Genomic DNA, 52,500 nt, shown 5'->3' on the forward strand with positions numbered 1-52,500 from the left:
TTGGGCCACACTGGCATTGCTCCAGGCTTACTCTATTTTTTTTTTGTTGTTTTGTATTTTGTTTGGGGGCCACACCCTGTGGTGCTCCAATCTTATTGTTGACTCAGGGATCATTCTTGACAGGACTTGGGGGACCATTTGGGGTACAGGAGATTGAACTCAGGATAGGTGCATGCAAAGCAAGTGCCCTACGTGCTGTACTATCTCTTGACCCAACAGTAATGTGAGTACCTGAGAAGGAAATAATTTGAATGACTCACATAGATCGGGGGATGAGTTTAGTTTCAGAGAGGAGGTGTCAAGAAAGAGGAGGATGAAACCACTGTCAAGTCAATTTTAATATATATATATATATATATATATAGTTTCAAAAGATCTACTATACTCTGCTAGGAAACATGGGGAGTGAAGTAAGAGTCTCTGTAGTCAGCCCCCCATATTCCAGGTGAGAAACCGATGTGGGCTCAAGACAAACTCAGACTAGCTGCCAATCTCCTTTCCTGAGAAAGATACCTCTTAGGATAAGGACTTTGGAGATGTCATTTAAAGACAATCAGTCAAGGCTATTGCACTTCTTTGTGCAATGAATGTATCTGATACATTCTTTTGGGAGCCAATATGCCTCTTTCTTGTCTGATTTTCTTTTTTTTTTTAATATAAATCTTTATTTAAGCACCATGATTACAAGCATGATTGTCGTTGGGTTTCAGTCATAAACAGAAAACCCCCCTTCACCAGTGCAACATTCCCACCACCAAAGGCCTCCTCCCTCCTTCCCAACCCTTGCCTGTATTTGAGATAAGCATTCTACTTCTCTCACTCATTAAGATTGTCATGATAGTTGTTAGTATAGGTATTTCCCTAATTGCACCACTACTCTTTGTGGTGAATTCTTGTCTGATGCTAATTGAAATAATACCAGTGATGGAAAGGGGGCAGTTTTGTGACTGGCTGATGAAAGCTGCTTTGTGGGGTTGGGACCCTGAAAGGTTCAGCTAATCCTCTTAATAGGCAACAGTATGCCTAATTCCTGTCCCCACCCCTGCCACATCTGCCTGCCAAACTAGTCACCATCCTTCCTACAGCATGAAATGAGGAAAAGGATTCATGTCTAATTTTTTTTTTTTTTTGGTTTTTGGGCCACACCCGGTAACACTCAGGGGTTACTCCTGGCTACGCGCTCAGAAGTCGCTCCTGGCTTGGGGGACCATATGGGACACGGGGGATCGAACCGCGGTCCGTCCAAGGCTAGCGCAGGCAAGCAGACACCTTACCTCTTGCGCCACCTCGGCCCCACATGTCTAATTTTGACCTGTGATCCACACTGTGATATGATGTAACAGGGGGTTGACTTGGCTGGAACTGAGAGAGTGAGGGGCCAGTGAGGGGGGGGGCATGTAGGGGAGGGTCAGTAGTGTGAAAGATGAGAATAGTAGGGCCTGTTGTCCCAGAACTTCTCTTGCCTTTCCTGGGGTTAGATATCCACCCCCCAACTGAGTTCTTGGAATCATTTCCTGCTTTGCTCAGCTGCACATCTGGATCCAGAGGGAAGAAGGACCCTGGGTAAGACTTTCCTGGCTGGAGGGAAGTTTCCTGGCTGCAGGCTTGAGCTGTCCTCGTTAGTCTCCATTCCTTCCCCCCTTGGGTTTCTGAGCCACACCCAGCAATGCTCAGGAGTAATGCCTGGATCTGCATCAGGGATCATTCTATGTGGCTCAGGGGATCATATGGGATTCCCAGGGATCAAACCCAGCTCAGCCACATCAAAGACAAGCATTCTATCCATTGTACTATAGCTAGGGGTTACTCCTGTAGTGGTATACTACAAGTGATACGTACTCTTGTGCGGTGTTGTCCAGTTGTACAATGATGCTTGGTGTTTTTCATTGCTAAGGGGCAGCTTCTGGTAGAACTGTGGACTTTAACCCAGGCTTCTCACATGCCCTTTGAGCATTTCATCAGACCACTAGTTTCTGTTTCTTTGGGTGGAAGCCAAATCTTTCCAGAGAGACTTACAGTCATGGTCTGCTGTGTTTAGTGCTAGGTTCTGGACAAGGGAGACAAAGGGGAACCTTTGAGGCTAGCTAGGCGAATGCTCTAGAATAAATGCTCCTTGCTTATAGGGACAAGGCAATGCTGAAGCATGTAGAAGAGTGCTGTGGCTGAGACCCCTGCTTGAAGAATATCAAACTTGTGGCCAGCAGGGACCGACTGTTCTTGTAGAGGCTGCAGGTAGGTGTCTATCTCATGTAATGCCTCCAGGACTGGCCATGTAACTGGCACTGGAAGCAATTGTGACACTCACTTTCTGAATGTTCTCAAGGACACCTCTTTAGGTCCATGAATCTAAGTGTATACTAGCCAGGGCCAGGGCAGGTAGGGTTGAGCAGAGGCCTGAAGGGAAGTGAATCCAGATCAGAGCTTTTGCAGAATGTAACCAATGACTGTGGACCAGGCTACTAAACTTGGAATCCAACTCTGATTTTTTTTGGGGGGAGTCACATCTGGCAGTGCTCAGGGGTTACTCCTGGCTCTAAGCTCAGAAATCACACCTGCAGGCTCAGAGGACCATATGGGATGCCGGGATTCAAACCACCGACCTTCTGCATGCAAGGAAAATGCCTTACCTCCATGCTATCTCTCTCCAGCCCCAGTTCTGATTTTCTTCCCCTTCCTACCCCTTGCCTTACCTTTTGTTGGCATTATTGTTGCCATTAACAGAAGTGGTAGACAAGTCTAGTTGGGATCACATGTCTGGCTATGAGATCCCAGAAAGAACAGTACATGGAGCATAGCCTGCACTCGGTCAGTGTGGATGGCACCAGAAATCAGATCCAAGATCTCATACATGTAAGGCAGCATTTTTGCCATGCAGCCATACCTAAAGTCCTAGTGTTGGGTTTCCTCATTGCTAAAATGGGAGTGATAATGGACCAATTCTCCAGGCAAGTGAGACATGTTTAAATAAATATCCCTTCTCCCAATTTCCCTGCCTGGCTCTCTACTTAGCTAATACTTTCTAACTGACTTCAGAGAAAACAACCCAACACACATCCTTTTAGAAAAAGCGGTTTTTTATTGGTCGGGCTGCTCACCAGGACACGCAACTCAGAGAGGCCCCCCCCCAAAGCCTGTAGGAAACTGTATCAGCCCACAATTCCAGACCTTCAATTCATCAGCACCAGGGGACCTTGTCTCACAATCCTCATCTTCCCTCTGCTGACACAAGCTCAACCATTCAGAAGAGAAATGAACCAAGAACAGATAAAGGATGGGGAGAGAAGAAAAAGAAACACGTGTTTATTATATATATAAAAAAATGTTTGCCCCAACCTCCTCCCTCTCCCCTTAAAACAAAACAATAAGCTGCAATTCTAAAAAGCAGAGCAGGGAAAAATTCTGTCAGAAAAGGCTAAAGAAGGAGGAGGAGGAGGGTGGAAGGAAGAAAGCCTTTATTCCTCCTTTTTGAGGAGCTAGGAATTCTCTTTACATCTAACAACTCGCTCACTTTGATGAGGAAGAAGGGGGCCCGGGTTCCTAAGGAGGCGTTGGTTGTTGGATACAGAAATCAGACCTTTGGATTGGAAGCAGCATCCCTCTGGCCCCAAGATTTGGGAAAGGAACCCACATGGGCTACAAAGTGAATGAATCTCCTGCAAGTTCTACAGCTTTATCATATTAGCACTAAGGAAGGCTCTGGAAAAAAATAAAACAAAACCAAAAAACTACAGGAGGGAAATTGGCTCGGTCTCCCACCTGCCTTCCTGTTCTCAGCTTGGTGGCCTGGCCTTCCACTCTCTCCAGTTCGCTAACTGTGAGCTCTCTGCAGCCGGGGCTGCCCCCTACTGGGCTTTACAGGGATTTGAGAAATGGGCCTTTGACCCAGCCACACCCAAAGTCCAAATCTGAGAAATCAGATTAAAGTTTCCTTCTTTTCCATCATTCTTTTCCATCCTGTTCTCAGGGAAGCCTAGAAAGATGACATTCTTATCCTATGCTCTCATGTTGCTAGTGAGAGAATTCTCTCCATTTCCACCTTCCATTCTTCCTTTCTCCTTCCCAAGGCTACAATACTCCCAAGTTCAGGTACATCAAATAAAAATGCCCCTCAAACCCCCTCTTCCTCAGGGCTCTGCCAGATTCATCTCAAAGCTTTTTCTGTCCTGCCCCCTCCCCACAATCAGCTTCTCCCCAAAGCTGCTTTCAAGTCCTTCCAGTCTTGGGGCCTCCCTCCCCACAACCCCTAGGCCCTCTTCTTGGTTTCTCTTTCCTTTTACGGTCATTTTGGTGGCGAAGCCTCCAGGGATCAGGATGAGTAGAAAAGAGTCAGTGAGCAGAACTGACAGCAGCTGGGTGTGAGGGAGAGGGAGAGGTGGGGCGCATGGGACGGGAGACAACAGCCATTTCCTCTAGGATTCCCCCCCTTTCCAAAAAAAAAAAACAAAACTTGCACAACTGGAATATGCATCACTCCCTGCTCCGCCTGTCTGCACCCGGCTTATGCCCAACAAGTTGAGCGTGGTATAGTGGCCCTGCTGGCAGCTTTCCTCTCCCTCCTATTTGAACAGCTAGAAGAAGCTTGGAAGGAAGAGGGGGGGGTGGTCCTGGAGGGGAGAAATACCTTATCTTCTTTCAAATTGAATGTATATGTGTATATATGGGTAGTATTCAGTGAATACTTGAAAAAATATACAACTTGTTCACCATCCCTCTGCATGAGCATATCTTCTTAGAGCTCAGTGAAATGCAACCGCAGTAGGTTACGATAAGATGTTGAAGACAGGGTCGGGAGAGATAGCACAGCCGCGTTTGCCTTGCAAGCAGCAGATCCAGGACCAAAGGTGGTTGGTTCGAATCCCGGTGTCCCATATGGTCCCCCGTGCCTGCCAGGAGCTATGTCTGAGCAGACAGCCAGGAGTAACCCCTGAGCACCGCCGGGTGTGACCCAAAAACTAATAAAAAAAAGACAAATAAAAAAAGATGTTGAAGACAACATTTCTTCTAGTTTTTTTTTTCCTCACACTAGAACTTTACCTGTTACCCTCGTTAAATAAAGTTTGTATGTTGCCTTTATCCAAAAAAAAATATCAAAACCAAAAAACCAAAAAAACCCAACTCATCAGCCCCTTGGGTCCCCAAGAGAGGGAGAGTGCCCAGCAAGAAGAAGGCCAAATTTCAAGAAAGTGAGGGGTAGAGGAGAAGAAAGAGAGGGCAAGGCCAAGAGAGGGGGGGGGTGTGCTGCTGGGGGATGGCAAAGCCGGAGCAAGAAGGAGGAAGGACGGTGGCTCAGTCGCTATCGCTCTTGTTGACCAAGACAGCTTCTGAGTCTTCGGTGATCTCCAGCAGAGCATGCACATCGGGGCTGCTCCCACGCAGCAGATCCAGGGCCTCTCCGCGCTCCAGGCCTCCTTCGCCTTCGTCGTCGTCATCTTCGGGGCCCACCTCCACCATCTCGGTGGCCTTGAGCACCTCCACCTGGCCCTCGCGGATCTTCTTGACGTGGAAGGTGAAGGGCGGCACCTTGTAGACGGCCACCTTGGAGCGCGCGTAGACCACATGGTCGGGCGTGAAGGACTTGCGCAGCTTCTCCCGGGAGACCTTGAGCTTCTCGCGCCGCTCGGCCGGCACCAGGCGCGTGCCCAGCTTGTTCATGCGCTTCTCCAGCGTGTGGCGCGTCTTCTCCAGGTTCTCCTTGGTCTTGAGGCGCGTCTTCTCCAGGTTCTCGCGTGTGCGCACCCGGGTCTTCTCCATCTTCTCCTTGGAGAAGGCCTTCTTGAAGTCGTCCACGCGCCGCAGGCCGCTGCGCTTGAGCCGCTCGGCGCGCGTCTCTTCCATCACCTCCTCGACCTCCACCGCCTCGTCCGACGACAGCTCCACCGTGTGCTCCTCGTCGGGCCTGGGCTCCCCGCCTTCGCCCAGCTCGTCGCCCTCTTTTTCTGGCAGCGCCTCTGATTCTTTGAGAGATTTGCTGATGCTCAGCTTGGCCGGCAGCTTCACTTCATCCTGCAGGGGAAGAGAGCAAGGACAGCAAAAGTTGAGGATGAAGAAAGGGGCAGACCTGAATTTAAGAGGGGGATTGGAATGGGGGGATTAGGAAGATAAAAAAAAAAAAAGGTGCAATGCCTTGTATTTTTCTTTAATTTCTCTGTTCTTCAGTTTCCTTATTTGCAATAATATCCATCTCCTGAGTTAGTTGTGAGAATTTCATGGAGAATAAGGCAAAGTTCTTACTTGATGTATAAGAGGCTTAAATATTTATTAACTAAATAAAGCATATTGAGTTAACCAAAAAAAAAAAAAGGTGCAATGCAAGTCGGGGTGTGGTGATGAGCCTAAGGAGTGGCATTGAAGTGATTTTTTTTTTATTTTGGGGGTGGGTGGGAAAGGTGTGTACACCCGGGGATCATCAGGGGTTATTGGCTCTGAGCTCCTGGATTTGGGAATATCTGGGAGCACTATTCTACTCCTGGTCCCCCCCCCTTAAAATTCCATCTGGAAAGGAAAAAATAGGGGCCAGAGAGATAGCATGGAGGTAGGGTGTTTTGCCTTGCATGCAGAATTCTGGCATCCCATATGGTCCCCCCCACAGCCTGCTGGGGGCGATTTCTGAGCGTAGAGCCAGGAGGAACCCCTGAGCGCTGCCAAGGTAGGACCCAAAAGCCAAAAGCCAAAAGCCAAAAAAAAAAAAAAAAAAAAAAAGCAATGGAAAAGGAATCCCTCCCTTTCCATTCCAAGGCAGAGATGTCAGATCCAGAAGAAATATCCAGGTCATGTTGGAGAGAAAACATGTTTTTTTATTTCCCAGCCAGCTTCTTCCTCCATTCTGGAATTATTCCTGGTAGGCCTCAAAACTATATGGGGTACTGGGTTGACTACATGCAAGGCAAATAAATGCCTTATCTACAGTGCTCGTTCAGTTCCCCCGAAATTGGCATTATTTTACTTACTTGTTCTCTCCAGGCCTGACATCAAAGAGCTGGATACCTCATGGATATCCCAAACGGGGTTGAATAAAATCGGTAGCACAGGGGCTGGAGAGGTAGCATGGAGGTAGGGCATCTGCCTTGTATGCAGAAGGATGGTGGTTCGAATTCTGGCATCTCATGATCCCCGGAGCCTGCCAGGAGCGATTTCTGAGCGTAGAACCAGGAGTAGCCCCTGAGCGCTGCCGGGTGTGGAACCCCCCCCCCCAAAATCGGTAGCACAGACAGCCTGCGGAGGCAGTTGAGCTTTGGAGATTGTCTACCTTATTATAGGTAGCCCTGTGGCTGAGTATCTCTGTGCCCTCCATGCCTATCCCTGGCCCTATCTACCCCATTTGCTAGGCTTGGATTGAACCGCCCCAGAAATCACAACTGAACTTTGGAAATGGACGGAGCGCCCTCTGGTGCACGAAGGCACATATTGCCCAAGCCTGGCGAAAAAGCAAAGAGGAGGCACTGGAGAGAGATATGCCTTGCATACAGCCTACCCTAGGCTTGATCCCCAGCATCCCATATAGTCCTCCAAGCCCCACCAGGAAGCTCTGAGCACTACCTAATATGATCCAAAAACAAAACAAAAAAATAAGGAAGCCAAGGAAGCATTTGTATGGTACTGGGGTGGGAAAAATGAGCTTAGAGGCCCCAAAATAAGGTAGTTTGAATGCAAAGAGGTTACATTTTCCAGACTGGACACTATTCTAAAACCCATCTTGGAAGAATTGCTAAGGCCCATGGTTCAGCTTCTTTGGGCCACACCCTGTGACGCTTAGGAGTTACTTCTGGCTCTGCACTCAGAAATCACTCCTGGCTCGGAGGACCATATGGGTACGCCAGGGATTGTACCTTGGTCCATCCTAGGTCAGTCACATTCAAGGCAAACGCCTTACAGCTGTGCCACCGCTCTGGCCCTATGGTCGGGCTCCTTAACCTTCTTTATTTTAGTTGTGTGCCTGTGTGTGGTCCAGGATCATACTTGGAGTTTCATGCACAAAAGGCTGTGCTACCAATGGCTTCCCTGGTGGTCTTTCTCATAAACAACACCCCTGAGGTTATTCCATCCCCATAATCATCTCCTGTGTAGAAACTGAGGAAGGAAAGAGGAAGAAGCTGGCTGGGAAACAAAAACATGTTTTCTCTTCAACCTGACCTGCATATTTCTTCTGGATCTGACATCTCTGCCTTGGAATGAAAGGGAGGGATTCCTTTTCCATTGTTGCTTTTTATTTTTTTCTTTCCAGATGGAAGTTCAAGGGGCCAGGAGTAGGATGGTGCTCCCAGATATTCTAAGGTCCTGGAGCTTAGAGCCAATTCTGTCCTCATCCCCTGGGAATGCTGGGAAGACCCAGCATCAGCAATGTTTTCCGTTCTGGAAAGATTTTCCAAGATCTGACTCGGAAAACATTTCAGAGTCACAAAAGGTAGGAGAGAGAGAAAATGGCAGCACAGCCCAGAATAGAAATACAGTCTCTTCCTCAGCCCACATTCTTTCAAGGGACTTTGTTTTGGGACCATACCCAGAGGTACTCAGAGTTTACTCCTCATTTTATGCTTAGGACTCACCACTCCTGGCTGTGATCAGGGGACCATATGTGGTTCTGGGGATCCAACCTTGGTTAGTCATGTTCAAGTTAAGTGTCCTACCCACTATACTGTGTCTCTGGTCTCTCATTTGGAAGTGTAAAGAAATGAGAGGGTAATTTTTCTTTCCTTTTACTTGGGGGGGTATTTTAGGGCCCCACCTGGCAATGCTCAGGTGTTACTCCTGGCTCTACACTCAGGAATTACTCCTGGCATGCTAGGGGATCCATACAGGATGTTGGGGATCAAACCTGGGGCAGCAGCTGCATACACGGCAAGCACCTTACCTATTGTACTTTTTTTTTTAAAATATGAAATGCTTCACGAATTTGCATGTTATCCTTGCACAGGGGCCATGCTAATCTTCTCTGTATCGTTCCAATTTTAGTATATGTGCTGCTGAAGCGAGCACCCTATTGTACTTTCACTCTGACCACTTTTCTTTCCTTCCCCCCCCCCCCCCCGTTTTTGTTTGTTTTGTTTTGGGGGGACCACACCCGGTGACACTCAGGGGCCACTCCTGGCTCTGAGCTCAGAAATCACTCCTGGCTTGGGGGACCATATGGGATGCCAGGGAATAGAACCGTAGTTTGTCCTAGGTCAGCTGCATGCAAGGCAAATGCCCTACTTCTATACTCTGGCCCCCTTTTCTGTTTGTTTATTTTTTGTTGTTGTTGTTTATTTTAGTTGTGTGCCTGTGTGTGGTCCAGGATCAAACTTGGGGTTTCATGCACACAAAGCCTGAGCTCTGTTACTAAGTGGTATCCCCAGTCCTCTTGTTTCTGTTTTGGATTTGGTTTTCCTAAGTGGTGCTTGGGAGATTCAGGGGCGTATTCTGACAGTTCAAGGCCAACCAGTTCAATGCCCTTAACTCCTGTACTATCTAACCCTTTTGTTTGTTTGTTTATTTGTTTGTTTTCAGGCCATACCCAACTATGCTCAGGACTTACTTCTCACTCTCCATTTCATGATCACTCCAGGGCTCTGGGGACCATATGGGGTACTAGGGATTGAATCTAGCTTGATTTTATGCAAGACCAGTACCCTATCTGCTTGCTGTATTACCTCTCCAGCCCCTTTTTTGTTTGTTTAGAAATGTTGATTTAGTTTTTCACAATTGCAGTGACATTGAAGGTAGTAGTTTTTCACAGGGGTGAGGTTTCAGGCCATTCCTGGCACTGCTTAGGGGCTACTCCTGGTTCTTTTTTTTTTTTTTTTTGGTTTTTGGGCCACACCCGGCGGTGCTCAGGGGTTACTCCTGGCTGTCTGCTCAGAAATAGCTCCTGGCAGGCACAGGGGACCATATGGGACACCGGGATTCGAACCAACCACCTTTGGTCCTGGATCGGCTGCTTGCAAGGCAAACGCCGCTGTGCTATCTCTCCGGGCCCTACTCCTGGTTCTTTGCCCAAAGGTTGCCCCTGGTGGTGCTTGGGGATCAAACCAGGTCAGTGCCCTCTCTCCAGCTCAGAGACCTATTTCTCTAAAGAGATCTTCTGAAGGTTGTTTCCCAAAATTTTAAGGAAAACCCATCTAAGAAATGAGGCAATAAGAGCTGATCCCCAACACACACACACACACACACACACACACACACACACACACACACACACACACACACGAGGCTATTTGGTATCTTTGTGCCACCTGCTATAGAAATTCCTTCCCCCAGCCCCCAACCTCTTTCCTCTTCCCTCCCATTCACATCCCCTTAGAATTTCCTGGTTTACACTGAAAACTAGGAACACCCCCTCCCAACTTCCTTCCCTCCCTGTCAATAGCATTAGCAGAGACAAACAGAGTGCTGGCTCCACCTCTTCTCCCAAACTGGCACCAGCTCTGCTAGGCATCTAGCCATGGCAGATTCTTATTACTCAACTACATCTCCCAGCAGGCAAGGTGACCTGGGCTCATGGCATGCTGGGACTTGTAGTCTTTGCCTGCCACAGCTGGCTTACTTCTATCCTGGACATTCCACAGCATTTTGTCTATCCTAGGCCTCTTATCACTCACAGAGGCAAAGAAGAGATGTTTTTCTTGTTTTGAAAGTAGGGAGTACCTAATTTCTCTTAGCAATCCTTCTGGTTTCCATTTGTACCTTTTTGCAATCACTTCTCTAACAACTGAGCCACTTTCTCAGGCCTCTATCTTACTTGTGAATTTGTTGTTAGATTATTTCAAAGGATTTGCTATAACTTTAGAAATTCAAATTATGAATAAATCATAAATAATATAGTGATCTTCTATAAATAGTATAGTGAACTTGTAATAAAATAACTACAAGGATAATATAACATCCAATTCTCAAAGCACTTTTGATCTCCATTATTGCATTTATTGAAATATATTTGGATACTTATCAAAAGTTAAAATTTTTATAAAAACTGGGGGCCGGAGAGATAGCATGGAGGTAAGGCATTTGCCTTGCATGCATAAGGTCGGTGGTTCAAATTCCGGCATCCCACATGGTCCCCCGAGCCTGCCAGGAGGGATTTCTGAGCATAGAGCCAGAAGTAACCCCTGAATGCTGCCGGGTGTGACCCAAACAAACAAACAAAATGCTTTAAAATTTTTTATAAAACTCAAACTTAGAAAATTAATGAAAACAGAATAATTTTCCTGTTATAGGATTTTAAATTTCAATTCTGAGAAATCATATAAAATTATATTATGGAACTGGTGAGGTGGTGCTAGAGGTAAGGGGTCTGCCTTGTAAGCGCTAGCCAAGGAAGGACCGCAGTTCGATCCCCTGGTGTCCCATATGGTTCCCCCCGTCCCATATGGTTCCCCAAGCCAGGGGCAATTTCTGAGCGTTTAGCCAGGAGTAACCCGAGAATCAAACGGGTGTGGCTAAAAAACAAAAAAAAATTATATTATGAGCCTTTATCAAGAGGTGACTTTTCCTAGTTTACTATCATATGTGGAAGTATGGTTTTCTTTATATTTATTCTTCTTTATATTCATGGAATTTGTGAAGGATATTTTTCTTTAAAATTTAAAACTTGAAGGTCTGGAGTGATAACAGAGCAGTAGGGCATTTGCCTTGCACACAATCAACCCGGGACAGACCTGTGTTAGATTCCATGAGCCTGCCAGGTCCCCTGAGCCTGCTAGGAGAGATTTCTGAACTCAAAGCCAGGAATATCCCTTAAGCACTACCAGGTGTGCCCCCCTAAAAAACAAACAAACAAACAAAAAACTTCAAATAGTTTTGAAGATAAAGGTCTTTGCCAGCTGAGCTAGAAATGAGGCAGGGAAAGATTTTAAGACGTTCTACAGCCGAGGGCTGGAGGAATAGTACATTTGGTAAGGCACTTGCCTTACACACTGCTGATCCAGGGGTTCAATCCCCAGCATCCTGTATGATCCCTCTGAGCACTGCCAGGAGTCATTCCTGAGTATAGAACTAGGAATGCCCCTGAACATTGCCAGATAGGGCCCCAAAACAAAAAGCAAAAACTCTAAAGCCGGGGCCGGCAAGATAGCATGGAGGTAAGGCGTTTGTCTTGCATGCAGAAGGAGAGTGGTTTGAATCCCGGTATCCCATATGGTCCCCCATGCCTGCCAGGGGCGATTTCTGAGCATAGAGCCAGGAGTAACCCCTGAGCGCTGCCAGGTGTGACCCAAAGACCAAATCCCAAAGGAAATATCTGAAACTAACACTAGTGCACATCCCGAATGAGGTGAAGTTTATGGCTTGGTTTGGAGATTTCTCCTGTGGAGGTCCTCCCAGAGTAAGGACTTACACCAGAGGGTCTGCCTTTTGTGGAGAAGGCCAGGGCCTTGAAACCACTTCATTCCCTGGTCCAGGCTCCAGCGAGGGGACACTTCTATAACTTTAACCTTTCCTCTCTATTAGTGGATTTTCTCTTTTCTTCCCTTTCCAAGTCAGGTTTCCCCAATGACTCACAACCCTGGAGTGCTGTCTTTGGCCCACCCAGTTGGCCCTGTTGCTACAACCACCAACAGGAACCCAGAGGCTTGGTCCCATGGGCCCAGCTCCCTTGTCCCACCCCTACTTCCCTGGCAAAGCTCCTAGGCCAGAGGAGGGGCCTCAGGGGGTAGCAAGAAGAAGCAAGAGCTCTGCTTGTTCTCTGGGCGTGTTTTTATTAAACAAAACCACCACTCCTGGCAGCTTAGTTTTCAGAGTTGCTTTTAATGACCAGGTCTGAACAAAAGCATGCACAGCTTCCCAAACAGTCACACCCCCACCCCACCATCCCTCATCAAGCACACACTGCACCCCACCCCAGAAAAGCACCAGATCAGGATGAATTTAGTAGAGGAGCCCCAGGCAGTGCCCAGCCACATATACTCCACTCCTAACCCTGCTGTATAAATTTAAGATCCTCTGGCTTAGGAAGATTACATGATTACAATTTAACTGAGCACTTAAGAGCCTGGTCTTTAGCCAGGCATTTTACTTTTGTCAGGAGGAAAGACAGTACTTTCTAATTCTGGGTAGGAGCCTCTCTTGCCTTATTAACAGTGGTCCTCAAACTATGGCCCATGGGCCACATATTGTATTTGTATCTGTTTTGTTTCTTCATTGCAAAATAAGATATATGTAGTGTGCATAAGAATTCGTTCATAAGTTTTGTTTTTACTATATTTAGACCCTCCAATGGTCTGAGGGACAGTGAACTAGCCCCCTGTTTAAAAAGTTTGAGGATCCCTGCCTTAGTACTAACTTGCTTTTCCCCAACCACTGTCTGGAAAGAAAGAGGCAGTTTTCTTTATCCTTTTTTTTTTTTTTTTTTTTTTGGCCACACCCAACTCTGCACTCAGGAATTACTCCTGGCAGCTCAGGGGACTATATGGAATAATAGAGATTAAACCAGGTTGACCAAATGCAAGGCAAATGACCTACTTGCTATACTATCGCTCCAGCCCCCAAAGAGGTAGCTTTCTCCGGAGAAAACAGGACAGGAAACTCAAGAGTCCTGGATCTGATAAGTTAAAAGATGTGCAGGCTGCAGGGCACAGGGTAGAAAAAGAGAGAAGGTGTTTGAACTCCGGATTCGTTTCTGTGTAGCATGATGCTATCTCCAGGGTGATGTTACCACCAAAAGGGTAAAAATTGACTCTGATGCAGGGTGGGGCAGGTGGCAGGGCCTCAAATCTTCACAATGTTTGTGAAGCACCAAAGTTTCCCAGCATATAAGGGACAGAGTTGTTTTTTTTTTTTAAATATCTGTTTGGATGAAAACTTCACAAGCGAGGACTACAATCACCATACAGCCAGTAGGGCACTTGTCTTGCATGCAACCAACCTAGGTTCCAATTCTTGGCATCCCATGTGGTCCTCCAAGCACTGCTAGGAGTGATCCCCTAAACACAGAGACACTAGTAAGGCCTGAACACTGCTGGGCATGGCCCCCAAACCAAGAAAATTGTCTCATATTCAGGCAATTAGGCTAATTGTCTAAAAGAATTGTTTGATGGTATTGGGTCTTAGAGCCACAACCAGTGCTCAGAGGTTACTCCCTGCTCTGTGCTCTTGAGTCATTCCCAGCAATACTGGGGGACCACGTGTTGGCCACATTCAACATAAGCACCTTAATCCCTGTACTACCTCTCTCACCCTTAAGAGAAGTTTTCAGGGAGCTAATGATGAAAAAAAAGATGTTGAAAATCCCTGTGCAATAAGGAAGCCAGAGAATCGAAGCCAGAACCAGCTAAAATGTTCCCCCATGTAGCCTCTCTAAGTTGGCAGCTTATGGGTGCCCCACCCAATGCAATCTGGCCAACATAAGGAATCTCTGCAAAACATTGGGGGAAAAAATTGGGAAAAAAAAATAAGTGTAAAAATGTTCCCCATCTACAGCATTGGAGTTGGAGAGAGCCCAGAACAGACCCCAGACCGGGTCTCCAAGGACCCTCTCCAGAGAGGCTTTAAGTCAAACTGGCCTGTCCCTGGGGAGGAGGCTGGGGGTAGGGGCAGAAGTCACGGCACAGCTTCATGCAGGGTAGCGCTGGGTGCCACTCAAAAGGACTTTAGGCGACTATTAAGACAGCAAACGGGAAGGAGGAGGCCCCATCCCCCTCCCCAGCACACACATTTGCCTGAGTGCTGCAGTGCACTGGCCCTACCCACCACCTGACAAGGGGCAGTTATGGGGAAGAGGCCAGCCAGCACCACACTGACCAGCACCAAGCCAAGAGTCGCCCATGCTGAGACACCCAGGCCCACAGTCCCAAGGGAACTGGGAGATGCTAAAGGTCTCCCCCACTGGTTGGCAGCTCCTCGGGGGTGGGCGAAGGCCCAGGCTCAGGGTAATAGGGCAGGGTCCTAGGCGTCTGGTCAAAAGGTGGGAGCTCAGGCTTCTGGTCAAGGGGCTCAGTCTCAGGCAGAAGGTCAAAAGGCACAGTCTTGGGTGCGTTCGGCTTCTTCTTGGGCTAAGATGAGGAAAAGGGATTTAAATGGGGCAGGGGATGGGCAAGATGGGGTAGAGAGAAAGGCCTTGGTAGGCATGCAGAGTTGGGGCTGGTAGACAGGGCTGGGGAGAGAGGGCACAGTGAATTAGGAGGGAAAAAACACATTTAACTGTTTCATTGAAAGAACACCAGGGTACAAGGAGGGGGGCAAAGTCAGGCCCATGCATTAACCAACATGGCTTAAATCGAACCCCCTCTTGTTTCTTCTTCCCCAGGGATGGAGAGATAGGACATGAGGAAAGATGCTTGTCTTGAATAAAACCCACCACAGTTTGATCCCTGGCATCCCAGATGGTCCCCTGAGCCATGCTAGGAATGATCCCTAAGTTCAGAACAAGCTATAGGTCCTAAGAACCATTGGGTCTGGCCCCCCAAACAAAGAATCTTCCTCAGTCCCATTCTTGGCCTGCTATTTCTATCCTGCAGTCTGGGGGTGATGGAGGAGGAGGTGGAATTTGCTGGGCCAGTGGCGAGTCTCCCAAAAGATTAGGCAAACCCCTTCCTTCACTGTCTGCAGCTTGGACACAGGGATCCCAGTTCTGCTTCTTCCCCAGGGCAGGGTGAGCACCGGGTGCGCCCCGGATAAGGAGAGGGAGAGGTTTGGGAGGAGGACATCCGTTCAGGCTGTTCCCTTTGGCCCGTCCCCATTGCCTGCTTTCTTTGCCATCCCCACTCCACACCCACACTTGGCATATCTGACTCCAAAATACTCAGAGAAGTTGAGATCAAGAACAATGTGATTAAAAAAAAAAAGAAGAAGAATGTGATTGTTAGGATAGAGTTACCCATTGGCAGCTCCCAATACCCTGTCCTGATGGGCTAAGCTGTCACTTTTTTATTTTGGACAATAAAAAGTCAGGAGGTAGTGGGAGATACCATCCAATTCCAGCAAAAGCAACGGATGTGCAAGGAGGACAGAAGAATAGTGCAATGGTGGGGCCGGAGAGATAGCATGGAGGTAAAGCGTTTGCCTTGTATGGAGAAGGTCGGTGGTTCGAATCCCAGTGTCCCATATGGTTCCCTGAGCCTGCCAGGAGCAACTTCTGAAAATAGAGGCCAGGTGTGACCCAAAAACAAAAACAAAAATAGTTCAATGGGTAGAGTGTTTGTTCTACTGAGGCTCAATCTCTGGCACCCCATCTGGTCCCCAAAACCCACTAGAAGTGATCCCTAAATGCAAAAAGCTCAATTGTAGGTCCTGAGCACAGGGTTTAGTTCCAAAACTTAAAAAAAAAAAAAAGGCAGTGTGAGGCCTGAAACCATACAAACTCTGAGCGGCCAGTGCTAAGCTGCCCTGAAGGGGCCAGAGGGAAATGGGCGTGGCCAGGAGATGGAGGAGCAAGGAGCCAGCATGGTCCTCCCAGCCGGATGCAAGGCCATGCCAGGGGATACTTATATCTAGTACCCATTGCCTCACGATGTCATTGGGCCAATGATTACATATTACCTCTGCTTCAGCACTCAGGAGCTGAGCAGCTAGGCACATGAGTACACACAGGTAGCCATGTACCCACATACTCACTTTGCACATACTCAGCCCCAGTCCTCAGGTACAGTTACCTCTCTCAGTGACTCAGGAACCAGAATGAGGCCCTGGGGAGGGGAATAGAGAATGAAGCAGTGCCCTGGTCCCCAGCTCTGAGTCCCAGGGACTTGAGTGACAACAGGCAAGTGGCTTCCCTTCCTTGGGCCTAAGTGTTCTCATCTACAGTATGAAAGGACGGAAGTTGATTAACTCGAAGGCATCTTCCAGCTCCAAGTGGATCTGAGGCCAGGGTGCAGCTTATCTCTGCACCCCTCTCCCCTTGCTCTCAGCTGTTCATTCTCTGGGCTATCGCCCTTCCTCTTTCATTTTGGTCTTAATAATACTCAGACTTTCTTTACAAAATACACATATATATATATATAAACAATGATGCAATCATTTCCAAGCACATATCTGATGATGCCATGTGGAAATAAAAAATAATAAAATACATATATGTAAATATATTTACATATGATTTTATATGTATATACATTTATATATATTTACATACAATATATTTATATTTTTACATATAAATATTTTATATATCAAATAAGAGCTGGGGAGATAGGATAGCAGGTAGAGTGCTTGCCTTGTGGCCAACCTGAGTTCAATCCCCAGCACCCCATATGGTTCCCTGAGCCCTATTAGGAGTGCTCCCTGAGCACAGAGCCAGTAGTTAGCCTTGAATACAATCAGGTGTGGCCCAGAGACATTAAAAGAAGAAGAAGAAGAAAGAAGAAGAAGAAGAAGAAGAAGAAGAAGAAGAAGAAGAAGAAGAAGAAGAAGAAGAAGAAGAAGAGGAGGAGGAGGAGGAGGAGGAGGAGGAGGAGGAGGAGGAGGAAGAGGAGGAGGAGGAGGAGGAAGAGGAGGAGGAGGAGGAGGACCTGGAAGATGATCAAAGAGATGGAGCACACAGGTTTGCTTGCAGAAGCCCTGAGCTCCATACCTCACACCTAATGGTTCTCAGAGTATCTCTAGGAGTGACCCTTCTACACCATTTTCCCCAGGTACTGCTGGGTGTATCCTTGCTCCAGTAAAAAAAAAAAAAAAGATAATAGGAGGGAAGAATATGATTTCCTTTGGTTTTAGGAATATCCTTAAAAAAACACCCCCTGCTTCAGACAATGATTAGAGAAAAGAGAGCCCTGATACTTCCTTTTGGAAGCACAGCCTGGTAAGCACTATCTCCGTGGTTTGAAGTTGAGAATGGAACAGAGCCCCAAGTTGGGGATATTTACGCACAAAGATTGGAGGTGTTTCAGGAGCTAGGCAAAGGCAAATTAGGGTAATTTACTGAGTCTCAGACAACACTAGGTTGGGGTGGGGAGAAGAGCTATCAGTCAGCACTCACTGGAGCCCCAGAGTCCTCCCTTCCTTGAATGATCATGAGATGCACTAATCCTAATCCTGTAAGTGCTTCCCGGTCCTTCCCTCACGTACCCAGAGCAGGTCTGACAGGGCCCACTGAATAGGTGTCTAAGCCTTATCCAGTGGCCCCAGAGAAGTCACTTTCCAGTCTAGTCCCTTCCTGGATTCTGCGATAGTACTAATGGTCGAAAGGGCAGCAAGCACTTCAGCAGTGGGAGCAGGGCCTGACTGCTGGGGCCCAGGCCAAGGAGACTGAGTCCCCAGGAGCAAATCCTGTTTCTGAACCCAGGGCATGTTGCCTGAGGGAGGGGAGGGGAAATTGCAGCACAGTAATGAAAAGTTTTGTGCCTTTGAGATGTGTATGTGTGTGTGTGTGGGGGGGTAGGGGGAGAATATACAGGATCAAATGTAATTTTTTTTTTTTGGCCATACTTAGGGATCACTCCTTGCAGTGCTCAGGGTACCATATCATATGTCTGGGGATTAAACCCAGGTCACCCACATGCAAAGGCAAGCATCCTACCCACTGTACTATCTCTAAGGCCTTCAAATGCAAACTTCAGGGTTAGATGAGCATGATTTGCATGAGTGAAACCTTGAGTTCTATCTGTAACCTTGAGTTATAGATAGTGAGTTCTCTCACTTGAGTTCTATCACTGCACATCCCCCAGAATTCTGTGGGGTGTGGCCCGGATGTCCCTAGTTGGGTAGATGTCACCACCCATTAAGTGGCATAGGTGGCACCTTGGGCCCCGATATTAAACTGCCCAGTTCAGCTGGCCAATTCATCTGTACAACTAGTTTCAGGCCCCCCCCCAGCACCGCTTGGAGCAGCCCCACTTTCCCACAACTCCCCATAAAATTCAGGGTTCAAAGCGCTAGAACTGTAGACTTTTCATGCAGTAGCCCTGGGTTCACTCCCCAGCAACACATTGTCCCTGAGCTGCAGGAAGTGTCTGCTGCAAAAAACCTGGAAGTAGTCCCTAGCAGGCTATGTGGCCCAAAGTGGCCCAAAAACTATAGAGGAGGTAGGGGTGTGTGGAAGCAAACTTACACTACGCAAAGGATTCCCTCCTTCATCCATCAGGAAAGAAGGTATAGAAAACCAGACGGCCTGATCCTGCAGCTGGAGCCTCTCCACTGTCATGTCCCACTACCCAGCACCGCCATATCATCACCTCCCACATATGCAATGGAGAAGACAGAATCCCCTCCACCACTCTCACCCTGGATCCCATATCCATGCAGGAAGCGCTTCTCCAGGTGGCCCTTTCTGCCCAGATAGCCATGCTCTTTCATTTTGGAACCAAACCCAACAGTGTTCAGGGGTTACTACACTCAGGGATCATTCCTGCCAGTGCTTGGGGGACCATATGGGATGCCAGAGATTGAAAGGCAAGCGCCCTTCCTGCTGTACTATTGCTCTGACTCCTCCTCCCCCTCCAGTCACTCTTCTTACCCCTGCAGCTTGCCTTTTCCATAAATGCTGCTGCCCCCAATCTTCCCTATTAGGTCAGCCAAAGTGAGGAGCTATTTTTACCGACTACTCTTCCCAGGCCTGCAGAATTCAAGAGGGAGCAGCGGCTGTTTCCCTCCAGCAAATAAGCCCCCCTGACCCCACCTAGAACATCTGCTTGGCAGCTCAGGGAAGTTGAGCTTCCCTGCACTGCACCCCTGTGGCTGGAATCCTTCGCTTACATCTGAACTCCTTTCCAGGTTGAGGCCCCTCCCGTTCTTTGTTATTTCCCCTGTGATTTGGGGGGCACTGGGCCCCCAGTTTGAGTCATTGCTCAGGGATCCTGACAATGCTCAGGCCTTTCTCCCAACTCTGAGATAGGGTCCAATGGTGCTCTGGAAACCAGTGGTGCCCAAGATTTAATCAAGGCCTCCTGAATGCAAAGCCTGTACTCAGTCCCCTGCCATCTCTCTGGTTTTACTGTGTCACTCCAGTTACCTGAACTTTCTGTAGCTCTAGTCAAAACTACCCTGTGGGGCTGGAGAGATAGCAAAGCGGTAAGGCGTTTGTTTTGCATGCAGAAGGACGGTGGTTCGAATCCCGGCATCCCATATGGTCCCCCAAGCCTGCCAGGAGTGATTTCTCAGTGTAGAGCCAGGAGTAACCCCTGAGCGCTGCTGGGTGTGACCCAAAAACCAAAAACCAAACCAAACCAAAACAAAAAAATCCGCAAATCCTACCCTGTGTTTAGAGCCTCAGTATGTGAGGGAGAAGGGCTGCCCAGCAGCGCAGGGCTGCATCCAGCAGTGTTCCAGGACCTCCTTCATGTGGGGCAGGCATGCCACCCTTCTGGCTATTGTCCCAGACAACCCCCAGTACATGTAAAGAAACGGCCCTGTCTAGCACAGAACACTTTCTCCCTCCTTCCCTGGCTTCCTCTCCTTCTTTAAAGGGAGGTTTATGTCTGGGAACTTTCTCTGGGTGCTAAGGCTTGTAACATTTAGAGAGAGAAATGATGGGTTAGAGAGAACTGAGTGGCTGAGCATCTGCTCTGCATACCCTTTGGTGCTAAGCTCTCCAAGTCTCCCAGCACAGCTAGGAGTGACACTGAACACAGAGCCAGAAGTAGCCCATTGCCCTGATGGGTGCCACTTCCCTCAAAAAAAAAAGGGGGGGTCAGTAATCAAGTACGAAGACCAAAAGGTCTTTCCATGATGCCCCCTCCCACATGAGGCTTTGGAGGAAAGAGAACTGGCCAGCTCTCCTGCACCCAGAGCTCATTCTAACCTGAAGGCTCCCTAGTGTTGGCCAGTCTCTCTTTCTCTTCCTGAAATACCTTCCTTTCTCTCTCTCCTGAAATCACTCCTGGCAGTGCTCAGGAAACCATATGGGATGCCAGGGATCAAATTCCAGTTGGCCACATGCAAGGCAAATACCCTACCTACTGTACTATTGCTCTGGCACCATGCTGCCCAAATCTCTTAGCAAATCTCTTACACACACACATGCACGCATGCACGCACACACCCATCCTGCTTCCTACAGCAATCAGATGAAGTGGAAACAGTTCTGGGCAAACATTTTGACCAGACAGGACTGTAAGGGGTGGGGGAGAGTGGGGAGTGAAGGGTGGAAACAAAGGGCTTTTGGAGGAGTCCTTGGGCCTTGGGAGGGAGACCACTTTTCACCTCTGCTCCCCAGTCCCCCTTTTTAATGGGGGGCACACCCAGTGGTTACTCCTGGTTCTGCACTTAGGAATTACTCCTGGCCATGCTGGGGGGGTTGGGGGGGACCATATGAGATGCCAGGTATGAAAAGCAAATGCCCTACGAGTTGTGTATAGTTTCTGTCCCTGGGCCCCTTTTTGCACCCCCTTCACACACCCCCACGGGTGCCAGCGCCCTGTGTCCGTGGGCCTAAGAAACCCTGAGTCCAACCAGCATCTCGCTGAACTCCAGGAAATGCCAAGAGGCATGATGGACCATCACTGTCACTCCACCAGGATTCCTCAGGCCAAGGGCGCTCCGTGCAGCCACAGGTCCTTACAAGAATCGTCCAGGATCTGGGGAGGAGTCGAGCTTGCCTTTGACTTTTATTTCCTTCCGTGGGGTTCAATCCTGCATCCCCAGGACCCCATCCTACCTCCTTGGGGGAGAAATATTAAGCAGGCCTGCCCAAGCGGGGGAGGCACATTCCCAGTCTCCACTAAACTTCCCCCAGCCCCGAGACCTGCCCCAAAGGAATGGAGTAGAGAGGGGCAGCAGCTCCCCGATCCGCAGGTTTCTTCGGGGTGCGTGGCCCAAGGTGGGGGTCAGGGTTGCTGCAGAAGCGAGGAGAGGTGCATGCAGCGAGCTCTAAGCGGTCAGGGCGGAGCTTGGGCGCGGCAGCCGGCAGCTGGCCAGACACCCGCCCCGCCACCCCCGCACGCCTGCGGGCTGATTCACTCGGGCCCCACGGGAGTAGACACCCCCTTAGGCAGCCCCCGAGGTGCCCCTAGCCAGCCGAGCACCCCGCCTCCCCGCTCCCACTCCCGCTGGGTCAAGGGTACCGGGCGCGCCGCCCGCCCGCCCGCCCGCTCTCCAGCGCGCGTTCCCTAAAGGCCGGGCAGTGCCCAGAGAGCTCGGGGGGCGGCGGAGGCGGTACTGGGGCGCGGGCTCCGGGGGCGGCAGTGCTGGCGATCGGGTCCCGGCCTGGCTGGTGCATGCCTGAGCCCTGAATCACCCGCTATATCGGGCGGGCAGCGCGAGCGCGCGCGAGGCCCCAAAAGTCAGGCGCGGCCGCCAGCGTCCACTTCCAGCGGGCCGCAAAAGGCCGCCGAGAAGCAGAACCTGGGCTGCTCCCCCAAAACTCCCTAAGCGGGTGGACAGTCTGCAAAGTCCAGTTGGGCGCGGTTCTGCAGTCTGGGGAGCGGTGGCCCGTGTCCAAATCCTTCCCCCTGGGGTTCTGCAAATGAGCGCAGTACATGGGGCTGGAGCAACAGGCGTGGGGTGCAGTGAGCGCCTCTTTAAGAGCCCCCATGGACCACCCGGACCTTGCCCAGTAGAAGTAGGGGGTCTCCCCTACTTCACCCCAGAACGGAGCCCAACTGGCCTGAGGGAGATCCTGCCTTCTGGAGGGGCGGGCCCACCGTCCTATCCCACCCCAGCCCAACGCTCCAAGCCCAGCCCGGGCCGCGCGCTAGGCCGGCCAGGCGCGGCAGGCGAAGTGGCGGGGCGCGGGTTCCCCGCTAGCTCACCTGGTAGATCATGACTTTAAAGTTGCGGCGCCGGAGCAGCTCGGCCTCGTTGACTTCCAGCTTCTTGATCTGGCCGGCCTGGCGCTCCAAGCTGCCGCGCACCGTCTTCACGTTGACGCTGACCTTGCGCACCTTGTCCAGCAGCTTGCTCACCGTGTTGCTGGTGGTGGCGTGCGCCTTGCCCAGCTTGCTCAGCTCGCCCTGGATGCTCTGCACGGCGCCCTCCATCTCCGCCTGCCGCTCCTCCAGCTGCGCTTGGGTCAGCTGGATCTGGTCGACGGCGCCGATGATCTTGTCCAGCAGGCTCAGCACCAGCACGCCGTTCACCTGGTCCGACTTGATGAGCTCTTCCGAGCCGGTCCCGGACGGCTCCTCGGCGGCCGGTGCGCCCATGGGCGAGGACCCCGAGTCTCCGGCGTCCGAGTAGCCGGGCAGGGGCTGCTCGATGATATGGAGCTGCGTGTCCTCCATGGCTTTATCCCCCTACGAGCCGGAGCCACCTCTCCCGAGACGAAGATGGGGAGAGAACGAAAGAGCCTCTGGAGCGAGCGAGCGAGCGACGTCCGTGCGCACCGGGATTGTGGCCAGGACTGCTTGCCCGGCGGGGGATCGGGGAGTGCCGGGGCTCCGCAGGCCAAACCCCGGAGTCTCTGCGTCCATTGGCTGGCCTCGGCCCAGAAAGGGAGGGATCGGGGTCGGGGGAAGAAGGGGGAGCCCGGTGACGGGAGGAAAAAAAAGGGGGAGCTAGTGGAGAGTGGGGGAACCCAGGAGCCCAGGGCCCCACCCTGCCCGGGATAGTTGGAATAGTTTGGAGCGGGAGACTTGGGGCCTCGGGCCGATTTGCGGGGGCGGCGGGAGCGGGATCCGGGGAAGGAATGTGCACTTGCAGAAAGAAAAAGAAAGAAGGGAACCGGGTTCGAGAGTGGTTGTTCCGTTTTCTTCTCCGTTGGCTTTTCTTTTTCTTTTTCTTTTTTTGCTTTCTACCCGTAAACCCACCTCGATTCAGCACTGTGCGTTCTGGAGCTAAAGAGGAAAATGAGATCCTGAGATTTTAGCAGAGGATTACATATTAGCCTGCACACTTTTTCTTTCTTTCTTTCTTTCTTTCTTTCTTTCTTTCTTTCTTTCTTTCTTTCTTTCTCTTTCTTTCTTTCTTTCTCTTTCTTTCTTTCTTTCTTTCTTTCTTTCTTTCTTTCTTCTTCTTTCTTTCTTTCTTTCTTTCTTCTCTTTCTTCTTTCTTTCTTTCTTTCTTACTGTCTCTGTCCCTCTTTCTTTCTCTCTCTTCTTTTTTCCTTTTTCTTTCTTTCTTTATTTCTTTATTATTTTATTTGGATTTTGGTCCACACCCGGTAGCGCTCTGGGGTTACTCCTGACTCTGTGCTCAGAATCGCCCCTTGTAGGCTCAGGGAACCATATGGGATGCCGAGATTCGAACCACCGTCCGTCCTGGATTAGTCGCTTGCAAGGCAAACGCCCTATCGCTGTGCTATCTCTCCGGCCCTCTTCTTCCTTCCTTCCTTCCTTCCTTCCTTCCTTCCTTCCTTCCTTCCTTCCTTCCTTTCCTTCCTTCCTTTCCTTCCTTCCTTCCTTCCTTCCTTCCCTCCCTCCCTCTTTCTTTCTCTTTCTTTCTTCTTTCTTTCTTTCTTTCTTTTTCTTATCTTTCTTTCTTTCTTTCTTTCTTCCTTTTCTTTCTTTCTTTCTTTCTTTCTTTCTTCTTCTTTCTTTCTTTCTTTCTTTCTTTCTTTCTTTCTTTCTTCTTTCTTTTCTTTCTTCTTTCTTTCTTTCTTTCAAGATTTTTTTTTTTTGCATAACCCTGCAGTGCTCAGGACTTACTCTGGCTCTGTGCTCAGGGATCACTCCTGGTGGTGACCATATTGGATGCCAGAGATCTTTAAACCTCAGTCAGGCTCAGGCGTGTTCAAGGCAAGAGTCCTACCTGCTGGATTATTTCTCTGTCCCCAAACTGGACTCAGGAGTCCAAGTCTATTCCAAAGGGCCCTGCTTGTGCCCCCACCTCCACCCTGCAATTTACCAATCATTTACTTTCCACATGCTTGAAGAATTGTTCCAGAAGGGAAGGAAGAGATTGAGTTGTTCCAGTCCAGTGGGTGGTGAGGAACTGCCAAGCTTTTCTGGATTCCTCTTAGAGTTCTCCTAAGAGGAAGATTAAGATCAGCAATGCAGGGGGCCAGAGAGATAGCATGGAGGTACGGTGTTTGCCTTACACACAGAAGGACAGTGGTTCGAATTCCAGCATCCCATATGGTCTCCCAAGCTTGCCAGGAGCGATTTCTGAGCATAAAGCCAGGAGCAACCCCTGAGCGCTGCCGGGTGTGACCCAAAAACAAAAACGAAAACAAAAAAAAAAGATAAGCAATGCAGGTGCCCAAGAGTACTGAAGGTAGAGCAATTGCCTTATACAAAGCCAATCTGGGTTTGATCTCCAGCACCCATATGGTCCTGCCTAAGCTCTGCCCACACCGAGCAGATGGTCCGCTTGAGCACAGACCCAGGAGTAACACCCAGAATCACTGAGTGCAGTCCCACAATGAAGATAAGCAATATAGAGAAGTGGGAGAGATGGTACAGGAGGCACTAACCTTGCATGGACCAATCCTGGCTGTACCTTGATACCACACACATATGGTCCCCAAGCATCAGTAGGGATCACTCCTGAAACAAGGGGGTGATCTAACCATTTCTCCCAGATAAGAAACACAATAGAAAATACAGCCTTTACTTACTTGTCATTGTGGTCTAAAAACCTGCTTTTTCTAGGTTTGAGCTGACTATCTCAGAGAGTTGGATCAGGGTTGGATCAGATCTCAGAGCTCAGCCAGTCTCTCTCTGTCAGACCAGAAGCGAATGCCAGGAGAGTGCCTGACACTCAGTATGCCTGACTTGGCCCTCAGGTCAGGTCCCAGGACTCCTGCTGGCTCTTTTCTCTCCCAGAGAGGAGCAGAGAAGCCGGTCACTTGTGCTGAACTTTGTTTGTTTGTTTTTGTTTTGTTTTTGGGTCACACCCGGCAGCGCTCAAGGGTTACTTCTGGCTCTATGCTCAGAAATCACTCCTGGCAGGCTCGGGGACCATATGGGATGCTGGGATTCGAACCACCGTCCTTCTGCATGCAAGGCAAACACCCTACCTATCTCTCTGGCCCACCTATGCTGAACTTGAGCCCATACACTTGGATATTAATCACAGGGCTATTTAAAAATGAATTTATTTATTTATTTTGGATTTTGGGCCACATCTGGCAGTACTCAGGGGTTACTCCTGGCTCTGTGCTCAGAAATTGCTCCTGGCAGGCTCGAGGGAACATGTGGGATGCTGGGAATTGAATCCCGGTCTGTCCCCAGGTTGCCCTCATGCAAAGCAAATGCCCTACTGCTGTGCTATCACTTCGGCTCCACACAGCTATTTTCAACCTCTGTGCCAGGCAATAGAAGCTGAAGTTTGGGAAAGGCAAGGCCTCTGTCCTTCTTTATTTACTGTCTAGCTTAGCACCCAGACCAAATTCCTTGGACCATAAACAGTCCCTTTCCCCCAAAAAGTGACAAGCCTTTACCCTGGTTAGGAAATCAATCTTGGGTTTCCCCAGCTGGATAGATAATGGTCTTGGGAAAAGGTCGCTTCAAGCCTTGCAAACATTATTATCAGCAGGAGCAAAAGTTGTTCTCTGGGGACTCCCAGTACCAATTCAACCTATCAACCTAGAAAAGAGCTGAAGAGCTCACTGTCAGGGATAGGATGAGAGTGTGACTTAAAAATATTGATTTGTGGGGCTGGGAAGGTGGCGCTAGAGGTAAGGTGTCTGCTTTGCAAGCGCTAGCATAGGAAAGACCGAGGTTCGATCCCCTGGTGTCCCATATGATCCCCCCAAGCCAGGAGCGATTTCTGAGCGCATAGCCAGGAGTAACCCCTGAGAATCAAATGGGTATGGCCCAAAAAACAAAAAAAAAATATTGGTTGTGGGGCCAGAGAGATAGCATGGAGGTAAGGCATTTGCCTTGCATGCAGAAGGTCAGTGGTTCAAATCCCGGCATCCCATATGGTCCCTCGAGCCTGCCACACATGATTTCTGAGCACAGAGCCAGAAGTAACCCCTGAGCATTGCCGGGTGTGACCCAAAAACCAAAATATATATATATATATATATATATTGGTTTGTGGGGCCAGAAAGATAGCATAGCGGTAAGGCGTTTGCCTTGCATGCAGCTGATCCAGGGTGGACAGTAGTTTGAATCCCAGCATCCATATAGTCTCCTGTGTCTGCCAAGAGTGATTTCTGAGCACAGAACCAGGAGTAACCCCTGAGTGCTGCTGGATGTGACCCAAAAATATTGTTTGTGGGGCCACAATGATAGCACAATGGGTAGGCCTTGCACATGGCTGACCCAAGTTTGATCCCTGGCATCCCACATAGTCCCCTTGTCTGCCAGGGAGTATTTTTTTTCTTTTTAAATTTATTTTATTTTATTTATTTTATTTTTTTTCTTTTTTGTTTTTGAGCTACACCCGGTGACACTCAGGGGTTACTCCTGGCTATGTGCTCAGAAATTGCTCTTGGCTTGGGGGACCATATGGGATGCCGGGGGATCAAACCGTAGTCCATCCTAGGTTAGCACGTACAAGGCAGATGTCCTACCGCGTACATCACTGCTCTGGCCCCAGGAGTAATTTCTGAGCTCAAAGCTAGGAGTAACCCCTGAATGCAACTGGGTGTGGTCCTCCCAAAAACTATTGGTTTGAAATATTTGGGGATCAGGATATCAGGGATCAAACCCAGAATTTCACACGTGTGTGACTTTTACTCTGATCCACATCCAGCCCTCTAAAATCTTTTTCTTTTTTTTTTTTTTTTGTTTTTGTTTTTGTTTTTGGGCAACACCGGTGATGCTCAGGAGTTACTCCTGGCTATGCACTCAGAAATCACTCCTGGCTTGGGGGACCATATGGGACACCAGGGGATTGAACCACGTTCTGTCCTGGGCTAGCGTGCATAAAGCAGATGCCTTATAATTTGCACCACTATTTCGGCTATCTTTTTCTTTTCTTTTTTCTTTTTTTTTATCCCTTCCAAAATAGTCAAATAGAAAATTTTCATGGGGGCCCGGAGAGATAGCACAGCGGTGTTTGCCTTGCAAGCAGCCGATCCAGAACCAAAGGTGGTTGGTTCGAATCCCGGCATCCCATATGGTCCCCTGTGCCTGCCAGGAGCTATTTCTGAGCAGACAGCCAGGAGTAACCCCTGAGCACCGCTGGGTGTGACCCAAAAACCAAAAACCAAAAAAAAAAAAAAAGAAAGCAATAGTATAGAGAATAGGGCACTTGCCTTACTTGTAGTTGATCTGAGTTTGATACCCAGCACCATATATGGTCACCTGAGCACTACCAGGAATGATCCCTGAATATAGAGCCAGGAGTTAGTCCTGAGCACTGTTAAGTGTGGCTCAAAACTAAATAAAATTTCCCTGACATTTCAAAAACAGTTCTCCCAGAGATTGATGCCTTAATTGGGTGAGCATATGCTTCATATAGTGGTCCTTGGTTTGTTTGGCTTTTGGGCCACACACCTGCTGGAAATCTGGGGTTACTTCTGGCAACCAGATGGGATGCTGGGGGTCCAGGTCGGCTCAGTCGTGTGTCGGACAAATGCCCTATTCATTGTGCTATCATTCTGACCCAGTTACCTAGGTTTGATTCCTGCTACAGCATGTCACTAAGCACCATTGAGAGTTACTACCAAGTACAGAGCTTGGGGTAACTCTGGAGAACCTCTGGGCATGGCCCCAGAATTGAAAAGAAAAAGAAAAGAAAAATAAGCAGGTGATTTTCCTGTTTGAGATTGATGAGTCAGGGGATTGAACTGGGTTGGTTATGTGCAAAACAAGTGTCTTAACCCCTTTTCTAAATTTCTCCAGCCCACCCACTTGGGGTTTGTGTGGAATGAATTGGCATACGGGCCAGAGTGATGGTGCTGCGGTAGGGTGTTTGCCTTGCACATGGCTGACCCAGGACAGACCACGGTTCTATACCCTAGCGTCCCATATGGTCCTTCAAGCCAGGAGCGATTTCTGAGTTCATAGCCAGGAGTAACCCCTGAGTGTCACCAGGTGTGGCCAAAAAGAAAGAAAGAAAGAAAGAAGAAAGAAAGAAAGAAAGAAAAGAAAGAAAGAAAGAGAAAGAAAGAAAGAAAGAAAGAAAAAAGAAAGAAAGAAGAGAGAGAGAAGAGAGAAGAGGAGAGAAGAAGAGAGAGAGAGAGAGAAAGAAAGAATGAACTGGCATATAACTCATCTATATATAAGTATAACTCATCTGACTTCTCTATATGTACTATATGCTCTATATACATAGGGGTATTTGCAAGAAGCAATGAATTCTCAACTTAGAATTTAAGAAGGCCAGAAAGACAGTACAGCAGATAGGGAGTTTGCTTTACATGCAACTGACAGGATTCGATCCCTGGCATCACATGTGGTCCTCTGAGCTCCAACCAGGAGTAATCCCTGAGAGCAGAGCCAGGGATAATCCTGGACCTAAACTGTGTTGCCTGCCCCCTCAAAAGGGAAGAAAATGACTTATTGAAGGGGCCAGAGTGATCATACAGAAAGTGAGGCAGTTGTCTTGCATGTAACTGGCTTGGATTTGATCCCTAGCACCACAAAGGTCCCCTATACTCCACCAAGAGTGATCCCTGAATGCAAAGCTAGGATTAAGCCTGGAGTACAACCAAGTTTGGTCCATAAACAAGCAAAAAAATGTTTTATTATAAGTTTTATCCCCCAGTAATAAGACTTTTAGAAAAGAGAAGAGTAGAAGTATAAATTCTTGTTTGTTCTTGCATTTTTAGGTTAATTATTTCATTTTATTTATATTCAAAACTTTTTTTTTTGGCACATGTGCAAAGAAGTACTCTACTTCTGAGCCATATCCCAACCTTGATAAGATTATTTTAACAGGTGCCATGTACAAATAACAAATAACACACGAAGAAATATAGTTAGTGGGGGAGATAGTTCAAAGGGCTTTACTTTTTTTTTTTTTTTTTTTTGATCACACCCGCAGCACTCAGGGATTACTCCTGGCTCTATGCTTAGAAATTTGCCCCTGGCAGGCACGGGGACCATATGGGATGTGGGATTCGAACCACCGTCCTTCTGCATGGAAGGCAAATGCCTTACCTCCATGTTATCTCTCCGGTCCCAAAGGGCTTTACTTTTTATGTGAGGGCCCAGAGTTTCACCCACAGGGAATGACACTTTCTCACCTTCTGCTCTTGCTCCCCTCCAACAGTCATATAGGGTTATGCTATTTCTTTGTACCTCTATCTACAGTGAGTAATTTCTCTACTAGAAGTTTGCTATTCTTTTTCTTTTTCTTTTTTTTTTTTTGTTTTGTTTTGGGCCACAGCTGTTTGATGCTCAGGGTTACTCCTGGTTATGTGCTCAGAAATTGCCCCTGGCTCGAGGGGACCATATGGACGCCGGGGATCGAACTGTGGTCTGTCCTAGGCTAGCGCTTGCAAGACAGATTGCCTTACCTCTAGCACCATCTCTTCAGCCCCAAGTTTGCTATTTTTAATAGTTTCCCTTTTATTGATTTATTTTGCTTTGGAACCACACCTGGCAAAGCTCAGAGGTTACTCCTGGCTCTGTACTCAGGAATCATTTCTGGTGGTGATTGGGGACCACATGGAATGTCGGGATCTGTGGAATTATAGAATTTGTCCGTTTCTACATCTGATTCAATAGGGATCAAATAGGTCTATCACATGCAAGGCAAATACCTTACCCCAGCCCCTTTCCAGCTCATTGAGTTATCTCAACCCTGTTGATTATCACTCCAGCCCCCAAAGATGTCAGTTAAAAAATTTCTTTTGTTTTGGGGCCACACCCAGCGGCACTTGGGTTTCTCCTGGCAGGCTTGAGGTACCATGTGGGTACTGAATCTGGGTAGGCCACTTGCAAGACAAAAACTTGCTCTATCGGGGCCGGGCGGTGGCACTAGAGGTAAGGTGCCTGCCTTGCCTGCGCTAGCCTTGGATGGACCGCGGTTCAATCCCCCCAGTGTCCCATATGGTCCCCCAAGCCAGGAGCGACTTCTGAGCGCATAGCCAGGAGTAACCCCTGAGCGTCACGGGTGTGGCCCCAAAACAAAAACAAAACAAAACAACAACAAAAAAAACTTGCTCTATCGCTTTGAGCCTGACAATTAATTTTTTGTTTGTTTTTTGGTCACACCTGGCAGTGCTCAGCAGTTACTCCTGGCTCTGTGCTCAGAAATCACTCTGGCAGGCTGGGGGGCCACATATAGGATGCCGGGATTGGAAGCATTGTCTGTCCTGGATGCAAGGCAAGCATCCTACTGCTGTCCTATCTCTCTGGCCCCTAATTTTTGTTGTTGTTGTTGTTGTTGTTGTTGGTTTTTGGATCACACCCGATAGCGCTCAGGGGTTACTCCTGGCTCTACACTCAGAAATCTCTCCTGGCAGGCTCGGGGGACCATATGGGATGCTGGGATTTGAACCACCGACCTTCTGCATTCAAGGCAAATGCCTTACCTCTCTGGCCTCTAAAAAATTTTTTTTAATAGAATCACTGTGAGATAAAGTTACGAAGTTGTTTTGGTTTTTGGTTTTTGATTTTTGGGCCACACTCGGTGGTGCTCAGGGGTTACTCCTGGCTGTCTGCTCAGAAATAGCTCCTGGCAGGCACGGGGGACCATATGGGACACCGGGATTCGAACCAACCACCTTTGGTCCTGGATCAGCTTTGCAAGGCAAACACCACTCTGCTATCTCTCCGGGCCCAAAGTTACGAAGTTGTACGTGATTGAGTTTCAGTCATATAATGTTCCAACACCCATCCCTTCACTAATGCATATTTCCCGCCACCAATGTCCCCAGTTTCCTTCCCACCTCCTCCACCCACCACCACCTTGCTTCTAATGGCAGTCCCCCCCTTTCTCTCTCTCTCTCTCTCTCTCCTCTCTCTCTCTCCTCTCTCTTCCTTCCTCCTTCCTTTCCTTCCTTCCTTCCTTCCTTCCTTCCTTCCTTCCTCCCTCCCCTTCCCTTCTTTCTTCTTTCTTCTTTTCTTTTTTTTCTTCTTTCTTTCTATTCTTTCTTTCTTTTCTTTCTTTCTTTATTTCTTTCTTTCTTTCTTTCTTTTCTTTCTTTTCTTTCTTTCTTCCTTTCTTTCTTCTTCCTTTCTTTCTCCTTTCCTTCCTTCCTTCCTTCCTTCCCTTCCTTCCTTCCTTCCCTTCCTTCCTTCCTTCCTTCCTTCCTTCCTTCCTCCTCCTTCCTTCCTCCTTCCTTCCTTCTTTCTTTCTTTCTTTCTTTTTTCTTTTCTTTGTGGGGTCACACCCAGCAGTAACTCAGGGGTTACTCCTGACTCTACACTCAGAAATCCCTCCTGGCAGACTCGGGGACCATATGGGATGTCAGGATTCGAACCATTGTCCTGCATATAAGGCAAATACCTTACCTCCATGCTATCTCTCGGTCTCTCTCTCTCTCTCTTTTTTTTTTTTGGGGGGGGCCACACTTGGTGACACTCAGTGTTACTCCTGGCTATGCACTCATAGTTTGGGGGAACCATAATGGACACTGGGATCTAATCCAAGTCTGTCCTGATCAGCTGCGTGCAAGGCAAACACCCTACCGCTGTGCTATCACTCTGACTCTACCTCTTCTTCTCTCTCTCTCTCTCTCTCTCTCTCTCTCTCTCTCTCTCTCTCTCTCTCTCTCTCTCTCTCTCTTCTCTCTTCTCTCTGTCTCTGTCTCTCTCTATCTCTTTCTCTTTCCTTTCTTTTAGGCACTGTAGTTTGCAATATTCTTTTTTTTTTTTTTTGGATTTTGGGCCACACCCGGTGTTGCTCAGGGGTTACTCCTGGCTGTCTGCTCAGAAATAGCTCCTGGCAGGCACGGGGGACCATATGGGACACCGTGATTTGAACCAACCACCTTTGGTCCTGGATCGGCTGCTTGCCAGGCAAATGCCACTGTGCTATCTCTCCAGGCCTGGTTTGCAATATTCTTTTTTTTTTTTTGTTTTGTTTTGTTTTGTTTTGTTTTGGGGCCACACCCGTTTGACACTCAGGGGTTACTCCTGGCTATGTGCTCAGAAATCGCCCCTGGCTTGGGGGGACCATATGGGACGCCGGGGGATCGAACCGAGGTCCATTCCTTGGCTAGCGCTTGTAAGGCAGACATCTTACCTCTAGCGCCACCTTCCCGGCCCCCAGGTTTGCAATATTCTTACTGAGGAGTATCATGAATAAAATTTTACAATTCTTGTCCAGAATGATCATTTCCAACTATCACTGTCAAAGTGATCCCTTCTCTCACCTTGTAGCAAGCGTCCTACCATAGACTAGTCTTCCTGGTCTTCATTTCTATTGTTTTTGGATATTATGACCATATTCTTTTGTTTTCTATCCCACAATGAATGTGATCATTCTATGTCTGTCCCTCTCCCTCTGACTCATTTCACTCATTACACTCTCATTGTCCATCCCAGTATAAGCAAATTTTATGACTTTATTTTCCTAATGGCTGTGTAATAGTACCTTGTTTAGATGTACGTATTCTTTCTTTATTCATTTATCTGGTCTCCAACACTTGGGTTGTTTTCAGATTCCAGCTATTGTACAGAGTGCTGCAATGAATATAGGAGTACTGCTGCCTTTTCTGCATTGTGTTTTTGAGCCCCTAGGGTCTATTCCCAAGAGTGGTATTATTTGATCATATGGGAGTTCAAGTTCTATTTTTTTTTGGAATGTCCTTATTGTTTTCCAAAAAGACTGGACCAATCAACATTCCTACCAGCAGTGAATGAGAGTCCCTTTCTCCCCGCTTCTGGTTATTCTTGTTCTTTTTGATGTGTGCCAGTGTGTTGTGTGTGAGATGATATCACATTGTCATTTTGCTTTGCATCTTCCTGATGATTAATGATGTAGAGCATTTTTCATGTGCCTTTTGGCCATCTGTCTTTCTTCTCCACATTTTTGATGGGGTTGGATTTTTTTGGGATTTTCAGTCATACCAGGCTGCTCTCAGGGGTTACTCCTGGCTCTGCAGTCAGAAATTGCTCCTGCCAGACACGGGAGATCATTTGGGATGCCAGGATTCAAACCACTGTCTATCCTGAATTGGTTGCTTGCAAGGCAAATGCCCTACCTCTGTGCTATCTCTCCAGCCCCAAGGGGTTGGATTTTTTTTCTTGTAAGTTTCTACCAGTGCCTTATACCAGATGGGTAATGTGTGAGTAGTTTCTCCCAATACATGGGCAGTCTTTGTATCCTGGCCATCATGTCCTTTTTGGACAGAAGCTTCTTAATTTAATGTAGTCACTTTTGTTTATCTTTACTTGTACTTGCTTGTCAGTGGTGTTTTATCCTTGAAGATGCCTTTTGCTTCAGTGTCATAAAGAGTTCTCCCTATGTTTTCCTCTATGAGCCTTATTGATCCAAGTCTGATATCAAAGTCTTTAATCCATTTTGAATTGACTTTTCAGCACAACATTATAAAGAGGTCTGAATTTTGTGGGTTCTTTGGGGGGCCATACCTGGTGGTATTCAGGGGATATAACTGACTCTACACTCAGAAATTACTCCTGGGAGGCACAGGGGACCATATGGAATGCCAGAGATAGAAACTGGGTCTGCCACATGGAAAGCAAATGCTCTACCCACTGTGCTCCAGCCCAGAATTATTATTATTATTATTATTTGCATATAGCTGACTAGCTTTCCCAGCACTACTTATTGCTGAGGCTTTCCTTGCTCCACTTCATAATTTTTGCTCCTTTATTGAGATTAACTGATCATATACCTTCATATCCATCTCAAGCTATTTTCAATTCTATTCCAAAGATCTGAGGGTTTGTCTTTATTCCAATGACCATACTGTTTTAATTACTACCATTTTGTAGTACATTTTGAAGTTGGTGAAAGTGATCATTTTCCCCCCAAATATCGCTTTAGCTATTCAGGGATTTTATAGATTCATATGAATTTCTGGAGTATTTGATCTATTTCTTTGAAAACTGTTATGGGTATCTTTATAGGGACTGCATTGAAAATGTAAAATGCTTTGGTTAGTATTGCCATTTTAATGATTTAATTCTCCCAATTCATGAGCGATGGATGTGTTTCTATTTCCTTGTGTCCTCTTTTATTTTTTGGGGGGGGGTGTCACACCAGGCAGTGCTCAGGGGTTACTCCTGGCTCTACGCTCAGAAATTGCTCCTGGCAGGCTCAGGGGACCATATGGGACCATCCTTCTGCATGCAAGGCAAATGCTTTACCTCCATGCTATCTCTCTGGCCCTTCCTTTATTTCTTGAGTAGTATTTTGTAGTTATCTTTGTATAGGTCATTTTTGTTGTTGTTTTGGGGCTGCACCGAGAGGTGCTCAGGAGTTACTCCTGGCTCTATGTTCAGAAATTACTCTTGCAGACTCAGGGTATTATATGAGATGCCAGGATTTGAACCCAGGTTGACAGCATCCAAGGCAAATGCCCTATCTTCCGTGCTATGACTTTGGTCCTCTTTGTATAGGCCTTTCATATCTTTAGTTAAATTGAATGTAAGGTACTTGATATTCTGAGGCACAATTGTGAATGAGATTTAAAAAAAAAAAAAAACCTCTTTCTAGAGATAAAAAATTGAAACTTTACTTGGTATGGAAGGAATACTTTTTTGTTATTGTTTTGTTGTTTTGTTTGCTTTTGTGTTACATTCTTGCTAAAAAAGGATGGGGCAGAAGAGATAAGACAGCAGATAAGGGACTTGTCTAGCACATGGTTGACCTTGGTTTGATCCTAGACACCACAAATGGTTCCTCAAATCCACCAAGAGTTATTCCTGAGTTCAGAGTCAAGAGTAAGTCCTGAGCATAGCTGGGTATGGCCAAATACCAAAAGGGAAAGGGAAAGGAAGGAAAGAGAAAGGAGGGGAAGGGAAAGGAAGGGAAAGAATGAAGTCCACAGTATTCTGGCTTTCCATTAGGAAAGTATCTCTGTTCTTTGAAAAGGAATATCAGATTCCTTGTTTATGAGTCAAATTATGTTCCAGGGATAGTCCAGAGAGAACAACTCTGGTTCATGCGAAACTTCCTCAATGCTGTAGAAAGGGCCCTACCCCTGCATGCCTATATCCAAGAAATATCTCATCCAAGTCTCTGTCCTGTTCTTTTCTCTCACTCAGTCCATCAGAGGGCGTGCTGAACCTCCTCTGTCAACGCAGAGCCATAGAACTGGCGCTCTTTTCCCCCCCGAGCACGTCGCTCTTGGTGACAGTGAAAATAAGCAGTTTCTTTCTCTTTGGAATAGCACACAACGTGTTATTGCTTGCTTTCAGAGTTGGTGCTTTGTATTTTCTATCGCTCACTTCTCTTTGCTGACAGACACACTGTTCCATTGTGTGTGGCTGCTGAGGCAGAGAACTGTGAGAGAGATAGAGAGGCGGAAGCAAACAATCCCTGTGACCCAGATAAAGAACATTGAGATGGATGCCTCATGTAGCAGTTGGAAGCTCACAGTTCCATCTGTCACTGCTTCAACAGAGTGTATCTCCCTTCCCCAGAGCCAGTTTCTAGGCAGGGACCCCCTGTGAGGTATCTGAATCTTTGGGGGGGGGAGTTGGGCCACACCCAGTGATGCTAAGGGGTTACTCCTGCACTCAGAAATCGCTCCTGGCAGGCTCCCAGGATATGGGATGCTGGAAATTGAACCTGGGTTCGTCCTGGGTCAGCTGTGTGCAAGGCAAATGCCCTACTGCTGTGCTATCTCTCCAACCCCTTGACTCATTTCTGATGCAACAAAGGCTTTGTTCTATCATCTCAGGGCCAGTAGCCCCTACATGGGAGAGGAAGGAAGTGCTCAAAGAGTAGATAATTTCTTGTGTGGCAAGGGAGGTAGAGTATGTCCCTTACTCCCTCCCCAAAGTAACACAATGGATATAGAGTAGGAGATGTTGGGAGTTGGTTATATAAGAAATTAATCAACAGGGGCCTGGAGAGATAGCACAGCGGTGTTTGCCTTGCAAGCAGCTGATCCAGGACCAAAGGTGGTTGGTTCGAATCCCGGTGTCCCATATGGTCCCCCGTGCCTGCCAGGAGCTATTTCTGAGCAGACAGCCAGGAGTAACCCCTGAGCACCGCTGGGTGTGGCCCAAAAATCAAAAAAAAAAAAAAAGAAAGAAAAAAAGAAATTAATCAACTCAATCCAAATGCTGCCTTTAATAATTCTTTGTGGGGGAAACTAGACCACCCAGGACAGTGCTGGGGGCTACTCTCAGCTCTATGACTGGCTCCATGTTTGACTCTGGCTCTATGTCTCCAGCACTGTTGCATGTGTGTGTCTTCCCTCAGCTTTCTGCCCCATGCTATTGTTCTACTCTCTGCTTGGCTCTGTGCTCAGGGGTTGCTCCCAGGGGTGCTGGAGAAATGGAACCAATGTTGGCTACATGCTAGGCAAGTGCCTTCACCTCTGCATTATCTCTCAGGCTTCATAAATAAGTTTGATCCATTTACATTTTAGCAAAGGACAAGGACCCATGTGCAACATGTTCCATTCAGTCAGGCTCTGTATCTGGAGAGACCAGAGGGAGACAATGTGTTTTGTTAATAAGAGGTGGGGATGAGTGATGTGTCTTCTCTCAGGGAAATTATCCCCAACGGAAAAAAAACGGTTTTCAGCAGCTGGCTCCAGGCTGCCAGAGATAGCAAAGATATTTCCCCTCTCGTTATAGGCACAGCCACAATTCTTCTTCCTCTGACATGTATGAAAAATATTGCTGATAGTTGTATATTTCTCATCCTCAATTCTTCTTCAAATATGCAATGACTTTCCTGAACCAGAAAACAATCTAAATTAATTTTTAGAATGTTAATTTAGGCAGTTTGGTGCTCAAAACTCTGTCAAGGACACAGCACATTTGCCTGAGGGTAAGCAGTTAGTCTTAAGCTAATGTATAGAAAGAAACTAAGTTTAGGGGTCGGAGTGATAGCACAGTGGGTAGGGCGTTACCTTGCCCACAGCCAACCTGGTTTTGATCCCCAGCTTCTTATACCCTGATCCTGCCAGGAGTAACTTCTGGGCACAAGCCAGGTGTAACCCCTGAGCCCTGCTGGTATGACCCAAAAACAAACAAATGAACAAATGAAAAAGAAGCTACTGAAAATGCCATAAAACCTCCTCTCCTCTACCTTTAGCACTCAGCTCATTTATACAAAACAATCAGACATATTAAAGGGCGTAAAGCACCTGCCTTGTATGGGACAAAATTTGAAAGGGGATGGAGAGGGTTTGGACTATACCTGGGAATGCTCAGGACTTATTCCTGGCTCTGAGTTCAGGGATCAGTCCTAAATCATATGGGGTTCCAGGGACTGAACCTGGGTTGACCATGTGCAAGGCAAGTGCCCTGACTGATGTATGTTCTATTTCATCAGCCCCTAATGTAGGTCTTTTTTTTTCTTGGTTTTTGGGCCACACCCGGCAGTGCTCAGGGGTTATTCCTGGCTGTCTGCTCAGAAATAGCTCCTGGCAGGCACGTGGGACCATATGGGACACCAGGATTTGAACCAACACCTTTGGTCCTGGATCAGCTGCTTGCAAGGCAAATGCCGCTGTGCTATCTCTCCGAGCCCTAATGTAGGTTTTTAAAGTGAGTTTATCTCTGCTCTTATACCATCCACTTACTCTTTCCTTACTTCCATTTCTTCTCTTTCTCCTCTTTTTTTTTTATGAGCCACACCTAGCGATATTTAAAGCTTACTCATGGCTCTGTGTTCAGGACTTACTCATGGGGGACCATCTGGGGTGCTGAGGATTGAGCCCAGAGTGGTCACATGCAAGACAAACACCCCGCCCACTGTACTGTCTCTTTTTTTTGGAGGGGGTCACACTCGGTGATGCTCAGGGGTTACTTCTGGCAATGTGTTCAGACATGGCTCCTGGCTTGGGGGACCATACGGGATGCTGGGGATTGCTGGGGATTGAACCAAGATCCATCCTGGGTCATCCATGTGCAAGGCAAATGCCCTACCACTGTGTTATCACTCCAGCTCCTGTCCTCATTCTTCTTCCTTTCTTTTTGTCTTCCTTTTTTTTTTTTTTTTTTTTTTTGTGGTTTTTGGGTCACACCTGGCAGTGCTCAGGGGTTATTCCTGGCTCCATGCTCAGAAATTGCTCCTGGCAGGCACGGGGGACCATATGGGACGCAGGGATTCAACCGATGACCTTCTGCATGAAAGGCGAACGCCTTACCTCCATGCTATCTCTCCGGCCCCTCTTTTTGTCTTCCTAAGTAGTGCTCAAGGGATCTAAAGGACTCACCCAATGGAACCCTGCCTGGTAGCATGGCCTGGGGATTTGGTGCTCAGGCTGGTAAAGCAGTGCTATTCTCTTGGCAGTTCTGAGGGTCACCAGGACTAAAGCCATTGGTGCTTGGGGAATCCTGAAATGCTGGGGATTCAACTGAGGACCCAGGTCTATGAGGCATGTGCTCCATCTAGCCCTGTGATTTCTCTCCTTTTTTTTTTTTCATTTTCCACTATGACTTCCTTTTTCCTATGACTCTAAACATCATCTTCTCAGGAACAGAGCAATAGTACAAGTGGGTAAGACATTTGTGTATGAGGTTGACCCAGGTTTGATCCCAAGAATTCCATCTGGTCTCTAGAGTACCACTAGGAGTAATTCTTGAGCACAGAAGCCAGAAGTACAGAGCCAGAAGTGCTGCTACTGAGCAGCACTGGGTGTGGCCCCAAACCCAAAATAAAATAAAATAAATAAATTACCTTCTCCAGTATTGAAATGTGGAGAAAGCAGAAAACCAGTATCAAAGGTCCAGAGAGAGAATGCAATGGGCTGAGTGCCTGCTTTGTATCCAGAAGGTCCCTGGCATCGCATATGGTTCCTAAAGCACCAGGAGTAACCCCTGAGTAACAAGCTGTGATAGCATCTGAGCACTGCTAAACATATCCAAAATTTTTAGTTACCAAAATAAAATCAGTAGTAAGACCTGGAAAGTTAGATAAGGCACTTAATTTGGATATGGCTGACCCAGTTTCCAACGTAGGACTGTATATATTATCTCCCAAGCACTGCCAGGAATGATCCCTAAGTACTTTCAGTCCAGGACTTCTCTAACATGCATTTGAGCCAAAAAGGTAGTAAAGTAATTTAAGGTCTTACTTTGAACATGGCGACCCAAGCTCAATCTCTGACAGCCCATATGATTCCCTAAGCCTGCCAGTAGTCAGTTATCCTTGAGCACAATGAGGTGTGGCCCAAACATTCCTCCCATTAAGAAAAAAAAAAAAAAAAAGGAAAGGGCCAGAGAGATAGTCTAGTGAGTAGGGCATTTGCCTTGCATACAGCAGACCCAAATTCAACATCCCATATGATCTTCTGAGGACCACCAAGAATGACTCCTGAGTGTAGAGCCAGGAGTAATGCCTGAGCATTGCTGGGGTTCTTCCACCTTCAAAAAAAGGAAAAAGAAATGTGTGCTGAAACTAGGACAGTTTGATGTGTTCAGAAGCCACTCCCAGGTTAGTCAGATAGTATAGCCAGTAAGGTGCTTGTTCATGGCTGACCTGGATTTGACCCCTGCAATAAATATGGTCCTCTGAGTCCCACTAGGACTGATCCCTGTGTGCAGAGCCAAGAGTAAACTTTAAGGACCACTGGGTGTGGCCCCAAAATAAACAAACAAAAAGTTTGAAATCAAGGTTTGAAGTCAATGAATCATGGACTGTTAGTCCAGCCAGAAATCCTAAGTAGGTAGTTGTGGGATTAATCAGATCCTTTCCCACTCAATATATTCCTTTTTACTCATTGGTCGGAAACATTTTTTTTGGGGGGTGGGGGATCACACACTACTGCGCTCAGGGATTACTCCTGGCTCTGTGCTCAGAAATCTGTGCTCCTGGCAGGCACGGTGTGTGTGTGTGTGTGTGTGTGTGTGTGTGTGTGTGTGTGTGTGTGTCATATAGGATGCTGGAATTCAAACCACTGTTAGTCCTGGGTCAGCTGTGTGCAAGGCAAATGCCCTCCTGCTGTGCTATCTCTCTGGCCCTTGGAAACATCTTTGAATGTAGTACCTTGGACTGGTATTTAGATCACCTAACCCCACCTCCGGGTGTGGTCTGTTCCTTCCTGATAAACACCCTGGGTCTCAAGAAAACTCTCTTTTGCATTTCCGGACTTCCCACTGAACTTCCTATTTCTTAGGAGCTAAAATCTTACGTGTTGTAACTCCTGAACCTGTTTCACCCTCTTTAGTGTGTGTGGATTATTTCCTACATTGATGTTTGCTTCCAGACATGTGTCTCTCCAGTGTCCTGACTTTGGAACTTGAGGCCTAATTTCTAACAGGTAGTGTTTCTTCAAGTGTTTCTTCACCAGGCCCATCTGGTTAAACGGTTTTCAGATGAAGAAAGTAAGTCCTAATAATGTGGACTGAACTAACAAAAATCTCAGTGTGAATCATTTTAAAAAATGATGTATGTGTGTATGTGGGTTGGGCCACACCCCAGATAACTTGGTACTCACAGGATGATGTGATGCGTCGATGAAGTCCAGGCCCCCACAGGCAGACATGATTTTCAGCCTTTGGGTCATCTCTTCAACCTAGAATCAGCAGCTCAGATGATGGGCTTGGGGGCTGGTTCCTTAGCTATAGTAATTGCTTTGCAAGCTAAAGACCCTGAGTTGAGTCCAGAGCCTGTGTTAAGCACTACCCCAGCCACATTGCTGCTTGTGATCCCTGGTGCTAAAAGTATTTTCCACCAAGTCAGCAAAGCAGTGTAGCTCACAGCACCTCAATAAGAAAAAGTTGCAACCACATGGACCAAATGTGTGACCTCTGACTAGCATAGATGTGAGAGTTACCATGATGCCTAGCATCACAGCGACAGGCCTGTGTTAGATGGCACAGCAGTGACATGTGCAAGCAACAAAGCCAAACACATGTGTCATCTCTGACCACTCCAACAACAGCATCAACAGAGAGAAGTCGGGGGGAAATAAAATTTTTAAATATTTTATTTTAATTTTTGTTTTGGAGCCACACCCAAAGGTTACTCTGGCCTTGCCCTCAGGACTTACTCCTGGAGGATTCAGAGGTCCATATGGATGCTGGGGATTGAACAAAAGTTAGCTAAATGTAAGTCAAATATCCTAACTGCTCTGGTCCCCAATTTATTTTTGGGATAGAGAATTCAGCAGGTAGGGTCAGAGAGGTTTGATCCCGATATTGCAAATCTTGAGCATTGCCAGGAGGGATTCCAAAAGCATCACAAAGTAGAGCTCCAAAATAAAGGAAAACGTGTGTGTGTGTGTGTGTGTGTGTGTGTGTGTGTGTGTGTGTGTGTGTTTTGCTGGGGATCAAACCCAAGACCTTATACATGCAAGACAAGAGCTCTACCACTTCTTTTTTTTTTTTTTGGTTTTTGGTTTTTGGATTTTGGGTCATACTCAGCAGCGCTCAGGAGTTACTCCTGGCTCTATGCTCAGAAATCGCTCCTGGCAGGCTCGGGGGACCCTATGGGATACCAGGATTTGAACCACCATTCTTCTGCATGCAAGGCAAATGCCCTACCTCCATGCTATCTCTCCAGCCCCACTCTACCACTTCTTACTGGCCCACATTTCTGGACTAAATCTTATCTTTTAAATTAAAAAATTGTTTTATTTTGGGGCCATGCCTGACTTGCTCAAGGTTTATTATATCTGACTCTGTTTTTGTTTGTTTGTTTTGTTTTTGGGCCACACCCGGCGGTGCTCAGGGGTTACTCCTGGCTGTCTGCTCAGAAATTACTCCTGGCAGGCACGGGGGACCATATAAGACGCCGGGATTCGAACCAACCATTTTAGGTCCTGGATCATCTACTTGCAAGGCAAACGCAGCTGTGCTATCTCTCCGGCCCCTATATCTGACTCTTATACCTATGTTCAAGGATCACTCATGGAGGTGCTCAAGGACCATATGGGGTACCAGAGACCCCAGATTCATGTGCAAGGTTCATGTGCCTTACCCCCAGTGCTATTTCATTGGCTCCTTACTATTTATTTTTTTAGAAGCTTCCCAAATAGTACTCAGGAGGCTGGAGGGCCTCAATGGTGATTCTCAGTCAGGTCAGTGATTCAAAGCAAGACCCAAGAATGTGACACTGCTCAGGTCCTACAGTACTAAGATTACACCAGGCCACATAGGTGGTGCTCAGGGATCTCCAGGACCACAGCTGACAGTGCTCAGGGGCCTTGGGGCTACACCGGGAGATGCTTGAGGACCATGTGGTTTTAGGAATCAAATTCATGTTAGGCACCTGCTAGGCATATCTCCTAATTTATATACTATCTCCTGGCCTCCTAACTTTTAAAATAAACTTTATTATGCAGTAGTAGAAATAATTTTTGGAGGGGTCACACCTAGTGGTGTCCAGGGACTGACTTCTGGTTTTCATACTTGAGACTTCCTTCCAAAGGTGCTAAGGGGACCATTTGCTGCCTGGGATTAAAACTGAACTTCCAGCATGCAAAGTATGTAATCAGCCCATTGAGTATCTCTCTGGCCCTTGAAAAATTGTAATTATTTTCTTTTAATTTGCTTCTGGACTACATCTGGTGACTCAGGCCTTACTCCTGGTCTTATGCTTCAGGGATCACTTCTGTCAGGGCTCAGGTTATTGTATATGGTGTTGGGATTGAATCTGGATTCATGCCCAGATAAAAACAAGGGCTTTACTCATTGTACTATCTCTCTGGCCTCTTAACAAATTTTATTTTTATTTTATTTTTTGTTTATTTTTGGGTCACACCCTGCAGTGCTCAGGGGTTACTCCTGGCTCTGCGCTCAGAAATTGCTCTTGGCAGGCTTGGTGGACCAAATGGGATACCGGGGATTGAACCCGGGTCCTGTCCGGGATCATCTGCGATGCAAGGCAAACACCCTACCACTATCACTCTGGCCCATTAACAATTTTAAAAACAAAACTCAACTTTATAATTTCTCTTTTGGTATATAATTACTCTGATAAATTTTCTAGTAGAGACTATGTTTAATCCTTCTGTGATGAATGTGGATTTGAAATGATAGCTATTGATTTTCATATCAGCAATACTTAGAGCAAATATTCTTATGAAAAGTTGTTTAATTTTGGTGAGGACAGTTTGGGGCCATGCCTCGCACTTAATCATTGTATAATAGAAACCATATACAATGCTCTAGACCAAAGCAGATTGGCTGCATGTAAGGGAAGTGCCTTAACCCCTACAATATCTTTCTGACTTCAATTTAACTTTTTTGGGGGTGGGTGGCCATAACAGGGTGCTCAGGGATTTCTTCTGGCTCTGAACTCAAGAATCAATATAGAGGGGCTCTTTGAGACCATAGAAAGCCATAGGGATGGAACCAGGTTTGCTGCTTGCAAGGTAAGTGCCTTACCCACAGTATTATCTCTCTGATACATTTAAATAATTTGTTTTGGAGCCATACTTAGCAATGTTCAGGAGTTCACTCCTGGCTTTGTACTCAGAAATCACTCCTTGTTGGTGCTTGGGGGACCATATAGGACTGTCAGGGTTCAAACTGGGATCGGCCTCACAACACAAGCCTCTTACCTGCTATTCTATCTCTCTTACCCTAAGGCCTGTTTAATTTTGTTTGTTTGTTTTTGGGCCACACTCGGGGGTTACTCCTGGTTCTGTGCTCAGAAGTCACTCTTAGCAGGCTCGGGGGGACCATAGGGATGCTGGATTCGATCTGGGGTCCTTCCTGTGTTGGCCATATGTAAGGCAAACACTTTACCGCTGTGCTATCACTCCAGCCCCAAGGGCTCTTTAATTAAACAAAACATATATGCCAATATTGGGGCCGGAGAGCATACAAGCAGTACCACCAACTGAGTGTGCAGTCACCAGACCTCATAGCATCAACAGAGGGAAGGGAAAACTAAATACAGGCAGCCTGAAAAGTCAGAGCTGGGGAGAAGAAATAAACAGGTGGAGAAAAAGTGCTTCCTAAAGAGAAGGGAGTAGGGGACTTCTCAGAGGAGCCGAGTTATGTTGTGTTCTCCAAGCAGAAAAAGGTAGTTAGGGTTAGGATCTAAGCAGATTATATTAAAGGTGTGAAGATGTCTGAGCTCAGAGCACACAGTTTATTGAGGTTGGAGAAGATGAAGTTTGGAGGTAGGTGGGGCTAGAGAAAGAGTACAGGGGTTAAGGCAACTGTCTTGCGAGCAGCCAATCCTAGTTAAATGCCCAGTGCCAACAAGGTCCCCTGAGAACCATGATGATTCCTGAGCACAGTAGCCCCTGAGCACCACTGGAATTGGCCCAATTCACATTCTTCCCTCACATACACACACACACACACACACACACACACACACACACACCACACACACACACACACACACGGAGAAAGGGAAAAAATATGTCCGGAGGCAGAGTTCAAAGGTGAGGACTGAATATGAAAACGTTGCCTAATTATAGGACATCTTAGGACTTTATTCAGGCCTATTACTAAATGCTGATTAGATATATTTGCTGACATTAGGAGTCATAAGTACATTTTTTTTTAATTTTTTTACCCCCCCACCCTTTTTTTTTTATTTTTTTTACATAAGTACATTTTAACATATGGTAGTGGCATGGTGGTAATGTTTTTAAAAATCATATTTAATAAAGACATTCTTAAGCAATACCTGTTGAAGTTTTTACAGATGACATGTTATCACATCTTGGCTATAATTAAGAATAATTTTCCGGAGGGGCCGGTGTGTTAGTACAATTAGCTAAGGTGTTTGTTTTGCACATGTTTGATCCCCAGTATCCTTCTTGTGGTCCCCCAACGCTCTGCCAAGAGTGATTCCCTGGAGGGCAGAGCCAAGGAGTTACCCCTGAGCACCACTGAGTGTGGCCTAAAAGCCAAAAGTCAAAAAATAAATTCCAGGATAACTGTATGGGTGGGGATATAGATAAAATTATTTTAATTAGGTGTCAGTGATTGGTGGAGTCAGATGAGAGGGATTCATGTACTATTTTCTACATTAAAATGTAAAACAACCACTAAGGTTGTTTTGAGGATGAGATGTACTCAGATCTGGTAAACAGGCAGGCCATAATGGTTAATACCAAAAAGGGCAAGAAAGGTTGTCGGTCCTTTTCCCTTTTGTGCTCTTGAACCAGTCAAGAACTGATGGTGAGGAAGTAGAGTACAGAAGGATGAATGCTTGACTTCCATGCAGCTGACTTTGGTTCAATCCCCCGGCACCCTATATGGCTCCCTGATCCTGGCAGGCGTGATCCCTGGGCACAGAAACAGAAGCAAGCCAAATATAGCTAGAAATGACCCCCAAACCAATTAAAAAAAAAAAAAGACCTGGTGTGCCAGAGGTTCAGTACATACTGCTGCTTAGAGGAGGACCCCACTTCTTTTCTACTGTGCAGTTGGAACGAAGACCAGATCAGTCAAACAAGAGCCTTTCAGTAAACTGGGTGAAGTGTTTAGCAGCTGTCCACTTTGAAGCAAAAACGATTTCACTTGTGGAATCTGGCCCCTTGCCCAGGAAGCCATGTTTCTATTTCACAATGTAACAGAACAGGAAGAGCGTCAGCTCTTGTTTGGCTAGAAAATCCTTGTGGTCTCTGCAGATTTCCACATTTCAATTGTACTCATGTGTGAGAGGTCAGCTGTGTGTCGGTGGAGTGACTCATTTTTCCACCAAGATATGCATTTGTCTACATCCCACGGGCCACTTGCTGTGAAAGAGTACCCCCAAACAGACTCAGTGCCCTGACACATCATTCAACCTCAGAGAGTTTTTGTCAACAGTTTTGCCAACTATTCAGATAATTTGTTCCCCGGTTCCTTTTAAAGTTTCCAAGTGATAGAACAAGGAAATAGAAAATAAAATAAATCATAATCTCAGTCCTGTGTGTTTAAAAATCTCACAGAGAAAATAAATACATAAGAAGTAGAAGAATTCTCAAGTATGGGTCTGGAGAGATAGTATAAGGGTTAAGGGTTTGCCCAACATCCGGTTAACCCCAGTGAAAATCCCTGAGGACTGCATAAGGAATTTTTCTTTTTGTTTTTCCACCAAACACCACTAGAGGTCACTGATGAGCAGGACCCCAGCCACCAGGAATAGCCACTAAGTACAGCATAATCCAAAAATCGGTGGTGCAAGTGGTAGGGTATTTGTCTTGCATGCGCTAATCAAGACGGACCTCGGTTCGACCCTCCGGTGTCCCATATGGTCCCCCAAGCCAGGAGCGATTTCTGAGCGCATAGCCGGGAGTAACCCCTAAGTGTCACCAGGTGTGGTCCAAAAACCAAACCAAAACAACAACAACAAAAACAAAAACAAATTCTCAGGCAGAGTGATTGTATACTGGGTAGGATGTTTGCCCTGCATGTAACCAACCCAAGTTTGATCTCTGACACTCCAAATAATCCCAAGCCCACCAAAATTCATCCCTAAGTGAAGAGCCAGGAGTAAATCTTGGCACAACTGGGTGTGGTCCCAAACCCAAATTTTTTTTTTCCAAAAAAGTGAAAATGTAAGTTCTTTAAAATAGACAAAAAGTAGGGGCCAGAAAGATAGCAGAGTGTGTAGGATATTTGCTTTGCAAAGAGCTGACCCAAGTTTGATCCCCAGCATCTCATATGTCCTCTTACCTCCCCACCTATCCTGCCAGGAGTAACTTCTGAGCACTGAGTCAGGAGTAAACCCTGTGGCAGAGTGTGACTCCCAAAACAAGCAAGTAAAAAAAAGAAAACTAAATTTGACAATAAAGGCGCATTCCATTCTTGTGCTGCCCTAATTTCTCTAGTCTAGAGCATTCTATCCGGATTGTTTCTTTTTGGGGGACAGGGTTCCTTACATTGTGGCTATTAGGGCTCTACCTCATGGTGCTTAGAAGATTATAACATGTGGGTGTCAACCCTGAACCTATGTGCATGATGGGGCATGTATTCCAACCTTCTGCGGTATCTCCTGCCTTCATGATCTTGAATTTGGGCCATATCCTGCAGTACTCAGGGGATCACTGATCCAGTGCTTGATACACAGTAACCCACAGAGCAGTGTAGGGGACAAATACACAGTATTGGGGTTCAAACCTGGATCTCCTACATACAGAATATAAGCTCCAGCTCCTCGAGACATCTCCCAGCCTTTTTAATGTTATTTTTCTTTTTTTAATTCAGTAGCCATCTCTGTTTCCCTGAGGTGTTGTATTCAGAAAATGAATATCTTCAGGAAGATCTAGATTCAATATTGTTGTGTTTGCTTAGCCTTCTTCATCTTTGTATTGCAAACATAAATGAAGAGTCTGTTCTAAAAATGCCTCGAGGTCAGAAAGATAGGTTTACGGTGTATGTCTTGAATGCTACTTATCAAGTTCCATCCCTGGCACCACATGTGGTCACCTGAGCACCTCCAGAGTGACCCCTAAATACATTCTGGAGTAAAGAATGATTCCTAAAGAACTGTCCTGAGAACAGCCAGGTGTAGCTCAAACACACACACACACACACACACACACACACAAATAAATAAATAAATAAATAAATAAAAAAGATAGTACACGGTTAAAATTATTTGCATGAGGCTGACCTGGGTTTGATCCCTTGCACACCATATGGTTCCCCAAGTCCACTAAGAGTGAACTCTAAATGTAGAACCTGGAGTAAACCCTGAGCACTGGCAGGCGTGTGTCAGAACTAAAGAAAAGAAAAATCGATTGCCAAAACAGGGTTTCCAGGGCTGAAAATGGATGGTGTAGTGAGAGAACAGGCCTTCCATGTGTGAGAGAGTTCTATGTTTGAGGCATACACACAGGTACACATATATGCAGGCACACTAGAGTTTCCAGAGATTCTTATCAGCTTCTATTGCAGATGGAACCTGAGACCACTGAGGATTTCTCCTATTGTTGCTTGCTTGGTTCTTTTGTGGGGACACAGAGCTCAGGAGGCTGGTGGGTGTTCAGTCATCAAGGCGAGTTGATTTAATGTTGAGACCCTGTGAGGTGGAGCCGCTTCAGCTCAAAGGTAAGCAGGGTCACCCAGGCAGTGGTAGGGAGACACATGAAGTACTGTGGAAGTCAAGTCCCTGAACTCTGAGCTATCACCCTGCCCCATACCCCAAATAAGAACCAAAATGATTTTTTTGAAGGGGAAACCATTTGAGGTTAAGTTAATGACCTAACATTGTTTTAGGGACACACCCAGAAATTTTCTGCTCAGTGCTTACTTCTGGCTCTGAGATCACGTACCACTTCTGGCAGGGCATAGGTGGATCATATGCAGTGTCAGGAATCAAACCTGGCAAGCAGCCTATCCACTATACTGTCTTTCCAGTCCCAAACTGATGTCTTACCATTCCTTGTGTATTTCAGTATTAGTTTTCACAAATAAGGACATTCTGATACATAACCACATTATAGTCATCAAAATCCACAGATGGCTTAGAGGTCTGTGCACATAATTTGCATGTCAGGGCTTGATCCCTGACAGTGCAGCCCCCCCCCACCCCAGGACCAGCAGGAGTCACTTCTGAGCATTGAGTCAGGTGCAAAATAAATCTAGACATTAACATTGATACATACCATTCTTTTATTCATCCCGGCAATACTCAGTGATTGCTCCTGCTCCAGCTCTCAGGAATTACTCCTGGGAGTGTTCTGGGGACTGATGGGGCACCAGGGATTGAACTTGAACCTGCCTCATGCAAGGCAAACGCCCTACCCTCCATACTCTTTGTACTATTGCTCCAACTCCCATCATCTTATTCATTTTTGTTTGTTTTGTTTTACTTTGTTTTGGGGCCACACCCAGAGGCACACAAGAGCTACTCCTGTCTGTGCTCAGAAATCGCTTTTGGCAGGCTTGGGGGACCATATGGGATACCAGGAATCTAACCCGAGTCCATCCCAGGTTGACTACATGCAAGGCAAACGCCCTACTGCTGTGCTATTTCTTCAGCCCCATCATCTTATTCTTTCTTTTTTTTGGGGGGGGCCACACCCGTTTGACGCTCAGGGGTTACTCCTGGCTATGTGCTCAGAAATCACCTCTGGCTTGGGGGAACCATATGGGACGCCAGGGGATTGAACCGCGGTCCGTTCCTTGGCTAGCGCTTGTAAGGCAGACACCTTACCTCTAGCGTCACCTTCCCGGCCCCCATCATCTTATTCTTAACCTTCAAATTTTATTTGTCCCAGAGATGAATAGTTTAATGATCCAATCTGACATGAGTTAGTTGTCATATCTCTAATTTCCTTAAGTTGGAAATAGTTACTCTTTCTTTTCTTGACTTTCAGAATTTTGGCATTTCAAAAAATTACAATATAGTTATTTTACAGAAAGTTGCTTACTTTGAACTCTCCTGATGTTTCCTCATGATTGGGTTTAGGGTATTTATTTTCAGTAGGAATAGCACAAAAGAAAAGCGGTGTACAATGTGTCCTGAGGGAATGGCCCATTGCTAGTGATATTAACAGTGAGCAGTTAAAGTGGTGTCTAGGAGTTTTCCAGAATAAAGGTTTTTTTTTTTTTTTTTTTGGTTTTTGGGCCACACCCGGTGACGCTCAGGGGTTACTCCTGGCTATGCGCTCAGAAGTCGCTCCTGGCTTGGGGGACCATATGGGACACCGGGGGATCGAACCGAGGTCCGTCCTAGGCTAGCGCAGGCAAGGCAGGCACCTTACCTCTAGCGCCACCGCCCGGCCCCCTTTTTTTTTTTTAATAATTTATAAAAGGGGCCAGAGAAGTAGAACAGCGGTAGGGTGTTTACCTTGCATGCAGCCAACCCAGGATCAGGATGGACCTAGATTTAATCCCCAGCATCACATATGGTCTCCCGAGCCTGCCAGGAACAATTTCTGAGTGCAGAGCCAAGAGTGATCCCTGAACTCTGCCGGGTGTGGCCCAAAATACAAAAAAAATTTTTATAAAAACTTCATTTTACTTTAATTTTTTTTTATTTCATCTTTATTTGGGGAGCCCACAGGGTGGTGCTGAGTGGCTACTTCCAGGTTGGTGCTTGGAATCACTCCTGTTGGTGTTCAGAGGACATGGTTGACTAGGGTCAATCCATGCATGCAGGCCATGTACTCAGCCCATTGAGGCTATCTCCTTAGTCTTTATTTACTTTTTAGCTTTTAGTTTTTTTTGGGGGGAAAGACCACCCCCGGCAGCACTGAGGGGTACTCCTGGCTTTATGCTCAGAAATTGCAGACTCAGAGGACTTTATGGGATGCCAGGAATCGAACCCAGGCCGGCTGTGTGCAAGGCAAATGCCCTACTCGCTGTGCTATTGCTCTGGCCCCTGGCCTTTATTTTATATATATATATATATATATATATATTTTTTTTTACTGTTAGGGCACTTCTCCAGCTGTGCTACACAGCCCTGGGCTACTTCTAGCAATACTCAGCCTAGTGTTGCAACATCTGAGAGTGGCTCTGAGCCAGAGATGAAGCTTACAACTCTTTCCTTAAAATACCACATCAGGGGCCGGAGAGATAGCATAGCAGTAGAGCGTTTGCCTTGCACACAGCTGATCCAGGAGAGAAGGTAGTTTGAATCCCAGCATCTCATATGGTCCCCCGAGCCTGCCAGGAGCAATTTCTGAGTACAGAGCCAGGAGTAACCCCTGAGTGCTGCCGGCTGTGACCCCCCCCCCCCAAAAAAAAAAAAACACTTACCTTGTATGCACTCAATCTGGGTATGATCCCTGGCACTGCATATGGTCTTCTGAGCATGACCAGGAGTGGTCCTTGGTAGAGTCAAGAGTATGCCCTGAGTATAGCCAGCTGTGGTCCAAAGAACAATAATAATAATAATAATAATAATAATATATAATATATTTTTATATTAAAATTTAATTTGGGTGGTAAAAAGGGAAAGGGAAATCAGAAGAGGAATACCACATGAGTCAATAGAAATTAAATCCTTTTGGGCCCAGAGAGATAGTACAGCGGCATTTGCCTTGCAAGCAGCCGATCCAGGACCAAAGGTGGTTGGTTCGAATCCCGGTGTCCCACATGGTCCCCCGTGCCTGCCAGTAGCTATTTCTGAGCAGACAGCCAGGAGTAACCCCTGAGCAATGCCAGGTGTGGCCCAAAAACCAAAAAAAAAATCTTTATATATAAAATAACAGGGAGAGGGCCCGGAGAGATAGCACAGCGGCGTTTGCCTTGCAAGCAGCCGATCCAGGACCTAAGGTGGTTGGTTCGAATCCCAGCATCCCATATGGTCCCCTGGGCCTGCCAGGAGCTATTTCTGAGCAAACAGCCAGGAGTAACCCCTGAGCACTGCCGGGTGTGACCCAAAAACAAAACCCCCCCAAAAAAATAAATAAATAAAAATAACAGGGAGAACCAAGCATTCTTTTTTTTTTTTTTTTTTTTTTTTTTTTTTTTTTTGGTTTTTGGGCCACACCCGCATCGCTCAGGGGTTACTCCTGGCTATCTGCTCAGTAGTAGCTCCTGGCAGGCACGGGGGACCATATGGGGACGCCGGGATTTGAACCGATGACCTTCTGCATGAAAGGCAAACGCCTTACCTCCATGCTATCTCTCCGGCCCCATGAACCAAGCATTCTTATAGTGACTTTGCTAATGCAAATTATTATGGGGAAATTTAGATAAATTCTGTAAAGAACTAAATTTAAAATACATCATTATAATCATATATTACTTTCCCCTATTAAATGGCATTTTTTTTTTTTTTTTGGTTTTTTGGGTCACACCCGGCGGTGGCTCAGGGGTTAGTCCTGGCTGTCTGCTTAGAAATAGCTCCTGACAGGCACTGGTGGACCATATGGGACACCGGGATTCAAACCAACCACCTTTGGTCCTGGATTGGCTGCTTGCAAGGCAA

At 46.9% G+C, this 52,500-nt stretch overlaps 1 protein-coding gene and 2 non-coding genes across 3 annotated transcripts; 1 reads left to right on the forward strand and 2 right to left on the reverse strand.

Moving 5' to 3' along the window:
- Positions 1 to 5,286: 5,286 nt before the first annotated feature.
- Positions 5,287 to 23,184, reverse strand: CAVIN1 (caveolae associated protein 1). Its single transcript, XM_049780399.1, has 2 exons — positions 22,590 to 23,184; positions 5,287 to 6,003 (listed from the first exon to the last, which is right to left on the reverse strand). Exons 1-2 carry the CDS (start codon positions 23,058 to 23,060, stop codon positions 5,287 to 5,289), a joined length of 1,188 nt encoding a protein of 395 aa, XP_049636356.1. The 5' UTR covers positions 23,061 to 23,184.
- LOC126025623 (U6 spliceosomal RNA) lies at positions 8,867 to 8,973 on the reverse strand. The gene has a single exon (XR_007501490.1). It is a non-coding gene; the product is annotated as a U6 spliceosomal RNA (small nuclear RNA).
- LOC126033194 (small nucleolar RNA SNORD121A) lies at positions 16,901 to 16,982 on the forward strand. The gene has a single exon (XR_007504334.1). It is a non-coding gene; the product is annotated as a small nucleolar RNA SNORD121A (small nucleolar RNA).
- Positions 23,185 to 52,500: the final 29,316 nt, after the last annotated feature.

The sequence above is a fragment of the Suncus etruscus genome, chromosome 1 (genome assembly GCF_024139225.1).
Source record: "Suncus etruscus isolate mSunEtr1 chromosome 1, mSunEtr1.pri.cur, whole genome shotgun sequence".
Classification (NCBI taxonomy): domain Eukaryota; kingdom Metazoa; phylum Chordata; class Mammalia; order Eulipotyphla; family Soricidae; genus Suncus; species Suncus etruscus.

What these genes read in the sequence shown, in the direction of transcription:
- CAVIN1 (XM_049780399.1), bottom strand. Translation starts at nt 23,060, where the DNA reads ATGGAGGACACGCAGCTCCATATCATCGAGCAGCCCCTGCCCGGCTAC. An exon ending in TTAAAGTCATGATCTACCAG is followed by an intron (nt 6,004 to 22,589) that starts GTGAGCTAGCGG and finishes CTTCCCCTGCAG; the next exon opens with GATGAAGTGAAGCTGCCGGC.